At 37.3% G+C, this 71,929-nt stretch overlaps 5 protein-coding genes across 10 annotated transcripts in view; 3 read left to right on the forward strand and 2 right to left on the reverse strand.

Annotated features, from left to right (window-relative positions):
- Positions 1 to 4,859: 4,859 nt before the first annotated feature.
- Positions 4,860 to 7,262, forward strand: LOC125277522. The gene is made up of 2 exons (XM_048205934.1): positions 4,860 to 5,219; positions 5,547 to 7,262. The coding sequence occupies exons 1-2, from the start codon at positions 4,929 to 4,931 to the stop codon at positions 7,053 to 7,055; spliced, it is 1,800 nt and encodes a 599-aa protein (XP_048061891.1). The 5' UTR covers positions 4,860 to 4,928; the 3' UTR covers positions 7,056 to 7,262.
- Positions 7,263 to 8,883: 1,621 nt separating this feature from the next.
- LOC125277524 (otoraplin-like) lies at positions 8,884 to 11,715 on the reverse strand. Its single transcript, XM_048205937.1, has 4 exons — positions 11,148 to 11,715; positions 10,446 to 10,585; positions 10,255 to 10,365; positions 8,884 to 10,162 (listed from the first exon to the last, which is right to left on the reverse strand). The coding sequence occupies exons 1-4, from the start codon at positions 11,464 to 11,466 to the stop codon at positions 10,139 to 10,141; spliced, it is 594 nt and encodes a 197-aa protein (XP_048061894.1). The 5' UTR covers positions 11,467 to 11,715; the 3' UTR covers positions 8,884 to 10,138.
- A 2,883-nt stretch (positions 11,716 to 14,598) lies between these two features.
- On the forward strand, positions 14,599 to 39,019 carry gtpbp2a (GTP binding protein 2a). Its single transcript, XM_048205935.1, has 12 exons — positions 14,599 to 14,949; positions 17,321 to 17,347; positions 17,658 to 17,842; positions 21,217 to 21,325; positions 21,422 to 21,619; positions 24,962 to 25,136; positions 33,128 to 33,347; positions 33,452 to 33,587; positions 33,870 to 33,928; positions 34,008 to 34,179; positions 34,967 to 35,131; positions 37,368 to 39,019. The coding sequence occupies exons 1-12, from the start codon at positions 14,791 to 14,793 to the stop codon at positions 37,530 to 37,532; spliced, it is 1,770 nt and encodes a 589-aa protein (XP_048061892.1). The 5' UTR covers positions 14,599 to 14,790; the 3' UTR covers positions 37,533 to 39,019.
- Positions 39,020 to 41,432: 2,413 nt separating this feature from the next.
- polh (polymerase (DNA directed), eta) lies at positions 41,433 to 57,823 on the reverse strand. 2 transcript variants are annotated; one of them, XM_048205939.1, is made up of 10 exons: positions 57,549 to 57,823; positions 54,417 to 54,551; positions 53,892 to 54,118; positions 53,288 to 53,457; positions 51,674 to 51,777; positions 51,465 to 51,584; positions 47,312 to 47,435; positions 47,173 to 47,238; positions 45,039 to 45,211; positions 41,433 to 42,946 (listed from the first exon to the last, which is right to left on the reverse strand). In XM_048205939.1, the coding sequence occupies exons 1-10, from the start codon at positions 57,683 to 57,685 to the stop codon at positions 42,259 to 42,261; spliced, it is 1,944 nt and encodes a 647-aa protein (XP_048061896.1). In that variant the 5' UTR covers positions 57,686 to 57,823; the 3' UTR covers positions 41,433 to 42,258. The 2 variants fall into 2 exon arrangements, with proteins under 2 accessions (XP_048061896.1, XP_048061895.1); XM_048205938.1 differs by having other exon boundaries at positions 53,288 to 53,460.
- A 4,092-nt stretch (positions 57,824 to 61,915) lies between these two features.
- LOC125277527 (glutathione S-transferase A2-like) overlaps positions 61,916 to 71,929 on the forward strand; it is an 88,199-nt gene continuing 78,185 nt past the window's right edge. The window contains exons 1-6 of one of the 5 annotated variants that reach the window (XM_048205945.1): positions 61,921 to 62,169; positions 62,330 to 62,381; positions 66,469 to 66,601; positions 68,300 to 68,441; positions 68,539 to 68,664; positions 69,340 to 69,628. In XM_048205945.1, coding sequence (XP_048061902.1) covers positions 62,083 to 62,169; positions 62,330 to 62,381; positions 66,469 to 66,601; positions 68,300 to 68,441; positions 68,539 to 68,664; positions 69,340 to 69,471 — 672 coding nt within the window. In that variant the 5' untranslated portion in view covers positions 61,921 to 62,082 and the 3' untranslated portion in view covers positions 69,472 to 69,628. Of the gene's footprint in view, positions 62,170 to 62,329; positions 62,382 to 62,478; positions 62,649 to 62,754; positions 63,567 to 66,468; positions 66,602 to 68,299; positions 68,442 to 68,538; positions 68,665 to 69,339; positions 69,629 to 71,929 lie in introns of those variants that run through there. The other 4 variants (XM_048205948.1, XM_048205949.1, XM_048205941.1 and 1 more) reach the window with 4 other exon arrangements.

Genomic DNA, 71,929 nt, shown 5'->3' on the forward strand with positions numbered 1-71,929 from the left:
TCAGTTGCAATCAGTCTTATACTTTACTAAAAGTTGCTTTTAGCTTCTTTATAAAAGTCTCCTACTCTTAGAAAAGTCTTACTTTTTACTAATAATTTTTTGACACAAGTCAAAACTAGACTATTCTGAAGAGCATTTCTGAGAAGTTTTATACATATGGGCCCAGATTTTTTTTTTCTTTTCAAGTAACTAGTAAAGTAACACATTACTTTTAAATTTACAACAAAATATCTGATTTACTTTTTCAAATAAGTAACGTGAGTTACTTTTTTCCCCCATTTATTGACTGACAGCTCTCCTGTCCTCACGTTCAGAGAAATAAAGTGCAGAGGTGTTGTGTGCGCCGTGTGAACATGATGGGTATTGTAGTTCTAGACTAAATGTGAACATTCATTTACTCATTGGCTGAATCCCAAATGGCACCCTAAACACTCGCGGTCAAGTCAAGTCATCTTCATTTATATAGCGCTTTTTAAATTGTTTCAAAGCAGCTTCACCGTGACAATAGGAAAATTCTTATCGAGCTAAAGTTGGTTTTTGATTGAACCACTTTTGTTGTAAAAATCGTTGCACACGCGGCAGCCATTGTAAGTCCACAAGACCGAAAGTGCATAGGAGTGTGCCATTTGGGATTCAGCCATTTACTTCTTCTCCTGCGTCCTGTTCTTCTGTATTCCAAAATGGCAGCACAGCTGAAAGGTTTGTTTGAACTGCGCCCTCTACTGTACAAGCATGAATTTGCATTTCCTTCAGCCTGAGGCTTATTCATTTCATTTTTGGTGTGAAACGCCTAAACATTTGCCAAAAATAAAACTTTTTTGTTGTTATAAAAACGAACAAACAGCCCAGCCAAGATGAGAAAAAGTAACAAAACACATTAACGCAACGCAAGTAACGCAAGTAATGTCATTGTGTACTACATTACGGAAGTTAACACTTTTTGGTCAGTCAAATGCGTATGGCTGTCGCATCAGAAGCACGTTATTTTAGTTTCTAAAGGTTTAAATAAGGATATTTGTCTTATACAAATGCATCATTTCGCTTCAGAAGGCCTTTAATTAACCCCAGAGCCGTATGGAGCACGTTTTATGATAGATGGATGCAGTTTTTTGGGCTTCAAAATCTCATCCTCCATTCACTCCCATTATAAAGCTTGAATGATCCAGGATATTTTTGATATAACTCTGATTGTGTTTGTCTGAAAGAAGAAAGTTGTGTACACCGAGGATGGCTTGAGGGAGAATAAATTATGGGGAAATTTTCATTTTTGGGTGAACTAACCCTTTAATGCCCTGATATACTAAAAGTGAAATTGAAGAACAAACTAGTGTGACGACGTTTTGGAAAAAAAATCAGTTCGTTTGGACTTCGTTTTGAGAGTTTGAAACATCTTGCCTGAGAACGTTTGCTCCAAACACCTTCAAACTCCCATTGGTTGGTGGTGGTGATGATGTAATAGGTGGGTGTGGCTCCAGTCGGTTGAGATCAGACGCGAGTAAAAGCACTGAGAGCTGCTTTATTTCAGGTTTGTCATGTCAGGAACATGAGGGTGAGCAGATGATGGTAGAATTTCCATTTTTGCTTGAACAACTATACATTTAAAGTTTAAATACAGTAAATAAAAAACAGTTCATTTTTGGACCTTCACAGCATCTTTATCTCTGTTCCTTCTGCTGCGGACAAATTATGCTCCACATACAAAACATGAAGTAAGGTTACGGTTGCCTACACAGCAGTAAGTAATTGAAAGGCTTGACACTGGAAAACAAAAGCGCCATTCAAGACTGCAAATTGAATTTGGTAATATCCATTAATGTCACTACAGAAAGAGGGAGAGAGGGAGAGAATGCTCTTCAAGGTAATTACCTTCAATTTTCTGCTATTAAACTCCATCAGAATGGACAGAGCACACTGCAGAGATGAATCCACACACATACACACTGACCGCTGCCCTCTGCTGTTTCTAAATATAACACGGGTTGTTCCAGGAAAATTTTTATTTATTCATATTTATTTACATGTGGACTGCTGACATCTACGAACGAATGAACTAGTGAGCATCTAGGAGTACATAACGATAATGTTTAGAATAATAAGAATAGATGTGGTACAAAAATTTGAAACTACAGAGATATATTGGTATATTGCATAGCATCAGGTTAAAGTCACCATGAAATCAAAACTGACATCTTTTATTTTTCTATGGAATACTGCAGTGTTTATTATAAGTGATTTATCAGTGCACATCATTATTGTGTTAAATTCATGTTCCTCATAATCTTGAATCAGAATATCTTCTCCTCCCTTGCAGCATCTCTTCTCTTCTCTGATGACGAGGGCGGGGCAACCTGTCACTCACATGAGATCCACCAATAGCAAAACACAACCATCCAATCAATTCCCCACAGACAAAATCATTTGTCCAGAAGCCGTTTCACTCGGATATATGTCAAAAGACTAGTGCAACTTCCTTTTCATTCTGATTTTAAGTTTATAAAATTAGTTACATACATTAATTTGAACAATTTTGTAACTTAATGGACTTTTCATAAGTGATCTGTTAAAGAGGTCATTCAGATTCACGGGGCTCTCAGGAGTTTTCATGCATCTTTGGCAAGAAGTTGTGTACATATAGTCAAAAGGTATATTAAAAACTTTATACTGTAGGTGCAACTTTTGAGTTTTACTTGCTCAAAAGTTGCCTATTCCAGACAATGTCATTTAGTCACATCATTCATTTTAATTTAATCAAATACTTTCTGATTATTTAAAACCAGGCACAACTCATTCAAATCTTGCTCAGTAGCCTACTGAATTTCAAGGACAGAAAATGAAAGGTCCACTATGAAAGGCTACAAGCTAGTTTCAGATGTAAAGTAAAATATTTTGATAAAATGCAAACAACAATAGCAACAACAACAACAACAAAACTTATATAAAGCTTTAAGGCCCGCACAATCGGCCCAATGGCGGTTTCCCACAGGACGGGGAAGGTTTCTTGCGCGTTCCGTCTTTTCAGCGTGGCAAAGTAGTTTAATTCCAAATAATCTTTTATCTGACTCCATGTTATTATCACCTCGAATTTAGTTTAGAATGTCAATTGATTATTGGTCATTTATTTGGCTTTACATTTGAATATTCTATTTAACTCTTTACTCTTATTGTACTTGTTCATTCGGTTCTCAGAGTCGCACAGGGTCCTCGCACTGGCCATTCATTAATTATGCGGGCCCACGATCACAAACTCGCCAGTCTTGGTCACTAGACAGAGGTAATTGACTATACTAATAGAGTGCCGCTCTCATGCTTGCTTTCTCTAAAAGTATTTGGTTTAGTCCCCCATAGAACTGTATACACTTGAATTAAAGTAGCACTAACTCTAGTCAGAGGTCACAACCACTACTACAGATAAGCCGACCAATATTACTTCTCTTATAGCAGCTTTGGTTTGGTTATGCCATGGTTTCCCATGTACACTTAGCTAGAGTAACGTTACAATAAACAGAGGTAAGGCTCACCCTATTTAGGCTGGTCGATCAACATTTTGTTGTCCTAAACGGAAATTCCCTTTCAGCCTTTACAGTCTAAGTGCACTTGAACTAATGCCAAGCGTTAGTCGGAGCTCTAAAATCACAGTTGGTGTGCCCTATGCTCCACTCAACTGGACTTTAGTCCGTTACTAACCTGACGCAGATTTGCGGTAACAATGGATACATCGGAATCTACTGAAGTCAGTAATTTCAGAGTAAATCAGAATGAAGTCAAATGTGACAATTTATTAGTCAGGTAAATGTATCATGCCAATTACATAATCAATTCAAAGGTGATCAATACAAAACATCAAATGCTCAGAAATAGAGTAAGATGCATACCTGACATGAGAAAAATACACATCGCTGAGTGTCCTGGACAGCAATCCTTGGTTTACTTCCATGTAGACGAGACCATTGTACCAGTTGCACTGAGACATTTCAAACGATACCAAACATGACTGTTAATTCATTTGCATTGACAGAACATTATAATTTGTATATGATCTTTTTAAGTGAACTGAGTGATGGGAAGAATGTGTAAAGGGAAGGAAGTGGGGGAGAAGGAGCAAATGTGAAGGAAGGACCGGATGGAAAGAAGCTTTCCCGCAACTTCACTCTGTGGGGTGTGGAGACAAATGGCTGTATGTGTTTGTGCTGTCCATATCTCAGGAGATCAAAGTATCTGAGGATCTGTTGATCTTACAAAGCAAAGAAGAACAGTATTGTTCAGTAGTTCTCAACCAGAGTTGTGAAACTCTGTGAGCTCGTGTAGTTCTTCCTCTTTTGGATCAAATTTGGAACAGATGCAGAAGTGAAACAACACAAAAACTGGTGTTCCTCAATACCTTGAAACACACCACAGTTTCTTAGAGGTCCACAAAAACACTAGGTGGTACACAAAAGTTCATATACTTCAGCATCTTCCTCTCTGTTAGTTGTAGCGTGTATTTGAGCTTGGTCAGATAATATTCAGAGCCTTGGGTGATTTTCTCTGATTCGCTTTCATAACCTCCTGATCTTTAGGACAAGCACATTTTATTGGTGTTTTGTGCTGAGATTAAATTATTATAGATGTGCTCTGAGCAAGAGAAAACAAAGAAGCTTTCAAAAAACCTGCTCCTCGCTCCAGATGCAGAAGTGAAACAACATGTATTAGAAAACTGAAGTGGAAATTGCAGACACTGCATTTATACTACTTGTTCCATTTTAAATCAAATTTTCTATACATGTGACAGCTCTAAAATTAGTCCCATATGCATGATGAAGCTAAGGTCCCATCATATTCCTCATTTCTTCTCATTTGTTAATTTCAGTCACACCCACAACAACATCAGACTGGGTATTTAAAGCAGCTTTGTTTCTGGTGTCTCATTAACACAAGTCCAGCTTCAAGCCATGTTTGTTCTGGGTCTGCTCACCTGTATTGTGCTGAGAGCATTCAGTGCTCAGGCAAAAGTGGTCAGGACCTTTGATGAGTGCAAACAGTTTTTCTACAAAGAGACAGCACCAAGAGGGATGGATCAGAATACCAAGATAATCTGTCAGATGTACGAACAAGGAGGCTCTTATTACGCTACACTATACTACTCAGACCATCACAGGATTCCTCTCTACAGTGCCTACACATTTGACAGTTCATGCTCAAGTGCCACTGGGAGGACAGACGACTGGCACATCGAGCCTCAGGTGAATGGCTCTGAGCTTAAGACAAAAGACTTTCATTAAAGCTCTGCATTCCCTAAGAAGCAGTTCAGTTAATTAACTTATTGGTCTTCATTCTGTTTTGTCATTGCATATAGTATGAAAAATACATAAAAAAATACAATTAAAAAATTACATTGGATGGTACTTTATTGAATGTTCTTATACACTAATTGTACAATAAACATTGAAATGTCTACTAAAAATACAATGTAGACAGTAAGAACAGAACCTTTTTACCCTGTGAAATGTAAAAGAAAAAAAAAACAATAATATTAATAATATTATTAATCAGTAATATTTCTTCTGTAGATTTCCCAACCTCGATCCCAAATTGACCATATGGTCCTTGAGAAGGATTCTAATAAAGACATTATTAAAAGAAATCAAGCCATCAGCAAAGACTACACCGACACCGGATATGATCGTGGACACCTGAACCCCAACAGCTTCCAATGCAATGAAGGCCGTTTGGCAACATTCACACTGACCAATGCAGCACCTATGGATGCGTGTTTCAACCGTGTCCACTGGAAGAACTGGGAGACCACTTTGAGGAGTTTTTTAAAACCTATGCTTGTTAATCATGATGCTACAGCCTACATTGTCACTGGTACGGTACCTGATGCGAATCTACGAATACCACAAAGGGGAATCTCTGAAGAACCTGAAAGGGTGACGGTGCCCTCTCACATCTGGACGGCTGTCTGTTATAAGCACCCTGATGACAGAAAGTCTTTCTCCTTCGGCTATATGGGGAAAAACCAGCCGGAAGGTGACATAAGTCTGATGACCATCTCAAACCTGAATAATCGACTTGGTGAACTCTATAGTGAGCAGTCAAAAACGTATCGGTTAATTAAGATTTTTGATGGTGATTGTTTTGGTGACAGTAATAAATTAATCATGGTCCAGAACGCATTTCAGAAATTAATTAATCTAGCCGTGTACCGAGGGGTCCAAATGAGCTCAGGCATACAAACTATGTATCGCGCAGTGAAAAGGACCGTCAGCAGTGACAGCATACCTGAAAAGAAAGTCAAGGTGAGTGAGATGACAGTAAAATTAGCTTTTGACAGCATGAGCACTTACTACACTGTAGTAGAGGATCTGAAGGCTTTTGCTGGAAGTGCTTGCCTTATAACTCATGCAAAGCCACTGTTAAGGAAAATTGTGCATGATGAGCTCAGAAAAAGGGAGGTATCTGAGGGGAGAGATGCTGTCGAATGCCTGCTGGTCCCAGAGAAGCAGAAGACTGCAGCTGATGGATCGCCCTGCACGAGTGTCACTGAGTTTATTTACAGCTGCCAATGCAAATCAGGAAGTCAAACTAAGCCCTGTTGCTCATCTCCCTGCCTGTACCAGGACAATCTCAATTCCTACAGGTGTTACTCAGGCCAGACGCAGATAGAGTGCTCACCCCGGTACTCAGTTGTCACGGCTTATGGAGAAAGATGCTTGGATGATCACCCCTGCGGCACATACGGCAAAGACTACTACTGGTGCTGGACCAATTATGATCTACTTTATGGCTTCAAGTGGGATTACTGCAGCCCTCCTCTGTGGAGAAGTAAGGCTAAAAATGGGAAGTACTGCCGCAGCAACCATGCCTGTGCCTACTATGGTTCAGATTATAGGTGGTGCTACACGGATGATAAAAACAATTACGATCAATGCTGTATTTCTGATGACTGCTTCTCCACTGTGACTGATAAAACATGCAGGTCTGATCACTCATGTGGCTACCATGGCGAAACATACCTGTGGTGCTATACAGATTATAAAAACAACTATGATTATTGTTGCAAAAATTGTAACTAGTTTACAAAGTTTATTACAATTTTTTCTAACACAGAACTTTCTAAAGTTGATTGTGATTGTAATTGGAGCCCTTACTAACCTAGAAACTCTTTCTAACATTAAAAAAAGACTCCTATGTGCTTTTGAAATTAACAGCAGCCTTAAATGTATTTTCATGCTAATTTGTATGCAAAAAAAAAAATCTCAATAAAAAAACATATGAATCTATAATACTTTTGCAAGTTTTTACACAGTGCAGTGGTATACTATGTTTTCAGTAAAAATAAATCTCTGACATTTATGAGTGTAGACTCGCATAAACACACATTTACACAGAGAAATCTCAGAAATCATACTTTATAATGTCTCTAAAGTCCAGTTTCATTGGAGCTTGACTGATAGTCATTCCACAATGCTTTTGTACGATGTAGTCCAAAGTTCTCCAAGTTACACAACTGCGGCACCAGATGGCAGTATAGAGCTGAATATAACTGATGAGGTGTGGAATACATCCATCTCACTGTAGTAGTGTCATACTGGCCCAGATTGTAAGCGTTTGGGACAGAGTGAAGACTGTTCTTTGTGGTCATTATAATTTGTGCAGTATTGTGTGCATTATTGACAAGTAACTTGTAACTGTTGTAACACACTGCTAAATCACTAAGCAGTCATTACACTATAAATGGGAAACTGTCCCGTTTCAAACACTGAAACAACACTGCAAGGAAATAATAGAATACAAACCAACGTTCAAAAAATAACCCAAGTGTATTTACACTCGAATAATGTGTGCACCATACAACAATAATCATGAATATCTCCAACACGGTGTGTGTGTGTGTGTGTGTGTGTGTGTGTGTGTGTGTGTGTGTGTGTGTGTGTGTGTGTGAAATGTCTCTCAGTTCATTGTGTGCTATCTGTAAAGTTCAAATCAGTCCCACCGGACAATTATACTTTGGGATGAGTCCGACTGCCTTTAATGTCCTCTGGAGAGAGCAATAAAAAAAAGGGAAAAAAGAAAAGTGTGAAAAAGATATACTCCAAAGGAATGGTAAAGCTCTCCAAAAACAGCCAAAAGAAAGAAGTAGTAGCAAAGAGTATAGAAGCCAAGAGGTGAAACTCTGATGCTTTTTTGGTAACAATCACTAGGTGGCACTTCTGTAGCGTGGCAGCCATTTTGGGGTGAAAATGCCAACTGGACATCAACACAGATTCACAGAAACAGACAGAATGGCAACAAAAGAGAAGTCAAAGTGGAATAAAAGATTAAGTCATCAGTAAATTTTATGACACCTAGTAAATGTTGCATTGTCTTATATATGTTTTATGTTATCAGTTGTGGAATCCAACCATTAAGTACACATTTGAAGTAGTTTTTGCATTTCATTTTATGCAACTTTACACATTTACTATTACTATTCCTCCTCTAGGTCTGAAATACATATTGTATGGTTTTAATCCCCTGGATCACACTATAAACATGATGATCTTATTGAACGTGATACATTGCTGTGTCTGTTATCCCATAACTCCCACTTTTGGACACAGTGGCTGTGTTTTTTGTTTTGCTTGTTTTATTTAGATAGTCTTGCTTTAACAGACATTAATAAAAAACAATGCTATTATTTTCCTGTTATATATTTGTCCAACATTCCCAACTTGTATGATGCATGTAGGCTACTTAATTTAATTTCATATGTTGGTATTAATTCACTGTTTATAATGCTAGTACTTGAACTTCAAAACATTTCAACCCAAACTGACATTGTTTCTAGAGAGCAAAAGTTTTGTGAAAAAAAGTGGAAGACTTAAACACAAAGTGTGTAAAATAAACTGTTAAAAGAATTTGATGATCACTAGTCTAGTGACTGTACTTTATTAATGACTGTGTTGTCATCATTCAAGTTGGATTTCAGATTTAATGTACTTTTTTTTTTTTTTTTTTTAACACAGCAGCTGATGTTGCCATAGAAGCTAGTGGACTGCCAAGTCGCTTTCAACCAAAATGGTGTACGGCTGCTGCTGGGCTTCCATTGTAGAAAAGTGAAGCCGCCAATATCCCAATATGGCGCTGACATCTTGTGCTGATTTGGGACCTGAGTCTGCACAGTAGTGAGCATGAAGTGGAGTCGTGCGCTACCAAGGCCCCGCCCACACTCCCGCATAATCAGTTTAGTAGAGTTTACTGCAGAACAACTCATAATGTTGGTGTGAAATAAACATTTCTGGAAATGTAGAAATTAAAGTTAAAGCTACAATCTTCTCCCGAAAATCCCCCCCATAAAAGTCAGTTGGTGCTTGACTACTTCGCTCAGAGAAGCTGTTAATCACAGCTGTCAATCATGATGACACACCCCTGTTTTTATAGCATCAAATAAATAACTAAAACCAACTTATTTAAAAAACAAAAAAACAAAACAAACACTTGAACTAACACCAGCATGATAAAAACTACCTAAAATGACAGAAACCATCTTTGGAAAAAATATTTGAATCATAATATAATTGTTTAGTTTGTCTCATGTCCCATTAAACTACATGGAGAGGGCGGGGTTTATGACCTATACTAGGACCAATGCTTCGTTTCAAATGGCCAAAGTCACATGATTTCAGTAAACAAGGCTTCATTACATCATAACTTTTTCGAAATTTCAGTGGTTCATCCCTGGGGGCCATCTCTGTGAACCCATGAATTATGCAGATTGACTGAGATCGAAGTAAAAGAAATAAAAGAGTAAGAAGTGACAATGAAGAAAGATCTGAAAGCGAGGATGAGGAGCCAGAGCAAATTCCGCTTGAAAGCCATGAAAAATCTTTAGTAATAGTTAGATTTAATGAGAAAGCTCAAAATTATATTAAGAAGATAAACCCATTTGTGTTAACTAGAGCTCTGGCAAATAAAATTGGTGTCATGTAAAGTCATGTAAATCCATTGGTTAAAAAGAGTAAGTTCCCTAAAGAACACTGTTTCTGGAATTCATTCATAATTAGTGAATTATTTTACTTTACATAAAAAAGGAGTGGCCATAGATTAAAATAAGTTTTGAATACACTAGAGCTAGGGCCTTGAAATATTGTTGTGGAGAAATGTTGTTGCGCTGTCTTTAAGCACAGAAGAAGTCCATGTCCTAGAGAGAGAAATATAATGCATTATCAGAATAAATAGTATAATGTGATTTTTTTTTTCCCCCCCAAGATCAATGGATTAAATCATACTTACTGTTGTTGGGATCTCAACAGTTTTCTTCTCAAAAACATGCGTCTCATTGACATAGTTACTGGGGAAATATCCCATGACACCCATCTGGTCTACATAACGGTCACCGTAAACCTGCAAAAGCAAAGCTGTCATGATTTATGTGCTCTCACAGATCAGCTGAGACAAGTGGAGAATAAATGTCAGACACGCACACTTCCAGACCAGAAGACTCCAGCTCCCTCTACAGGCTTGAGTTTAGAGTACACATAGATCATCTGACCTCTTCTCAGGTTTATGTACCTGCAGTCTGAAGCCACATAGTCTTCCAGAGCTTTAGCCATTGAAATAACATCTGTGAGGCAGAAACATATAAAGATGTGTTTAAAATAACTGAACAGTTACAATGTAAGGGGGTAGCTATAACACCTTTTATCCTGGCTATAAAAAAACTATTTAATATTTTCACCATTATTCACTTTTAAATAATAAAGGTTCATTATTTGCATCAATGTTTCCATGAAGAACCTTTCCATTCCACAGAAAGCTCTTTATAGTGGAAAAAGACTCTTTAGTTATATTCTTCACACTAAGAAAAAACATGGTTCTTTTAAGAACGGTTTACTGAAAGGTTCTTTAAGGAAACACAAATTGTTCTTCTATGGCATAAACTCCCTTTATGAACCTTTATTTTTAAGAGTTTTGCACAGGAGAGTTTGTTGAAAACATGTTGACCAACACTGGGGCATGTTGTCACTATGAAACCTGCCAAAACAAAATGTGAGCTTCAAATCAAAAACACTAAAATGGTTTTACACAACAGTGATTGTAATTAACAATAGCTGATAATTGATTTCAGACTCAAAATACTGAATTATAAACACACTGCTTCTCCATATTAGTGTCATAAAACTCACAGGAACAGTCCTTGTCTGCACAGATCTTGATGTTTGCCAGTTTCTCCATGCGAGCAGCATGTGTCATGTGACACCCGAGTCCGACACAGATGAAAAGGAACATCAGGCCGCGTGTTTTGTCCATCTTCAAATGATTGTACAGGAGGAATCTCTTCTTACTGCCACATTCCCCAGTGAACAGCAGCACTGAGAGACTTACAGAAGCAGTGAAGCTCAACCAATCAGAAGAGAGTCCAGCCGCACATTCCAGCTTCAGGGAAAAACAACCTGTTTCCGGAGTCACACTCACCAGCTGAAACTCTTGATGCCACTGACTCATTTCTGTTTCACATGAACTGCAGTGTTGTAGAGCACTTTGTAATAACTTCTCATTATTATCTATATTATTATTTTTACTTCATCCAGTAATCAGAAATGATTGGAAAAGTCATGGGAATTCTCAGTCACAGACCAAACATGAAATAAGGTTATGGTTGCCTAGAGCAGTAATTTTGTTCGTCCCCCTTTTTCTGCCAAAACAGCCCTGACCCGTCGAGGCATGGACTCCTCTAGACCCCTGAAGGTGTGCTGTGATATCTGACACCAAGATGTTAGCAGCAGATCCTTTAAGTCCTGTAAGTTGTGAGGTGGAGCCTCCATGGATCGGACTTGTTTGTTCAGCACATCCCACAGATGCTCGATTGGATTGAGATCTGGGGAATTTGGAGGCCAAGTCAACACCTCAAACTCGTTGTTGTGCTCCTCAAACCATTCCTGAACCATTTCTGCTTTGTGGCAGGAGCATTATCCTGCTGAAAGAGGCTACAGCCACCAGGGAATACCCTTTCCATGAAAGGGTGTACATGGTCTCAACAATGCTTAGGTAGGTGGTACATGTCAAAGTAACATCCACATGGATGGCAGGACCCAAGGTTTCCCAGCAGAACATTGCCCAAAGCATCACACTGCCTCCACCGGCTTGCCTTCTTCCCATAGTGCATCCTGGTGCCATGTGTTCCCCAGGTAAGAGACGTGATGCCATTTCCATTGCTTCTTCCATCGCTCCGTGGTCCAGTTCTGATGGTCACGTGTCCACTGTTGGCTCTTTCGGCGGTGGACAGGGGTCAGCATGGGCACCCTGACTGGTCTGCAGCTATGCAGCTCCATACGCAACAAACTGTGATGAACTGTGTATCCCTTCTATCAAAACCAGCATTAACTTCTGGAGCAATTTGAGCTACAGTAGCTCGTCTGTTGGATCGGACCACACGGCCGTCCATGACCCTGTCGCCGGTTCATCACTGTTCCTTCCTTGGAGCACTTTTGATAGATACTGACCACTGCAGACTGGGAACACCCCACAAGAGCTGCAGTTTTGGAGATGCTCTAAACCCAGTCGTCTAGCCATCACAATCTGGTTCTTGTCAAACTCACTCAAATCCTTACGCTTGCCCATTTTTCCTGCTTCTGACACATCAACTTTGAGGACAAAATGTTCACTTGCTGCCTAATATATCCACCCACTAACAGGTGCCGTGATGAAGAGATCATCAGTGTTATTCACTTCACCTGTCAGTGCTCATAATGTCATGCCTGATCGGTGTATGCCAGTATTGAATAAGTATGAAAATAAATGAAAGTTTCATAACGCTATTTGTGTACATTCACAACAGCCTGTCCTTTTATATCTGTAACTGTGATTTAATGCACAAATAAAGTGCCCTCCAAAAATCTGCATAAACCATTTCTTGGCGTAAATGCATTAAATTATCTTGCAATTATTACTAAAGCCCTGCAATAATGATTAATACATAACTACATGTCAAAGGCTGCGTCCGAAAACCTAGGTAGCTGTCTTGCTGCCTCGCTGTCTTATAAGAGAATGACTTGTACGGCAGCGTTTGTGCATGAAGGCACCTCACGAAACTGATTTCGGACAGACTTCTGAGGCAGCGTAACAGTTTAATGATCTACAGCAATATAGTGCGAGCTTTGGTGAGAACTAAACAAATATTTAATTATTACAGTAGTAATTTCTTGATATAAATGATATCAAAATTGAAATATGTTGGTCAAAATCGTACATTTATACACTGAGCAGCAAACGCAACTTTCGGACGCCATCTTTATTTTTCTAGCTCAACTGTCACAGAATGGAAAGCACAGGATTGTGGGATATCAAAGGCAGCTAAGGATACATCCATGCTTCCTTCAAAAATCGATCTGAGGAAGGTATCTCATGAGACAGGAAGTGAAGCTAACATTGGATTCGGACGTGCCTTGATGCCTTCCTATCTTGAGATGTGTCCTCAGAAGGCAGCATTTTCCAGTTTTCGGACGTAGCCATAGTCTGTGACGCTTGATTAGTGAAAAAAAAAAAAAAGCCAATCAGCCAATCAAATTCGAGGACTGACACTGTATAACTCATCCTTATATATCATATTGTAGAAAATGTGGAATAGATATGTTATAATAATATTTAATAAAAGAAAAAACAACCCCCCAAAAATTATGGTATAAATGTAGCTCATTGCCTGGGAAGAAAACGTATTATTTCTGAAGTAATATCCATATTTTCCAACTCTGAGAATGTTTCCTATTCCTCTTATTGCAGAGAGGTGGCGCTGTTTCGCCATTTAATTGGCGATCACTTAAAGGCACAGTTCACCCAAAAATGTAAATTCTGTCATCATTTACTCACCCTCAAGTTCTTCCAAATCTGTATGAGTTTCTTTCTTCTGCTGAACATAAAGGAAGATATTTTGAAGAATGTGACTTCCATAGTACTTTTTCCCTACTTTTTTTTTTTTTTTTTTTTGCCCCAAAGCATCCTGGTTACAAACTTTCTTCAAAATATCTTCCTTTGTGTACATACAGGTTTGGAACAACCTGAGGGTGAGTAAATGATGGCAGAATTTACATTTATCCCTTTAATCAAAGACCATAAACTTAATTTAATTCACTCAGTTTTTCAACTCTGTCCACAGTTTTTAACTAATTTAAATGTTACAAAACTAATTATCCCACAAAATACTTTCAGAAAGGCAAATTAAAAAAAAAGGTAATGTATCAAAATATCTATCTTCAAAGTAAATTTAAAGCCAAAAATCCTTGGAGAAAAGGTTTTGATTATTTTCGACTCTCTGTATATTATTGATCATTGAGTTTTAAATAACAAAACTGATGCAACAGCAGTGCAAAGTTTCGTTTCACTCTCTGTTATGTGTGACACAATAAAAAATGGCAGATATAAAGTTACATAGTGATTGCAACATGCCTAAATCATGAATATTCAGTGACTCGAATAACAACAACACTTCCTTCTTCCGCTCAGAATCACTCGCAGGATCTATTCGACTCTATGTCAGAGTTTCAAATAGCTATAATGTTATTTAATACAGAAACAAATAAGAAAATATACATTATTCCCCTTCGCATGACGTAACGAACAGAAAGTTTCATGACGCACTTCCGCAAACTTAAACCGGAAGTCGGGTTGTTTTTGTTGAGTGTGGGGGGTTGAGCCCTGCCGGCTGCGGCTTAAATGCGATGTTTCTGTCGCTCTCTCCGTGTTTCTGTCTGTCTGAAGCGGGTGAACGCAGCGGGGCGGATGGCGTAGGACACACGCGGTAGTTTATCAGGTTGTTTCGGGGTTTGATCAGGGATGGACTCGCGGGTGTCGGAGCTCTTCGGGTCCGCCGGCGCTCAGGCCACTAATGGGGCTGCCAGCAGGAAAACCGCCAAGAACGGCAGCAAAAAGGGCAAAAACCGGTCAGCCCGGTATCCAAAAGCAAGCAATAATCCGCCTTATCTACCTCCAGAGGTGAGCGATATAAAGTTAAACACATCTGTCTGTTTTAAAGCACTAACTTACTTCAGCTCTGCTTTTACTATATTTTCTCTCAGTATTTCCTTCAAACAAGGCTTTATATTTTGTTTATGTGGTTTTGTGACTTCAATGGTTATTTATTCATTGCTTTGTTTATAAAAATACACTGTTGTAAGCATTACGTGATGAAATAATCATGACATAAATAGAAGTGTACAGCCATTACTATGTCAATAATACACCAGCCTATTCGAGATATTAAAGGTTTATTACAGTAAAATGTATTAATAATAATAATAACACAGGTGATACAATGTTATAAAATTAAACTCTCCAGCAAAAATAGCTGAGCATGTAGATATATATAAATAAATAGTAAATAAGTATCGGTAATCGGACATAAACACACAAATTATCGGTATCGATTCTAAAAAAAAAAATCAATATCGGTCGATCACACATATATATATATATATATATATATATATATTTAGAACCGATACCGATAATTTGTGTGTTTATGTCCGATTACCGATATTTATTTATATATATATCTACATGCTCAGCTATTTTTGCTGGAGAGTTTAATTTTATAACATTGTACCACCTGTGTTATTATTATTATTAATACATTTTATACATTTATCGGTTCTAAAAAAAAAACACACAAATTAACACTATATATATATATATGATCGACCGATATTGATTTTTTTTTTTTTAGAACCGATACCGATAATTTGTGTGTTTATGTCCGATTACCGATATTTATTTACTGTTATACTTCTGTTTTTGACACGATTACAACATTAAACCATTTTATTTATAACAATCTCTCCCTCCTTGCATAGAAAACAAAATTAATCATATTTATACACCAATTTTTAGAGGGTCTGAAAGTGCAAAAAATAGAAAAGTGTTATAAATAGGGCTGTCAAACGATTAATCGCATCCAAAATAAAAGTTTGTGTTTACATAATATATGTGTGTATACTATGTTTAATCATTATGTGCATGTAAATACACACACATACACGTATATATTTAAGAAATATTTGCTTGTATATACTGTATATTTATATAATATATTATAAATACAAATATTACATGTATAAATATAACAAATTTTCTGTAAATATATACATGCATGTGTGTGTATTTATATATATACATAATAATTATACATAGTATTCACACATATATTATGTAAACACTTTACTTTTATTTTGGATGCGATTAATCGTTTGACAGCTCAGTCTTTCATGTTCATTTTAATCTTGATATTACAAAATTAATTTTATCAGCAGCAACACTAATGTTAACAATAACCAAAATAAATAAAGAATGTATGATGTTTTCAAATGGAGAAAAATAAATTAAAGATGGGAGTCATATCAACTTTGCAGAAATGTAATACTTAATTTTAAACTACAGTTTTAGTAGATATTACAAAACCGATATCCTATTATGGCAAAATGCTTAAATATCGGTATATCGGTCGATATCTAACACTATAAACATTATAATCTGAATTTTTTTTTAAGTAAAATATATTGCTTTACACATAAATATTAATATTATTTAACTTATTTATAAAAAGTAAACTTTTTAAAATATACTATAATTTTAAACTGGCATGTTTTATAGTCTTTTTATAAATAGCCATGTGTTGTGGCAAATTAATTTTTAAAGTACATTTATTTTAGTTGGTCAGCTCATGAAAGTGCATTTATGTATAATAATTACATATGAATTTGTCACACTGCAGAACAAATGAATACTTTCAGTGTTTGGCTGGAAATGAAGGCGAGTTTCTGTAGAAATGAATAAACACGACTCATTAAAGAAGGAAGAAAAGATGTTGTTATGACATCTGAATCACTACAACAGCTGTGTTTGTAAATATGAGAAATAAAGGCGGGAAAAGATGATGTACGACTGATTCATTGTTGTATTCATCTGATGAATAATGTAGTCATTAGCTGGGCTTGTTTAACAGGATTGTTGTAATTTTAGTGGAATGAAAAGAGCTATGCTTGTGATATGCACTAAACACTACTTTTTTGTTGTTTTTTGTGTATTGTGAGTTTTGTTTTTAAGTTTGCAATAGCAAAGCTCACTTTATCATATCTGACATGCCATGAAAATGCAATAAGAAAGTGTTTTTTCCATCATAATCACAGTAAAACAGCAGCAAGACACGTATAGGAAGAGACTGTTCTGAATGAGCCGACACATTCGTTGACCTTGTTCGCACGGCTCTTTTCTCTACAGATGCAGGCTGAAGTCTTTGTGCTTTTGAATACTGAACTGTGTGACTTTTGAGCTTCATTCAGCATTAACTCTGCGCTGTCTTTTGTTTCAGGCTGAAGAGGGAAACATTGAGTACAAGGTAAGCTCTCTGCAAGCTCACATCTCTGTGTCGTACATCACCGAACACAACAGAGCGCTTCAGATGTTTAATAATCTTTTTCATTGCATGCATAGGTTACCCACAATCGGCAGTAGATTAGCAGAGCTTTTTATACACTACAGCTGTTGTTCGTTTAAATGTCTGCAAACAAAGCAGCGTCACATTTAGTCACACCCATCATTACCTTTGTGTTCCTGAACTCGACGAAACACTCCCGTTTCTAAATTCAGCCACACAGTGTTGTTGCTGCTGCTGTTATTTTTAGCTTTGGCTGTGTTGTGTGATCTAGCTGAAGCTGGTGAACCCCACGCAGTACCGCTTCGAGCACCTGGCCACGCAGATGAAGTGGAGGCTGCAGGAGGGCCGCGGCGAGGCCGTGTATCAGATCGGTGTGGAGGACAACGGTCTGCTGGTGGGCCTGTCAGAGGAAGACATGAAAGCCTCTCTCAAAACTCTCCGCAGGATGGCTGAGAAGTGCGAGCATAAACACATGACACACACACGTTTAGTTCATTATGCATGATAATAAAATTGATTTTTTTTGTCTTGTAAATATATCAAATCCTAGCTCTGTATTTGGGTGAATCTCAGAAACATGCATGGGTCATATTTTACTTCAAAACAAATGCTGTGTTCGAAATCGCCCCTCGTACACTGTTCTCTGCATTAGTCCACTGATATAGTTCACTTGAAGGAGTGAATGAAAACAAGCGAGAGAATTTACATGCTTGCTGTTTAATAAATATTAGAAACTTAGCAAACTGGCAGCTCCAGTAGTAGTGAAAAGATATATCTTGAACTCGGTCATGAAAACTAGCATGTATAAACCTTAATTAAACAATTTAATAATCAAGTAAAAAGTAATTTATACCTGTATGATATTACGCTGGGAAGTGGACGGATGGATGATCCAGCTGCGGATGCCGTCTTCTGGTCAGACGCGGGAATTAATTCGGCGCACGACGTGACTCTCACATTGCATTATGGGTATTCTCTAGCCGTTGAGTGTACATTAGCTGTACGCTCATTTTTGCGGTGCATTGTGTGATTGAATGAGTGCACTCAGTATCATCCATTATGGTTTCAGACACCACTATAAATGGTTGTCCCCTCAAATAGAGCCCTATTAAGGGTATGGGGGTGATTTCGGACACAGCCAAAGTGTTTGTTTTTTTTCTTTATCTACTCTCTCTCTTTGTCTATATATAAATTTAAAATATAATGAAAATTACAACAACAAAAAAACACTGTTGCTGATTTAGAGTGAAATATGACCTTCTTTGTGAAGAAGTGTGCACTTGTAGTGTACTTAGGGTTGCAAAATTCCGGGAATTTTCAAAGCTGGAAACTTTCCATGGGAATTAATGGGAATAAACAGGGAATTTGCAAAATTGCAGGTTAGCCTATAACAGGGTACTTAAATGTAGTTGAAAAAAACATCTTGCAACATAATTTTGGTTAAAACAACCATATTTAATGCAATTTTAGTTTAATTTTTTCCCTGCAAATTCCTCACACAGCACACGACTTACTGCAGGGCTATTGAGGACACACCCCCTGCATGCACTGTGCATTCTCCCAGTCCATAACATGCACATTTGATCAAAAATACAGAAAAAACTAATATTGTGAAACATAACTACAATTATATTATATATTATATATATCAAATAATTGATATACATACAAATATAATTTATTTCTGTGATCAAAGCTAAATTTTCAGCATCATTTCTCCAGTCTTCAGTGTCACATGATCCTTCAGATATCATTCTAACATGCTAACACAACTGTTTCCAACAATGATAATAACAAATAAGTATCAAATCAGGAAAATTAGACTGATTTCTGAAGGATCATGTGACACTGAAATAAATAACACATAACAATTGCTGCAATAAAAATATATTTATTTTACATATTTACTAAATTAGAATTAATTGAATGCGAAAAATAAATAACTTATTTTATGTTATGATCAAACAAAATGTTTATATTTGTTTTATATGATACATTTATATGATACATTTTATATAAATATTATAAATTAATGTATAAATTTCCCAAAATTTCCAATGAATTCCCATAAATTCCTGTAAATTCCCATAAATTCCTGTAAATGCCCATAAATTCCTGTTAAGTTTCCAAATTGGAATATTTACAAAATTCCCCAGGTTAAGTTCCCGTGAAAATTTACCAGAAACTTTACGCCCCTTTGCAACCCTAAGTGTATTTAAAAGTAAGTTTTTAAAAAACTGTTCTTGCAGATAATATAATGAAATAAAATGCCATTTAAAGGGATAGTTCACATTAAAATGATAATTAAGTCATCATTTACTGACCCTGGTGTTGTTCTAATGCCGTATGCCCTTCTTTCTTTTATGGACCACAAAAAGAGATTTTTTATTTATTTAATTATTTATTTGTTTATTTATTTAAATGTCCTGCTCTCGCTCAATGGCAGTAAATAGCAACCAGCATCAAGCTTTTTTAAAAAAGATGCAAAAGTATCTTTCTCAAAATTAACCCATGAGACGTGTCATTACTCATGTGTTCTGCGGGTTTATGATCAGGTTTGGTGAAAAACAAACTATTAAATTTAATGTATTATTTAAGGAAAATTTTGACCTTGTCAGACACTGTTAGCGCTGCAGTTCACTCCAACTCGCACAGAAAACACACAAGCTGTGAGAAATCAAGATGAATATAAAAACACGATATGAAACAATACATGAATAGAGTAAATCACATTTTGAAAATAACACGACGCTTCAAAAAAACACTTACATTGTTACACCTGTAGGTGGCGACAAGTCAATGTTAAAAATGTAGTTGTCATTGAATCAGTCATTCACAAGAGATTCACAGATTCACCAAGTAATGAAATGAGTCTTTATGAGTGAGTCATTGAATCATTCATTCAACCGATTTTTAAAAATAATAATTCATTCTAATTAATTAAACATTTTTAAATAGACTGCAGCAGTTAACATTTTGTCAGAACCTCTAGTAAATTACTTTATTTTGTTTAGTCGTCTGCTCAGAATCATAGGAGAATCGTGATCTCTGTTTCAAACAAACAAACTCTCAATTTATCCAGAATCGTGCAGCTCTAATGTGTTGACAAACATACTAAAGCACATGGAAAGTATTTGATTATAATTTTAACTGTAGCGTAAAATATTTGTATATTTTAAATGTATTAAATTGCAACTTCATTTAAATACATGACATACAAGTTTTATTAGAAAAGCCATTAAAATATATTTTAGCTCACCATAAATGCTTGTCAGGACATTCAGCAGTAACCATATTTCAAAGATAATAGATGTACTTATAAAATGACATATAAACATCTTTATATAATACATAATTATAATACATTTTCATTCAATTGCAAATTACCTGCAATGAAGTGTCCGAAAACATTACATTCAATTGGCACTTAAAGGGATAGTTCACCCAAAAAAATGAAAATTCTGTTATCAAGTTGTTCCAAACCTGTATGAATTTCTTCTGTTGAACACAAAAAGATAATATTTTGAAGAATCAAACAGTTGATGGACCCCATTTACTTCCATAGTATTTTTCCCATACTATGGAAGTAAATGGGGTCCATCAACTGTTTGGTTACCAACATTCTTCAAAATATATTTTGTGTTCAACAAAAGAAATTCATACAGGTTTGGAACAACTTGAGGGTGAGTTGATGATGACAGAATTTATTTTTTTGGGTGAACTATCCCTTTAAGTATATTATTACTGTAATAAATACTCTTTTAAAAGTATGTTTAAGTGTGCCTTGGCAGGTTTTGTGAGGTAATGTTGTGTGTTTGTGGTCTGTTCAGGGTGGGTGCAGACATCACAGTTCTCAGAGAGAGGGAGGTCGATTACGACACTGACGAGCCACACAGAATAGCCGAGGTCCTGGTCAGAAAAGTGCCAGACGATCAGCAGGTAAACGTTGGAGACGCGCGTTATCCGTGTCATGTACATCTGATGTGTTTGACTGTCTAAAGTGTGTGTTAATGGCATTATTTGACGCGTCTCCAGTTCTTGGACCTGCGGGTCGCTGTGCTGGGTAATGTGGACTCGGGGAAGTCCACTCTGCTCGGTGTCCTTACACAGGGAGAGCTGGACAACGGGAGAGGGAGAGCGCGACTCAACCTCTTCAGACACCTGCATGAGATCCAGACAGGACGAACCTCTAGCATCAGCATTGAGATCTTGGGCTTTGACAGCAAAGGAGTGGTGAGTTTAGCAAACTTAAAGGTGCCATTGAATGTTTTTTTTTTTTACAAGATGTAATATAAGTCTAAGGTGTCCCCTGAATGTGTCTGTGAAGTTTCAGCTCAAAATACCCCATAGATTTTTTTTTAATTCATTTTTTTAACTGCCTATTTTGGGGCATCATTATAAATGCGCCGATTCAGGCTGCGGCCCCTTTAATTCTCATGCTCCCCCGGAGCTCGTGCTTGCTTTAACCAGCATAAACACAGTTCACACAGCTAATATAACCCTCAAAATGGATCTTTACAAAGTGTTCGTCATGCATACTGCATGCATGCGTCAGATTATGTGAGTACAGTATTTATTTGGATGTTTACATTTGATTCTGAATGAGTTTGATAGTGCTCCGTGGCTAAAGCTAACATTACACACTGTTGGAGAGATTTATAAAGAATGAAGTTGTGTTTATGCATTATACAGACTGCAAGTGTTTAAGAATGAAAATAGCGATGGCTCAAATATCACTAAAAATATCATGATATCATGGATCATGTCAGTTATTATCGCTCCATCTGCCATTTTTCACTATTGTTCTTGCTTACTTACCTAGTCTGATGATTCAGCTGTGCACAGATCCAGACGTTAATACTGGCTGCCCTTGTCTAATGCCTTGAACATGAGCTGGCATATGCAAATATTGGGGTCGTACATATTAATGATCCCGACTGTTACGTAACAGTCGGTGTTATGTTGAGATTCACCTGTTCTTCGGAGGTCTTTTAAACAAATGAGATTTATATAAGAAGGAGGAAACAATGGAGTTTGAGACTCACTGTATGTCATTTCCATGTCTGAACTCTTGTTATTTAACTATGCCAAGATAAATTCAAATTTTAATTCTAGGGAACCTTTAAAGCAGTTTTAACTCAAGTTGGCTTAGGGAAAATGGTCAGCTTGCTTGGCTGAAGAGTGTAAACACTGGAGGCTTCCTGTGACCAAACATCAATTGAAATCTGTTAGTATGTCAACTTGTGATGTTGCTTGACAACTGCCTAACAACACTTCTCAATGACAAGTTCTTTCTTGCCTGGACTTGTTTGGGACGTGTCCCGATTTGCAGTAGTTCTTGCCTCTCTTATAAATGGTTTACATATTAAATTTATACCGCCCAGCCATAACTTCACCCGTAAGGCATATTATGGATTATCATCAGCAGCACATAACATGCATTTAAAGGATTAGATTGTAACAATCAGCTTATCCTTTAAGTTAAAAAGGGGGTCAGATTAAACTGTGTGAGGTTGGGAGTGTTTAAAAAGATGAGGCGAACAACAGTAATAAAGTGAATAAATGAAGTGTATTCACATGAAACAACACAATAAAACTAGAAAAACATCCATTTGCTCCATACCATGATAAAACACTCCCAGAGTGTTGTCAATCCCAATGTCCCAGTGTCCACCGGCGTATAAACAATCCACAGAGGTGATAGTCCAATAAAGTGTGATATGGCTTTCTGGAAAGGTAATTTCAAGTGGGTGATAATCACTAGTTATGTTTGTGACCCTCACTTGACTGCCATGCTGCCTCCTTTTATTCTGGTCTACTTCCTGCTTCCTGTCATGTGATCACTTGCAGACCCAGTATAATTTAAAGACATATACACACATTAAAACAGATAAGAGGAATAAAATGGCTAGACAACATGTACTCCAATTTTCATAAAACTATTATAAAATATTGAGCAGGGTTAAACATGTCATGTGTGGCCGTGCAGCCAAAACTAAACTAGTTACTCACCCTCATGTCTTTCTCTCATGCTGTTTATATCCAGAGCTTCCAGGCTCTACTTCAGAACGCTGGCTCGTTATTGGCCGATGCTGTTCACATGAGCAGCACGAAGCATGCGTGTGACGCTGACGCAGGATCCGGCCAATAATGAGTCGGCGTTCTGACGCAGAACCGCTGGATGTAAACAACATATGAGAATGACACAGAGAAGAAGAGATTGTTGAATAAAGTCGTTATTTTTGTTTTGTTTTTGCGCACAGAAAGTATTCTCGTCTCTTCATAACATTAAGGTTGAACCACTGCAGTCACATGACTGTTTTAACGATTTACCTTTCTGGACCTTGAAAGTGTTGATTGTCTATGGACGAGTCATAAACCTATCAGATTTCATCAAAAATATCTTAATTTGTGTTCTGAAGATGAACGAAGGTCTTAAGGGTGTAGAACGACATGAGGGTGAGTAATTAATGACAGAAATTTCAGTTTTGGGTGAACTAACCCTTTAAAAAGTTTACAAATGCATCGTAAAAAATTAGTTTGCAACATGTAGTTGCAAAGTTACTTGTAGTTAGTAGAATGTCTAAAGTGGACTATCAAAATAAAGAGTGTAACCAAAGCCTAAAAATTAAATCTGTTCATCATATAAAGCAAACTGGAATTAATCTGCTCGATTCATATGGATTTGTTTTATGGCACCTTTATAACCTTTTTAGATCTTTTAAAGTGACCCTGTTATGCCTTTCTGATATTTCCTTTCATATAGTGTGTATTAGAGCTGTTTGTGAGTGTAAAAGGTCTGGAAAGTTTCAAAGATCAGATAAATGGAGTTTTTCATCTCCTGAAAGAAAGAAGCGATTCTGAAACGAGTCTTCAGTAACTCCAGTCTCACTTCCTGCTGAACCTACATAACAATGTAACTAATTTGCATAATGCAAGCCTATGGTTTTCATTGGCTGAACAGCGTCTCTTTGCCCCGCCCTCAATCACTGTAGTTGTGTCTGAGACTGGAAGAGTTTGGTTCGTGTTGTTCATGTCGAGATGACGCTGTTTTCTGCTGCCAAAGCAAATCCACTTTGATGAGATTGATCAACGCCATTGTTACTGTTCGTATCAAGAGCTGAGATTCAGATATGATAATGAGCATTTGATTTCTGACCAATCACAACGGACTGGGCCATCTGACCAATCAGAGCAGAGCAGCTCTCAGAAAGGCGGTGTTTATAGAGACTGAATCCTTGATCGAACCGAGAGAAAAGAGCTGATGCTGCAGTGGATATTATGAGTTACTTAAAGTGTTTTTGACCTTGGATGCATGTGAACCTGTTGTAAGAGACTCCAAAACTTAAATTATGAACCCTTAAAATATCATAATAGGGGCTTTTTAAGTTTTGGTTACATGAACTGTCAATGGAGGGACAGAAACCTCTCAGGTTTATTTATAAATATCTTAAGTTGTCATTTGAAGATTATGGGTTTAGAATGACATGAGGGTCAGAAATGAATTTTCATTGAAAGGTTTTTGGTGGCACTTTGCATTAAGCGTGTTACTAGCCTTTGGTGTCTTTTATCTAGGTGGTGAACTACAGTGAGTCCCGAACAGCAGAGGAAATCTGTGAGAGTGCCTCAAAAATGATCACCTTCATAGATCTGGCCGGCCACCACAAATATCTGAAGACCACCATCTTTGGCTTAACCAGCTACTGTCCAGACTTTGCCATGCTTGTCGTCAGTGCCAACACGGGCATCGGTAAGCATTTACAGCACGTTTGAGATTGCATAACGGTTTATGCAGTCGGACTGCCGCTTGCTTTAACCTGTTTATCTTAGATTAGTGCCAGCGAAGCAGACTCTGATAAATGTCAAATCACGCAGGGCAAGTGACACAAATAAACCTCGTAATGTTTGGACACGTCAGTCTATTTTTGGCATGGAGTGGTAAATCAGCTGTTCTCCTGGCCACTCAATAATCCTACCATATGATCTTATGTAACGCAGAGCAACACTCTTAAGTGTCGCCCCCATTCCTTCTGTCTTCCACACCCCAAAATACCCCAGTGCTGCTCCGGTCCAGGACCAAAGGGGGTCTTGAATGAAAGGATAGAGAAATCTGAGACGCGTCAGTCTAGTTGTGACTGCAGGCCACATTGATCAGGATCAGGTGACATTCACTCTCACCCCCTATGAGATCTAAGCCATATGTGTAATTCAAAATTTGAAGTTGAGATCCTAAAAAATGTAGGTTCCTATTATGAGATGTTGTTTAAGGCCGGGTGACAAACACACTCCACTGAAATTGTTCCTGACGTGTTCTCCTGTCACAAATTAATACATTTCTGTCACAAAATTACTAAAGAATGGAACCTTGAGTCTCAGATCTTTCCAACAATGTGTTTTTGTCAAGTTTCGAATAATTAAATTATAAAATTTTGTAAAATTTGAAACATGACACCACCTACTAGGGGAGGAGCCCACTAAAAGGATATTAACTACAGTTTCCATGGTGACGCAGCATCCGATTTCAAAACGATTTTCAGAGGATGAATTTTGAGTGTTTAGGCTTTCGAATGATACCTGATTTATGATGATTACTATAGGGAAGAAGGCAATAAAATAAACGCGCCAGGTGTCCTGAGTGACAGATAACAGGTTAAAATAATTTCTCCTGTCCAGGTAATATGCAGAGACCGCTGTAATTAAGACATTTGTAGGTTAATTACCCTTAAAAGACCAATATTTTTTTTATCTTAGAGAGCAAGTGGGCCAATGTATATGATATTACACTATTTAATTTAAAGATAGTAAAAACACAGTTGCTAAAAATTACTTAATATTTACTCAATTAGAAATAATTTAAATATGAATTGCATGAAAAAAATAATAATTTGATAAACTAAACAGATTTATACTTTAGATGTTCTCTTCTTGATTCTGTAATCCTACTATAGGTTTTTTTTTTTCAGAATTAAAGAAATTGTTAAAAAAATTATTTAAAAGGAAGTAAACACTGTGACCAATCATATTTTCTCAATTAAAAACCAGTTTTTTTGTTGTTTTTTTTTCATACAGTACACAGTGAATTTGACATAAATATAATGTAGCGGACGACAATAATGGCGCAGAATAGATTGAAATCAATTATTTAAAGTGACCGCTGAACTGTTACCGTTACACACAGAGTTTATGCATTTTCCAAATGCACACTTCAGAAGATCCCACAGTAGGGCTGTTATCGACAACGTCGACAATAAAAAATTGTCGACAAATATTTTTGCTGTCGAATAGTTTTTTGATCTCATATGACCTATTTGAAGGGCCTGCAATAACGCGGTTTGACCAGACAATACTGTACTGCAGCCCTCCCGGATCCAATTCTGTAGAAGAAGACACGGTGCTTCGAAGTGCATAGTGCTAACGAAGTCGAACCCTTAAATTGTGGGAGTTTAATATAGCATAAAACATAACAAACATAATGTTTAGCATAACTACAAAAAAAATGCTGTCATGCAGGGCCGCGATCTCTCATTAAAACTCACTGTTCTCACGCCACATCCATTTTCTTACGCAGTGAAAGATACACAGCAAAGCAAAGAGGACACCGACAACTTTTGATATAAAACAGTCTCAGCTTTTAAATTCGGTCAATTTTACTACCGGATTCAAACTATGTGGTTTTGGCAATGTGACAGATCGCTGTAACACCTCAGGTCATGCGGCTCGTGAACCTATTATCTCTTCCTCTTTTCTGCTATTACAGCACGAAATAAACTTCATGAACTTCAAAAAGTATGTTGAAAGATACAGTACAACTTACTGAAATTAATCAATCTCTAATGCAATCACTTGATCAGAGTTTTAACCGCAGAAAGACGTCAGTAAACAGCTTGCAAACAAATGTCACAAAATGTTACATTTACCTCAGGAAAGCCATTCAGTGACCATAAACTGGATAGTTAGTAAAAAAGAAGAAAAAAAGAAATCTAGAGAGGGGTATTTTTCAAAAAATATGCACAATATGACATATTCATATTTTTACTCTTATTAAAAAGTTATTATTACAACTTCCAGACTTAATAGAAACACAGTAGCAGTCATTGTAACAGGTGGACTATTGATGACTTCTGAGGAGAAAAGAAAACCTGAAGTAGATTGGTCTATTCAGTTGGCTCAAAATTAATTAAAAATACACTTTCTAAAGCTGAAGTGATTTTTATTTATTAGTTAAAGTATAACTCAATATTTTAAGTAAATGCTAAAGTGGAATAATCGAACAAAGCATACTGATTAACCAGTGTAATAATCAACAATTAGTCGATTAATCGTTCCAATAATTGGTAGAATAATCGTTTGTTGCAGCCCTATCTCACAGCAAAATAAACAATGTTTGTGAAATTAAAACAAATGTGTTACTTTGGCAATGCTAATGCACAGAAATTGAATCTTTAAAGATAGATATATTCAAACATCAGTGTTAAACTCAGGATGCAGTCAGAAAAACAACATCAACCACAGAATACCAAATATACTTCACAGAAACATCATGCTCTAACTTGGCACGACGGAGGAACATGGTGTTGCAGAACTTATGTCCTAACCACGCTAGGATGTTTTGTCCATCTTTTGGTTTCCATTTCTGCAGTGTAGATCCATTCACCCTGAAATCATATTGGCCCAAAACCCTGCCGTACATAACTGTGTGTTAAACATCAAATATTTTCTGATAGGCTGTGATTGTGTCACATGGAGCATTTTCATGTGCAAATGCAAACCATATTTTTAAAATAGACCGGTTTAGTTTTTAGGAGCGATAATTAGCTAATTTTTTGCAAATTTGTGAGGTGTCTGCAGGAGGTGTGCCTATGTTGTGGTCCTGGAGCATATGATATATCACTATGTTGTTTTGTTTGGGGAAGGTAGTGTGTCAGAAATAGGAGGAGATATTTGGGCGAGTGGGTTATGCGCGTCTTTCAAGGAGAACACGATGCCCTGTCTGCAACTCGACACCAACCACCTAAATTATGCAACAGCACACAGACGATGCTGCGCCTCCCTGAGTTTGACTTTTCCATAAGCAAATCCATGCAAACCGAGACACAGCCAGTTCTCCAATCATTAACCTCAGATGACGGGTGAACTTTGGACAGGTTTGACAGCCCTGCTGCCACACAGGCAGATCTCTCGTTGTGTGACAGCTGGACGTGACCTGCTCTGCGTATTTTCATGCTCTTGAGAGTGTGTGAATCAGCTGATCTGGGCACGTCAAAACAAGTGATGCTCAACGCCTTTGGCTGTCAGATGACCTGCAAAAGCTTATCACACACCTAAATAAGTAACCCTGGGTCACATTCTGATGAGTGTTGCATTGGCCTGAACCATCTAATGAAAGGTGGAGAGTGCACCATCAAACAGTAGACCAAAAATAACCACTTATTACTTGGAAAACCAAGAGTCCCACCCCAAACTTACGCCATTGGTTGAGCCGATGATATGTCATGTCGACACAAAAAAAAAAAACATATTTAAATTCTGCTCAGAATTGCACACTTCACCTTTATTTATAGATCTAATCTTTATGAAGCTACTATCTCAGATATACATGTGCTTCTCTTTCACTTTAGTGTAGCTGGGATTGTTGGCTGCATGAAATATGATTACGTTTTTTGTATTTGAATAAAGACAATGTGTGTAAATAGTGACCCTAAACAATATTAAAATATCGCAAGTTTTTGCACGCAGATTTTTGATTTTTAGTATGTGTTAAGTAAATTCACTTATGAAATTAAGTAAAATCAAGTTAAAGGTAGGGTATGTTTTTTTTTTTTTAAAAGCACTGTTTGGAAGTTAGTCGGTCCGACACCAACAACAAACGTGTAACCAATCAGTGTTAGGGGGCGTAGCTATAATGGTCGAGGAGACAGAATGAGCAAGAGGGAGATTTAAAAAAAAAAAAAACGCAGGAAGAGAGTTGATGAGAAACAATACAAAAGAGTTCAGAAGAATATCACTGGAATGAAGGTTTATGACTGGGCAAGCGCTTTAGGACCCGCGTTTATATTAGAAAAGCTTTCCAGCGCTGGAGAGAGATAAGAGGGAAGGCCTGAAAACAGATGTGGAGGCTGCTTTGATCCAGTGTTGTTGAAAATCTACTTATCCCACCTTTAAGTAAAATTATCAAAAAAAAGTAAATTTAACTTGACCAGTAAAAGTTTAAGTAACTTCTTCTTCTGAAGTTTACTTACAGTACTTTATTTCAAATAAATTTCACTCAAACAGTATAACACTGAACTAAGGCATATTTAGAAACATCTAAGTAAATAAATACAATAGATATTGCATAGACAACACATCTACACAGAATGTGGCACTCACCCGAACCAATACTTGGTACACAATGCACAATGACGGTAACATTCAGTGGATGGTTTTTGAGTATAAATGTGTCATTTTGAGTAGAAAATGAACTCCAGATGTCACAAAATGGCAAGTTACTAAACCTAACAACAAAAGCAATAATAAAACAGTGTAAATACAGCTGGAAAACAGAGAAAAAAGCAACCTTAGTAATTATTTGTGCCCCAGTGCATGATGGGAGCACCAGTATCGGAAAAGTTTCAAAGTTTTACTTAATTCTGTAACATTAATTTCTACAAGCTTGAATTGAGTACTAATATAGAAATTACATTTTCATGTAGAAATAAGATTTGTTTACGTCACCACAGAATCATTTTTATCAGTGTGTATGTCGTGCACTGACAGTGAACTTACTCAGAGTACTAATTCAAGGTAACTGAACGGGTAGATTCAGGGTTTTTACCTTGTTATTACCCAGTTATTGTAATTACTATAATAAGTACATAGTATGCTCATGCGGAACAGGACTCTTAAATAAAGTGTTACCAAAATATTAATAATAATATTTTTCATACAAGTTCCATATACTTCCCACAAGATGATGATGGTGTGTCACTTCCACCTTGACCTAGTCAAAGTACAGTATGTCTCATTCAGGAACATCTATTTATGTATCATAATGTACACCAGCCTTGACCTCCATCTTTGTTTACATGTTGCTGCCGTTTTTGCATGCATAACATGCTGCGCTGGCGCTCCATCACACTCAGAGCCCTCCTTCTGTCAATGCCTACACACTCGCTCAATGATATCTTAACACAAGACGAGAGGCACACAAGCTCCCCTGATAATGCCCCGTTGACATTCACAGCAGCTGTTTCTGTTGCACGTTGATTCTTGGTTTGTGAGAATTAGTTAGTGGCTGACAGAGTATCTTTCTTAAGACGAGTCACCTTTATGTGTTTTACAACATATGGATTGTTTTAAAGCAGCTACAGGAAAATAACAGAATTAATTAATGATGCAAACTTCATCAAATATGAGACTAATTCAAAATCTGCTCTAAAGCAGCTCTAGAAGGACAATAGTGTCATTATTCAGATCAGTTCAGTTCAAGTCCTCATCCTTTGGAAGCACATCAAAGTGGATTTGTTTTGGCAGCAGAAAACATGAATGACACAAACTCTTCCAGTCTCAGATACAACTACAGTGCTTGAGAGAGGGGCAAAGTAGAAGACTGGAATTACTGGACATTAACACCCGCCAAATGCGGGTGGATTTCAGCAGTGGATTTCAGTCAAATTTTATATATAATATATGCATTTTTCAATAGGTTGTTTGCACATGACGTCACAGCAGCAGCCCGAATGTGTCTGGAGGGCAGGGAGTGATTTTCCTATATAGGAATCCTATCAACAACTCAAAATTTGTATGTTTTGCGTCGTTTATGGTTGCTCAGATCGATAAAATCGAGAACCCAGAAGGTGTTTATATTGTTTACATAACTTATACCGTTTTTTATAACTTATATCGTTTTTTAACTTTAAAAGTTGTCGCCTTTGATAGCGTTTTGCGTCTGCTGATACTGAAATTAATATGGATACCTGCTTACCTTTTTTGTTTTTGACTTGGTTAAATATCCACATTCTTCATGCTATGGTTTGCAGGGAAGAGAAGCTATTTTATCCCACTGAATGATAATTTGGTGTTTTCACTTGTTTTGTAGTATTCCGTTCACAATGTTGATCTGGTTACCATGAGAACAGTCATGTGCTGATGCTTCAGCTGTCGTATGGTAGAAAATGTCCAAATAAATAAATGTTTAACAAGCTGACAGAAGTCGATTCAACAACAAAGACAACACTTTAAAAAACACTCGCTATGTGATTTTATTGAGTGATAGGGAGTGGGTTAAATCAGTGACATTATTAGATTTGATACAGCGTCTTTCCGTCACCTCCTCAGCCTGCTTCCCTTAGTTTGTTTTTACACGTATAAAAGGCAACAATTGTATTACACCGTCCAGTTTTTTCTTTGAACGATGATGTGAGCTCCTGTTGCAATTCTCGATTCAGCATAAATGACCTACAATGGCGACATTTTTCACAATCGCAACAGAAAATCAAAAATACTTCCCTAACTTCACTAGCAGAAAGGCAGCGCGATATAAACAAACCTGAACCGGGCGTGACGGCAGCTTCACATTCTCTATATCTACCTCCTCGATGGCAGGAAAGTCTTTCAATTCAGTGGAAAAGTCGCTCATCTTCATAACATAAAGATCACGTCCAACATATGTTGTGATTTTCTGTTTATACCTTTCTAAATCAGCACAGAAAGGACTTTTCTCCATCTCTTCCATTCTAATTTTCACTGCTTGCCCTCCACCGGTATTTCGCGCGTCACCAAAACCACATGATTGCAAACAACCTATTGTAGTCCTTTAAAAGGCATCTGAAAGAATAAACTATAAGTTCAATGTAGTGTTGTCAAAAATATTGATTTTTCGATACATATCAATACTGAAACATCTGAAACGCTTCCAATACTCATTTTCTGCAGAATAGATACACAATACCAGCTGCTCTTTCTCTCTCTCATCTCTCCGACAGCAAGTCGACACACAAACCACCTCGTTTCATTTGTTGGTGTTACAGGGCTTGAATTTCAGCGTGGGTTTGAGCGTATTTTGCGTAATTTTACTAATTTCCGCAGATTTTGTTCTCGCATCCAAAGTGCGCACACGTTAAGTCGCCTCTCAGTACTAAATTGAGTTTTTCGCTGCTTATTGCGCTTAAACAGTCAAATACACACTAAATAATGTCAAAATTCACATAAACACAGTCAGTTATGTTTTAAGTGAATGTAAACGGTTGAGAAAGAAAACGTAACAGTATAATGGATCTGTGCGTCAGCTCTTAAAGTGACAGCAGCCTCATAAACCTGCTGCCAAATTATAAGATAATATTAAAAATATTTATATGGCAGTTTTTCCCCATGGTGTCGATGTCAAAATTGTGGCCAGTGAAAATGTTGAGTAGTTAGTAACTTTGGAAAAGCCACAATTACAGAAAAGTTAATGTCAAGCCTTTGTGACGACTCGTTTCAGAATCGCTTCTTTCTTTTGGGAAACAAAAACTCCATTTATCTGAACTTTGATCTTTGAAACTTTGCAGGGCTTTTACATTCACAAACAGCTGCTATATTACACACTACATGAAAGTTAATATTCAGAAAGCCATAATAGTACATTAAAGTACCTAAACCTAAGAGTCTGAAAATATGCAACTTGGTTCCTTGTTTTCCGAACCTTTTGTGTTATCCACAGAAACTCTTTAATCGCCCCATGTAAGAAGTCTGAGGTTTCGCATACTCTCTTTTCTTTCCCAGCGGGTACGACACGTGAGCACTTGGGTCTGGCCATGGCGTTGAAGGTGCCCATCTTCATTGTCGTGAGTAAGGTGGACCTGTGCACCAAGAGCACCGTGGAGCGTACGGTCCGACAGCTGGAGCGAATCCTCAAACAGCCTGGCTGTAACAAAGTGCCCATGCTGGTGTCCTCGACAGACGACGCCGTCACTGCCGCCCAGAAGTTTGCACAGTCACCTAGGTACATCTAAACCCCTGAAACCACAGCAAAGATGAAAGAAGAACGTGGCTTTAAACCTCTTGATCACAATCTGCTGTCTTCCCTGTTCATGCCTTCTCTTGCAGCATCACGCCCATCTTCACCCTGTCCAGCGTGTCTGGAGAGAGTCTTGATTTGCTGAAGGTCTTCTTCAATATTCTACCTCCCCTCAGCAACAGCAAGGAGCAAGAGGAGCTCATGCAGCAGCTCACTGAGTTTCAGGTACAGTTTACACTTCCTTTTATTCTTAAAATTATCATCATTGCACACCTGTATTATTGAATTTCTTCTGTTGAACACAAAGGGGGAAGTTAGACATATTGTCAAACCCCTAAAATTCATTTTTGGTGCAATATTTTATATTGCATCGCTACTTATTTCCATTCCGTGATCACTGACTGTCTGCTTTTCTTTTGATTTTTGTATTCTCTGACTATATAGAGATAATCCACCCAAAAGACAGACAGATGGACAGTTGTCTAACTCTGTTTTGTGATCCTGTAGGTTGATGAGATCTATACAGTGCCAGATGTGGGGACAGTCGTTGGTGGGACTCTTTACAGGTACATCTTCCTCTTTCCTCTATTGACTGTAGTGTCCAAATTGACACCGTTAGTGTCTAATGACTGTGTCCATGTGCAGTGGCATCTGCCGCGAGGGCGAGCAGCTGGTGGTCGGACCCACGGATGACGGGAAGTTTCGGGAGCTGACGGTCTGCAGTATCCAGAGGAATCGCTCTGGATGTAGGGTGCTCAGAGCTGGACAGGCAGCTACTTTGGCGCTGGGCGATTTCGACCGTTCTTTGTTACGAAAGGTGAGGATATCTATTAGTGGACAGGAGGATGCAGAAGGATTATGAAAATTAAATTTACTCTCTGTGAACTTCTTCAAACTGAGTCTGAGCTAGGGGTGCATCAATAAGTATTAAAGAGGACCTGTTATGCCAAAGTCTTGATGTTGTTTTTGGGCTCTACTAGAACAGGTTTTCCTGCTTGAATGTTGATTATTTTCCTCATATTCTCCATTGTTGCAGCTCCTCTCTTCCCAGTCTGTCAGTAACGCTCTGTTTAGTTCCTGTCTCTATGAAGCCCCTCCTTCTGAAAAGCACAATGTGCTCTGATTGGTCGGCTGGAGCAGTGTGTTGTGATTGGTGTTTGGGGAATGTCCCGTCCCTTACCATAACCGCCAGTTTCAACACACTACTAACTAACTCGACCAGGCCCCGCCCCTTTATTCTGCGTATAAATTATTTAAATGAGGAATATTGTAACGTCTTCCATTTCTTTTTCGATTGACTACAAGCAGCTCTTGAAAGAACAAATGTAGGGCGGGGCTTGATTTTGTCCGTGGGGAATTGATTGGATGGTTGTGGTTTGCTGTTGGTGGATCTCATGTGAGTGACAGGTTGCCCCGCCCTCGTCATCAGAGAAGAGAAATTTAAATAAGTTTGGTGCATCAAAATTAATAGATAAACCTTGATTTAATCTAGGTTTAAACTTAATCCTTATTGGTGCATCCCACCCTAGGATGAGTGTTTAATTGTTAATTCAGTACTGCACCCGGTGTAAATAGTTTTGGTGTTGTTGGTTGTTCTCTGGCAGGGTATGGTGATGGTCAGTCCAGAGATGAACCCCACTATCTGCTGGCGCTTTGAGGCTGAGATCGTTTTGCTGTTCCATGCCAAAACTTTCCATAAGGGCTTCCAGGTGACCGTTCATGTGGGCAACGTTAGACAGACGGCCACAGTTGAGGCTCTGCAAGGAAAGGTGAGTGTTAGATCAAAATCTCAATCTTGGGTAGAATATTTGTAGTCTCAGTCATCAGTTTAGAAACGGGCGGCTCAACTCCTGTGATGTGTGGCAGCAGTGGCGCGAGATCTCGGGAGAATGACTGAGCAGACACAGATCAAGTGCGGTGCAAAGCATTCTCAGATTTATTCAGGAAGAAGGGGCATATTTATAGACAACAATCTCCAGGATGGCTTGAGCATCCAATCATACGACTTAAGAATCAAAGTCTGTTGGTCTATCTCGCTAAACAGAAAGATTGCAAGCAGTCTGCATTTCCTTTTATTTTATCTGTCCATCTTTACAGACACTGTAAAGAACGCTCAGACTCGCTGGTGGCTTATATTAATAGAGCTGGTGGATATATCCACAATACACCAGTAGAAATTTGGCAGTATCACCTCAATCGCGGTTACGTTCACGAGACGTGTAGCTGCTTACATCCTCTGACTTGTAATTATGCATTTCTATGGCAACACTATCAACGCCAACATGAATCTGCAGCGGTCAGGTGGTACAAGTTGGATGTCTCTGAAAAATCGAGTTTACAAGTTGTAATTACAAGGATGTGAATGCTTTTACAAGTCAGAATCTCGTAACCACGGTAATTCAACATGGTGTGAATTAATCTATAGAGTGCAACAGTCAGTTTCGGGAAGTAAAAATGGAAGTCCAAAGGGAAATTGATTTTTAACAATACCTTATAAATACCTTTAAAGACGGACCTACTGTGAGCTAGAGGTTGTTAATCGATGGAAAGATCAATTAAAGTCTTCAGCCTGCATTATTTCAGCTTATTTTTAAAATAATCATGTTTAACAGCGTTTATGGTGAAAAACTACATTTCCCATGATGCTGTACAGGAAATTCCACCAATGCAACATGCAAAACAGCACAAAAGATCTTGTTAGCTCCGCCCACTCCCACGAAGCACTGTGAATGACGTAATCGAGTCGATCTCTCTACGTTTTCAAAATACTTAAATATTTATCCATTGTTTTTAGTTCGATTATGCTGTTCGCAATGCTTCATGGGATTGTAGTTCACACAGTCGATTTTCAGATACTTTTTTGCTTCAAATCAAAGTTTGTAATGCTGTGATTCTCCTCATATCTAGTTGGTTTGGTTCATGGCTTAAAACACTTTAACGAAGCCTTTTTTATATATATATATATATATAAAAAAAAAAAATCCCTTTGGGAAAAATGAATGGGAAAAATATTTACGGAACCAATGCAGCTGAAAAAGTAACGCACTTTATCCGCTTGTTAAGTCGTGACGTAAGGAACGCCGTTTCCGGGTCCAAGCCTCGACTCGTTTCACTGGACAATGCCATCGATGGCCGTTTATGAGCGATATTTATTCATATTGAACATCAATCATTTAAAAAAGTTAAACATTTTAAATACTTACAGTCTACACAACAGTCTCCGCGCTCACAGCGTCACAGACATTAATATTTTAACGATTTATAAAAGATGAATCATTGTCTGGCCATCTGGAATTTTGGTATGGAGATAAAGGTTATGATTATAATTTTTTCGTAGTATTACACCACATCGTGTGTGTATATTAGCACCATTTGTTGTTTTCTTGTGGTATGAAATAGAGCGTTAGGACCCGGAAGCGCTGCCGCGTGACGTCAGACTTAACAACCGATGCTCTTAAAGTGACAGCAGCCTAATAAATCTGCTGCTATGTGTCATTAATGTTAATCAAAGAACAAAAGACAAAGAAAATCACTCACTGCTCTAGACTGAATAACTTCTGTAGCTTCAATAAGGATTAAACCTATATTTAATTTATCCAGTGATACTTTACATTAGATTACTTTATTCAGTTTCTGTAGTAGTCTATGTCTTGTTAGTTTGTTAGTATATAAAGCACTCTTTATTTCAGCTGTATCTTTGTTCATTTGTATTTTATATGTCCTGTTACTAGTCATTAGTTTGTCTTTAATAAGACTGAGATCTTTTTACTTGCATTAGTTAGGCTAGTATTAGTTAGGCCGTGATATTAAAATAATCACAAATTGTAAAATTTGAATGTTGTCTAAAATGTTCCAGCAAAAGTAACAATATTGTGATCGTGAAATTGAATCGCTATAAGGTTTTGGTCACATTGCTCGCTAGATGAAAGCAAAGATCAGTGTCTGTATCAGTCAGAGGTTCACTATCGTTTCATGTGATCTTGTGCTTCATCCGTTCTCCCTCAGGACGAGCTCCGCACCGGTGAGAAGGCTGTGGTTCGCTTCAGGTTCATCAAACACCCGGAGTATCTGAAGGTGGGCGCCAAGCTGCTCTTCAGAGAGGGAGTTACCAAAGGCATCGGGCAGGTGACCAAACTACAGCCGGCGTCACAGTACCAGCACCAGCCGTGACGCGCATCCTCCGCTTTCTTCTGTTCCCGTTCCGTTCACTCGAGCCTTAGACGCCAACCTCACGCCTGCTCTCGTCCGAGACGATTTGCCTTTTCACGTCATAGTTTTATCCACTTGTAGTGCGAAAGCACAGGTGTCTTTATATGCTAAATGAGTTTATCACTCAGTGTTTCTGTCTTGTTTTCCAGTACATTATTTAGTCAAAATACTGGAGAAGCACAATGATGTTAACTCTTGTTTTCTGAAGCAAATGAAGTGCTTAAAACAATAATGAACCTTTGAATTAAGATTATTTTTCTTAGTTTAAAGTCAATTTTGATTATTTTGCTTCTCCAGTAAATGCATCTTGATTTAAGAACGACACAAACACTGAGGAAGAACATCATTTCTGCAGTGTCTCTGCACAGCAGTCAGCTCATATCTTTCTTTCTAGCATTCAGACGGCACTGAATAACATTCACTGAAGCAGTCGTTACTCCCTAACCAAAGGACACAGATTGTGCATTAAATGTGGCTGCCAAAGATCTTCATTTTGTTTTAAGTGGACATTTTTATAACCGATGTCAATGAAGAATGGTTTCTTCTCGTGGCAGCTAGAGTCTGAAATCATCACCTGACCAGGAAACTCTGCTGTATCAAATGCCGGAAACTATCTCTGATGTCTTTTTATTTATTTTAGCGTTTTGTAACGAGGTTTTTTTACAGAAGCGGCATCATCCGTCTTGAACAGCACAGCCTTTAGATCTCTGCTAGATATAAACACGCTGCTTTACCACCAAGTGTCCCTCCATTCTCTCGCCATCGCCGCCTCTGAAGCGGTTCTGCCTTCAAGTGTCCGCCTGCACTCCAGTGCTTTAGTAGCTCAGGAAAGCTGTAGTTCTTCAGAAAGAACTGGAGAATTATATACACATCATTATTTTGAAGAATTATGCAAAATAATCCTTTGTCTCTAATGTCTCCCTTAGGTCCTAGAGTTTATTACACCCGTGTTTCCCACATGAACACTTGGTTTGGTGCTAACGCTTTTGATTGACATGTCTTTCGATGTTGGGAGGGGCTGGATGAGGTTTGTTAGAAAAACGTTCTCGCCTGTAAGCATCGCATGCGTGTACAGGACACATGTTGCGTGTAACGTTCACTCTTTCAGGTTTCTACTCTTTCACTGTTCTGTGTTGCCTGTGCAATTTTAGGAGAAAAAATGTTTTTGAACCAAAAAAATTTAGTTTTTGGAAATTTATAAAGAATGTCGCAGGAGAAATTCTGGATGTTTTAGTTACTTAGATTTGTAATAATTTCCATTCTAATATGCATTATTTTGAGTGACGTCTAATTTTTACACCAAATGTCACTTTTCTGGCTTCGGATTCTAGAAGTTTTTTTGAGGTATTTTAAAATATTTTAGCCTTACTTTTTGGTGAATTGGAGTATTTATGCACAGATTTGTTTGTATATTGTGATGTACATAAATAAAAGTTTATTATAGTTTATGATTGACAATGATTTCATTGTTTCAGCTTGTAGCTGTTTTCTATCAACTCTCACTGTCCCAGCGTAGACGGTCATGCTGAAATATAAATGGATAACACTGCAAAAGATGCATTTCTTGTTTTGTATTTTTGTCTTGTTTCCAGTCTAAATATCTAAAAAAAAAAATAATAATAATCATCTAGTAAAAGATAAGATATTTTTTCTTGTTTTCTGGGGAAAAAAAAATCAAAATGAAGTGAGTAAAGAAAAATAATCCTGTTTCTGTTTGGAACCGTAACAAGAATTTAAACAGAAACAAGATTTTTATTTATTTATTTATTTTTTATTTGCCCCGATGGCAGATAATTTTGCTTGTTTTAAGCAAAAACTCACTTCATTTTGATTTTTCTTTCCAGAAAACAAGAAAAATGTCTTATTTTACTTATGTAGTAAAAGCATATGGATTTAACTTTTTTTTATATTTAGACTGGAAACAAGACAAAAATACTAAATAAGAAAAACATTTTTTGCTGTGAAACTCGAATGGGACTGTTCATGATTTACAAAAAAGAAAATTAGATATTAAAATGTCTATCATAACACTTTCAAAAAGAGAAATTCACTTGCAGCAGCGGCGCGAGATCTCGGGAGAATGACTGAGCAGACACAGATCAAGTGCGGTACAAAGCATTCTCCCATTTATTCAGGAAGAAGGGTCATAGGTCAAACAACAACTTGAGCATCCAATCATACGACTTAAGAATCAAACCTCACCATGTATGGCATTTCAAGAAATATAATAACAAGTAAGAAATGTATGTGTGTCTTCAACTTCTGGTTGCGTGTGAGAGTGTCAGTGTGTCCGAGGACTGCTACTTCTTGTTTTGTCTAGGTAAGGTACATGATGTGCACAATGGAAAAAGCCCAAGACACAAAGAAAGTCAAAAAGTGAAGGCCAAGAAATAAGAAATAATTTAACAGTGGCCACTTTCAAAGTACAGGCCTTATCTGTCAAAAAGCAGAAACATCTGTCAAGACTGTCACTATCTCACTGGGCCGCTGCAGTGAGGTCTAGGACACAAATACAGCAGGAAAGGATCACAACACGTGTATACAGTACATAGATCACAGCATTAGTCAAAAATATGTCTTGGATATATGGGTGATTATATAATTGCATATAGCTGGAAATCATTCAGCTATAAGACACTTTACAGAAAATATTATACTGTTATGGCCTGTAACATCTTGAGATCCATGACAATGAGTAATAATTATAAATATAAATATTTGAAAAAAGAAAAAATAATGACTTTTCAAAGGCAATTATATAATCGCCCATACACATTCCAGAGGAAATTGATTACCTTCAATGTCTTTGATTAATCACATGCATGTACACAATAAGTGAATTGTGTCAAATTATTAATTGTAATGTTAGTACAAAGTAGTTAAAGGGTTAGTTCACCCAAAAATGAAAATAATGTCATTAATTACTCACCCTCATGTCGTTCCACACCCATAAGACCTTCGTTCATCTTCAGAACACAAATTAAGATATTTTTGATGAAATCCGATGGCTCAGTGAGGCCTGCATAGCCAGCAATGACATTTCCTCTCTCAAGATCCATTAATGTACTAAAAACATATTTAAATCAGTTCATGTGAGTACAGTGGTTCAATATTAATATTATAAAGAGATGAGAATATTTTTGGTGTGCCAAAAAAAAAAAAAAAAAAATGACTTGTATAGTGATGGCCGATTTCAAAACACTGCTTCAGGAAGCTTCGGAGCGTAATGAATCAGTGTATCGAATCATGATTCGGATCGCGTGTCAAACTGCTGAAATCACGTGACTTTGGTCCTCCGAACAACTGATTCGACACAAAAGATTCATAACGCTCCGAAGCTTCCTGAAGCAGTGTTTTGAAATCATCCATCACTAAATAAGTCGTTATTTTGTTTTTTTGGCACACCAAAAATATTCTCGTGGCTTTATAATATTAATATTGAACCACTGTACTCACATGAACTGATTTAAATATGTTTTTAGTACATTAATGGATCTTGAGAGAGGAAATGTCATTGCTGGCTATGGACTGAGCCATCGGATTTCATCAAAAATATCTTAATTTGTGTTCTGAAGATGAATGAAGGTCATACGGGTGTGGAACGACATGAGGGTGAGGAATAAATGACATTATTTTTTTTTTTGGGTGAACTAACCCTTTAAAGACACTTAATATAAAGTGGCACAAACATTCAGTGGTAATGCGTCGCCCTCTAGTGGTGTGAAGTGAATAATGTCTAAACCATCCAGGCAGTTCTCGCAGCACCCAAAACACCTCAGAAACTGCAGAAGCACATTTTATTTCAGAATGTCAGTGTGTTTTAAAAGGGATGCACAATAAATAAGATCTCATACTGAAAGGTTCATGGCATGGCTTTTTAATTATTTTGAAATGTGGAGATTCAATTATAATGTTGCCAAAGTTTTTTTTTTTCCCCCCACAAAAAAGTCATAATAGTAAAACATGATGTTCAACAAATGCTCTTTTTGAAGTGAGGACTTAAATATATTTTTATAATTCAATGAACATATGTATGGAAGCCCATTTTTACCACATAAGAAAAAAAATGCTTATTACACAAGTCAAAATTATGGCATGAAAATAGTCATAGTATGTCCATTTCGACTCTTTATTGCTTTGGTGGCTTTATAAAGCGTTCACAGCTGCCTGGATGGTTTATTCACTTCACACCACTAGAGGGTGAAACATTACCACTGAATGTTTGGTGCCACTTTATATAAAGCGTCTTTAACTACTATCTCTAACAACATTACAATTAATCAAAATTACCCAAAATAATAAATTATCTGTATGGTGGTACAAATGGCTGTGGAATCAAAAATGGTATCGAATATCCATATTTTTCAAGGTATCATATCGAAGTTGGAAATTCCAGTATTGTTACAACACTTTTAATTATAAATTAAATTAAAAACATTATTAATTACAAAATTGCAATTTACAAAGCATTATTATTTATTTTTTTATGTCGCAAAAATGGGCATGTCAACAAAAAATGAGTTGTTTATATTACAACCTAGTGCATTCCAATGTTTAGTGGGAGGAAATGGCTTTTGAACAATATTCTGGACAACAACGTATTTATTATTTACATTAAGGCACAGGAAACATATTTGAAATGCACAAATATCATTTAAAAAGCTTGATCAGACTGCTGTTCAACACATCATGTCCTTTTAAAGAAGGAGTCCAATGTGCCGGCGGTTCCCTGCACTCTGGCTCTCTTGGCCTGCGGGCCGCTCGGAGTCTTCGCTCGGCTCTTCCCGCGGGACGACTGAGGAGCTCCGGCCGGAACCGGCCCGTCACTGGAGACTGAGGAACTGAACGATTTCTGCAAGTCCAGAGCGAAGTGATAATCCGTATGCTCAGGCATTTCCCAGACCAGCACCTTCTGCCCGCAGCGCTCACAGACATGAAGATCCTCAGAGGAGCTCGGCTCGCTCGCCTCCGCCGGAGCACGACCGCTCTCGTCCTCAGTCATCGACCCGTTTCCTTCAGAGAGCGAGTTTGTGACCTGAAGGGTTTTCTCCAGGGTCTTTCTTTGGAAGAAGGAAGAGATTCCAGTGGCTTTCAGAGAACTGCACTGGCTGGAAGCGTTTTCCGCAGGAGTGTCTTCATCTTTACGGGCTTCCTCCAGTCGCCGTTTGTTCTTTTCAGCTGCTTTCTCGAACAGAGACCGGATGGCCCCTGGGCTCTTGGGGGTCGGCTGCGTTTTGGGGGTTTGCGTAGAGGACGGAAGAGACTGCGTTGAGCTTGCGTCGCTGCACAGGAAGCTTGCTATTCCTCCTGATGAGGATGAAGGTGTGTCACTGAACTTACTGGCTGACAAATAAAGGCAAGTCAAGGCCGGAGACCTAGAAGAAAACAATGAAGCTTTAGTGGAGTAACTCAACTGCTGTAACAACATCAAGATCATGGGTATGATGCCCGTGCACATGGACTGGTAACATGTAGAGCCAAAACATATGGGCCAAATCCGGCCCGCCAATAATCTTCACCCGGCCCGAGGGCACCCCAACCTCCCTCCTCCTCTGGCGGTGCGGCTAAATTTGGTTAGATACGTAGATATTTGTCAATGCTTTTGTGTACCACCGAGAAATTTGGCATTCGCTTGCAAAGAACACAAAAGTTTTGCGAGCTAACACAAACATTTGTGAAAGAACGCAAAAACATTGCAAAATAATTTTCCTCCCATATCACTTTTTTTCCACCACCATGTCCCTTTAGGGGCTCCATAATTAAGAGATTTAAAATGTTGGTTTCGGTCCATCAAGAGATTTAAACACTGGTCAGTTTTAGGTCAAAGAGGTTCGGCGGAGGATCTTAACAAGCATCTGAATAAACTCTATTTGAATTAAAATTCATTTCCAAAGCCCGAAGTATACTTCGGCCGTCTTTGAGACATGATTTTCATCATCAGGAGGGTCCGCAGACGCATCAGCGCGTACAACAGCACATGCGCAAGATTAATGTTGAGACAAAAGAGTCCACAAGGTGGCAACACGCAGTTGTGATGTATTGTGCAGTAGTTGAAGAAGAGCGATACAAAACAACACGCTGTTCCAAGAACAGTAAACAAAGCAGCATATCCTTCTCCAGTTCTTGTCTTAAACTTTGCATTTAGTGGCTACTTTTCTTCTTCTATCCTTCCGAGTGAATGTCCTGTAAATGACACGACTCTGACGTCTGGTAGAGTATAGAAAAGCAGTTGTACTGCATGTGTCGAACATGTCTATCTGCGGTTGAGCATACTTTAAAAGCTGTGCGGACGCGACTGTGCGCGAGACAGAGCAGAACGAAGTACGCTTTTTATTTGTTTATTTTTACCTTGTGTCATTAACGACTTGAATATGAGAACACAAAAACACAAAGATTTTAATAGCATTAAAATGACCTGATTATTTTTATCTACATATTTAGTTTTTTTTTTTAATCTAATGGTCTACATGCACGGTTACTTCCTGGTTGTGGTTAAGCCAGCTCGGGCATTTCCGGTGAACTGTCAGCTGTTCATTCTGTAGTCGATGTACATCGATACAAAACCATCAATGGTTGAATTTTAATGTTGTATTCATATTTTAAGGCAGTTATCACATTTTCCTAATTTGCCAATAAACCAGTTTTATTTATTGCAATAAAGATGAAGCTATTGGGACCGTTTAAAAACGCTGTCTGCAATTAGACACACACGCATTTTTTCCCCATGCGATGACCACAAACATTACTTGTTCATCCTTCTGAGATTGTCCCCATTGTACAACCGAACGTTTAAAAATGTAGAAAATTCAACATTTGATAGAAAACAGTTATTTAAAAATAAGTCAATAATTACCACTTTAACCAGCAGGTGGCGGCAAAGTAGCATTTATTTGCGCATATATCAGCCATTCCCTCTAACCGTTTTTCACTTCGTTTTTGACTAAATATTAAACATTATAAAATAACTATGTTTAAAAATACATTTAGTCAATGTGTATGAAATACTCAAATCTCATGAAAAACAACTTTTCTTGTGAATGAATGACACAGAAAGCGATCACAGCAGCTGTCAGTCAGTGCAGCTCAAGATCAATGATTTCAGCACACATTTTATTCAATTAATCTAACTAAAGTGCACAATAAATATTTAATTTTTGAAGCTTTTTTTCATATAAAAGTGTGAAAACTGATGGGTTGAATTGAATTTAGCCGAGGAGGAACACTGAGGTACGTCTTTATTTATTTATTTTTTATGCTGTCTTATGTTTGAATAAGTAAATTAATGCTATGCCTGACTATTTAAGTGACTATATTCTGATTATAAACTAAGTATTACACTACTGATGCTCAACACACCAGCACATGACTCTCACCGGAAGTTTTTGAGCTGACTTATATTAATGCAGAAGTTCCATTGGCTGCACTGGTTGTTTGTTTGAACCGATGGTTCCTCGTATTGCTACTCACCACGCCTCCTGGTGACTTCCTGCAGTATTGAGGCTCTTGATGATAGCCAAGCTGTCTGATGTCATCTTCGTAGCATCATATCGCGCAAGAGCACAGCAGCGAGAGAAACTGCTGGCTTTCTTATCTCCAGCCTGCCGGACGCCCACGGTCAGCTGTTTGGCCACTCTCCCGTTCTGCAGAGAAAAACAACACATAGCAGGGCTGGGGCAATAAAGATTTTCTGAATGCATCGCGATTCTCATTGGAATCGATTCTGAGCTTAGTTTTAACAGCAGATGGCGCTCTAGGCTAGTTTTTAACCGCACACTCAAATGCTCATGAAGAAGAGCGCTCGTGCGTTCGGCTGAGTTTGAGTAAGTATTTGCATCTCAGAATGCTTTTATGACATGAGATTAATGTAAACAGGTCACTGAAAACACTCTTGTAATTCACTTCAACCTTTTCAAACTTTATGAATGATTATTTTATAGAAGGTTGAAGTGGTGTAAAGAACTGGAAGAGAGCAGAGTATGTCTGTTTCTAAAGTACGATCCAGAATCATTTCTTGATTTGCGATGCATCGATTTACTCTCTCAGCCCTAATACACCTTGTGTCCCTCATGTTGTGTTCTGGTCATTTTGACTCAGAAAGCTTAAATGCTATTTAATGTTATCACATAACAACTTATAATTTGGGGGGGGGTTTCAACCTTGTTACACTTGTGTTGTTCCGGGTCTTTTAAACTTTTAATCAACATGCACATTAACAATAATTAGGATATAGAAATTGTGTCATGTAATTCATTTTTTAGGAGCTCATTGCTTCTACGTTCAGTTAAACTGCTAACAGTGATTGTAAATTAATTGCCTAAATTATTACATTATTTGCTAACTACATTCTTTAAATTGTAATGTTGACATGCATTCTCTGTAAAGCTGCTTTGAAATGATATGTATCGTGAAAAGCGCTATACAAATAAATGTGAATTGAATTAAACTTTTAAATCATTTGTTATATTATCATCACCATCAGTTAAAAAAAGAAATGCAAAAAATGCACTAATTGTAAGAAAACAAGTTGAATCCAATATTTGGTGAAAATATAGCATAACACAAGATTTACAAGACATTAAAAAGGTTGGTCATTTTTGACCCAGAACACCAAATTAGGATTTTCAACACAGCATGATACTGTATCACAGTATGGGACAGGCACAGGAATTATTAGCAAATGTGAATTTTACTTGGCACTTTAAAAGGTGCAATATGTAAGATTTCTGTCTGCTAGAAGCCTATTCAAAACAAAGGCATAGGTTGATGATGGCAAGTTTGAGCGTGGTATCTTGGGACATGTGGTCTCCATCTCAACAGATGGTGCAAAAGAATCGGGATTGGACTCGGGAAGAAATCATGTTCATGGATGCGATTATTAACATTACTGTAGTATGAAGCAGAGCAGGAGCGAGTGTTGTGGAGCTGAACGAGGAGCTGGAGCGACTGATCAACACACGCCTCACGAGCAGCGGGACTTTTATTATGACACAGTCGCCGGCGCCGCTTCCGCTTTTCCGGTCATGAGTATGAGGTAACGCAGCTCTGTTTATCATATTAGATACATTTGAGAGTGTTGAAAATGATGTTATAACGTTACTCTGTGCGTTCGCTCGACGGCTGCTGTGAGACACTGTTACACACTGCAGTAAGATAGATCGATTTTACAATATCATATTAAATGCTGGATGGCTTGTGTTGATAAATGGCATGCAATTAATTTTAAAACGTATTGTATGATGGAGAAAATTCTGTATTACTGTTACTAAAAATAAAGCTGCGTCTGATTATGCTATGTTAGCTACTTCACAAAATAGTGTTTTTCTCTGAGGCGTGGTGAAGCATGGTACTCGCAAAACATCAAGAAAATTAGATTTAAACAATAAGACTAAACGTGTTGAGCTGTATAACAATAATTAGTTTTCTGTCTATAAATATATCAAAACAGTTGTTCCCTTGTCTATTAAAACATGTAAACATTAAAGCGTCTTTGGTGTCAGTCACTTGTGTGCATTTAACAGCATTTTACATTTTCATCTTCGAACGTGGCTCATCCAATCAGAACGGAGTTGGAATTACTGATTTGCTTTGTAAAATGACTCACCATGTCTCTGTCTTTGTTCAGTCTCTCCTCTAATTCAAGGGCGAGCTGATGAAGCCAGTGCTGCACCTACAGTCACACAAGAGCGTGAGCAACACGAGCAGGAACCCACAGACACCAATCTCAGATTCGCCAGATTCACCTGCTGTTTTGTAGCCAAACAGGTTTTCCCTGGAAAGTTCTTGCTGCAGCCGATGGATTTGGGAAGCTGTCGGGGATTCACCGGCTCAAACTCGATCCCTCTGCACATGTCGTACAGCCACGGCCTAATGGACAAATGAAGTTCCCACACTTTTCGATTAATGAATTTCCACGACTTTTCCAACTATCCTTTGCGATTACTGGAAAAGTTTATTTAGAATCATTATATAGAGATAAAATAAGCATTCGCAAAGAGAAGTTTCTACTAGAAATGGTCTGAAATTGTAGTAACCAAAAAACAAATAAATTGGATTTTTGGAGTTTCATTGACTGAAACTGATTTTGTCAGTGTCTATTTCGTGACAATGTGGATAAACTACAACAGGTAAACATGACAGCTGTGTGGACGGTTGACGATATTGTTTTTTGACTGTATTTCATCCTCTTTTCAATGAACTGAGATCTTTAGGTCTGTGGTGTTTTAATATAAAAGTCTCAGCTTTCAAATTCTGTCAACTTAATCACACATTTCAAACAAATGTCATTCTGATGTTCTTTAACAGTGTTGGAGAAATTTACTTTTACAAGTAATGCATTAAAATATTGCGTAATTGTGTTAGTTACTTTTTATGGAAAGTAATGTGCACCCAACAGCGCTCAAAGTATCATATTTTTTAAATTTCTGTACCGATTGATACTGTAGTCGTTACTTTTGATAACCCTAACTTAGGGTTAACTATTTAAAGTGTGAAAAGCCCTAATATGTCACAGAGAAAAATTAATTAAATTCAACACCTGTCACTCAAAACTACAGGCTAACCCAAAAATATGAATAAACAAAAATCTTTTTTAACATCCAGACAAGAACAGAATAGCTGTTTCCATGCAAAGTTGCGAATTTAACTTAATTTAACGCATAAAACATTTGTGAATAAAGCTCTGTTCCCATCCAGTGAGTTGAGGAGAACAAAATCGTCACTTCCTGATAAATTGGTGCATTCGGAAAATGGAAGTTGCTGCAGTAGAAGCCACTGTATATAATCATTTTAGTATATAATAAATTGCTTTTATCACTTCATTTATAAAAAACACTTTAACTTTGCTCAGGCATTAGAGAATGACTAAAACAGCATTTCAGATGCTGTGTAATGAGATCGGTCCGCTGGTTGCTCCAGTTATCATTTTGCAAAGTCACGTCTTTTTTTGATGCGCATCAAGGAATTTATTAGGTAAAAGTGTTTCCATCATAGTTTATGCGCATGTTTTCATATTTGCATTAAAAAAAATGTATCCGGCGTTTTTTTTTATGCACATTTTTTTTTTTACAATTCATCCACATCTTGGCGTTTCCATCCAGCATTTTTTTATAAGATATCCCAAAATGTGCATAAAAATAGGTGGATGGAAACACGGCTAATGTCGGTGACTGACGATGGTTTCAGTACCGAACAGCTCTCCTCCAAAATCCGACCACAAAGGCTGAATGTTCTCTCTGAAGGTGCACTCATGGCCGGGATGCAAAGAACATACAGTTATGTTCAAAATAATAGCAGTGTGTTTAAAAAAGTGAGTAAAAAAAACTATATAATAACCTTTATTTTAATACACGCAAATGCATTGGGAACAGTGCATATTATATTCTAAATCAAAACATGAAGAAAAAATTATCAAATGTTATTACTTTTCAGAAAGTGAAGGAAAAGGAATATTAGGCTGTTCAAAACAAATAGCAGTGTCTGCATTTGTCTTTACAAAGTCACACATTTACTGTATAAACTGAAAAATGCTTAAAGATTTAGTTGTATAACCACAGTTTCTGAGAACTGCTTCACATCTGTGTTGCATGGAGTCGACCAACTTCTGGCACCTGTGAACAGGTATTCCAGCCCAGGACGATCGCACCACAATTCCTCTGCATTTCTTGGTTTTGCCTCAGAAACAGCATTTTTGATGTCACCCCACAAGTTTTCTATTGGATTAAGGTCCGGGGATTGGGCTGGCCACTCCATAACGTTAATCTTGTTGGTCTGGAACCAAGATGCTGCTCGTTTACTGGTGTGTTTGGGGTCGTTGTCTTGTTGAAACACCCATTTTAAGGGCATTTCCTCTTCGGCATAAGGCAACATGACCTCTTCATGTATTTTGATGTACTCAAACTGATCCATGATCCCTGGAATCCGATAAATAGGCCCATAGTGCGAGAAACATCCCCATATCATGATGCTTGCGCCACCATGCTTCACTGTCTTCACAGTGTACTGTGGCTTGAATTCAGTGTTTGGGGGTTGCCTGACAATAGCACTTTTAAATAGCCATTTTAAAGCACTGGATATCATTTTAGCTGAGCAGCCTATCATTTTCTGCACTTCTTTATGTTTTCCCCTCTCTAATGAACTTTTTAATCAAAGTATGTGTCTGGAACGACCCATTTTACTCCGATTTTCAGAGAGAAATGCACAGTAAAACATTTGCTGCCTTCGTCCTTAAATAAGGGCCATTTGTTTGACATCAGTTTTTTCACAGAATTAATTGAAATTGATTAATCTCTAATTGAACTCCACACTGCTATTATTTTGAACACGCCCATTTCAATGAATGATTCAGTTACACATAATCAGCAGCATGCATGTCATGACTGTTGTGTCTGTTGGTTTTCTATTACTCTACTACATCTATTAGTAAAATATTCGCCATGCAGAAATATAATTTTGATCAAAAACAATGATTGATCTGGTTAGTGATGTTGGACTGCTATTATTTTGAACACAACTGTATCTTGCCAGGATGATCAGGGCAGGGAACGGGGAACTGTGAGGACGCCACCACTGCAGAAAGTTTTGTTCACTTCAAGATTGTTAAAGGATCTCGGGAGCAGCCGGGCTATTGTTTCTGGCTAAATGGAAACATGTTTTTGTTTAACCCTTGTGTGGTCTTCGTTTGGGAAGTACACTCAGGGTCTTCGGGGTCTCCACAGACCCCAGGCAACAAAATGCAATTTTGTAACAAAATACTTGTTTTTTTGTTGTTTTTTTAAAACAAATGTAATTTTATTCTGTTTATTAATGTTTTTACTCTATATTTGTGCAGTTTTTGTTGGATTTAAATAAATTTAAAAATATTTTTTTTAAATAGGTTTTTATACAAAAACAGCTTTTTATGTAAAATTCACTTTATGAAAGACCCACATTTCTAAATTTCATTCATGGGGATAACATGGATAATTTGACATGGTTTAGTGTAAGATTTTTGCCCATCTTTTGGAAAATCCAGTTATAAAAGTAAAAAAAATATCATTTTTTCCAGTGGATGGCTGCAGAGCTCCACTATTTGCTGTTTGACTGACTGAAAGACATCTTTACACAAGTATTCTTCAGTTGGATTCATATCTAAATATTACGAAATCACAATTATAATAATAAAAGTTACTTTTTGTCAAAGTTTAGCATTTTTTGTAATGAAAAAAATCAGTTTTTCAATATTGTTACATTATGATGAGACTCCACTGTGAAAATGGACAAAATTCATCCTCGAAATCAACATTTTTGAAAAACTTTTTTCAGTACAAAAAAAATGCTAAACGACAACAAGTAATTTTTATTGTCTTTTATTGTCATAATTGTGATTTCATAATATTTAGATATAAATCCAACTGAAGAATACTTGTGTAAAGATGTCTTTCAGTCAGTCAAATAGCACATAGCAAATAGTGGAGCTCTGCAGCCATCTACTGGTAAAAGTGATATTTTTTTTTACTTTTAAAACTGCATTTTCCAAAAGATAGGAAAAAATCTTACACTAAACCATGTCAAATTATCCATGTTATCCCCATGAATGAAAGTTAGAAATGTGGGTCTTTTATAAAGTGAATTTTACATAATAAGCTGTTTTTGTATAAAAAAAAAATTGGACAAATAGAACATTTTTTTTTTATTTGAGCAAACGTTGTTTGGGGTCTGTGCAGACCCCAAAGACCCTATAAGGGTTAAAAAAAAAATCATTTTGATGCATCACTAATTTCAACCTAAGTGTAATTAGAAAAATATTTATTTACTACAGAACGTTCCATTAAGATTTTTAGGCCTGAATCTTTTTCGGACAACTTTTCCGATCGCAGGTTTTTCTGAATGTGTGAAGCCTGTCGTGTTGGTTCTCACCCCGTCTTCTCTCCAAAGTGCTGCTCCAGCTGGACCTTGGTGAATTGAGTGAGATCGCCCATGTTTTCCACCCCCAGAGTCTCCATAATGGATTTTCCCAGCTTCCCTCCCAGATTACGACTGTAGATCAAGCACACATCATGCATGTTATCATTGTTATGGGGCACAAAGGGAATCAGATAATATCATGGTACAGGTGATCTACTTACATTTTTCTGATGGAAAGTGTGCTAAAGAGTTGTGGAACGGATCCCAGCGGCAAAACTGTTTGGCGATTGGGCTTGTTTAAACCACATGCCAGTTTGGCTAACACCTATGAAATAAAAAAAAATGGGGGTAAAAAAAAATCAATTTTGATTGACTGTACCAGTGTTGAATGTATCAGTGAGAGTTCAAGCAAGGACACATACATTCCTCACTGTTGCATTCTGGGATGCATCTGGACACATTAATGTGTACATGCAATTACATGCATTTCTTCTGCCATCCAATATTCATGATACGTTTTGTGCTTTGATTCTTTTGATATAAAACAGTCTCATATTTTAAAATATTATTACAAAATTCAAACAATAAATGCCATTTGGACTGTAGCCACATGTGAAGCGATCATCTCTTCCTCTTTACTACTAGTTACAGCAGCAAATAAACATGAATGAACATCAGAAGATTCAGAACAACTTACTGAAATGAATCATGTCTCATGTGATTCCATCAATCACAGAAATAAAACAGCTTGAGAACAACATGATCCGGTAACGTCACATTTACCTCAGAAAAGACATTTAGTGACTATAAACTATAGTCAGCTAGAAAAATAACTCAAGAGGTGATTTTGATACATATATACACTTTATTATACATTCATTATATTTAACCTGTTAATGATGTCTCATTTAATGTATGTTTGAATAAATCTGTCATGATAAGTTTTTATTAAAGCCACCATTTAAATGTTTATATTTCAACAACGAATTGGAGTGGAATCATAATTATAGAATTAAATATAAATGCAGCATTATGAGCAACTTAAATATTTGTATACAGCTTAGTTTTAGATTGATGATTATTATATATGTAAAAATAAAAAGCAATTGTATTTAATAGTTTGGACTTTATTGTTAATTTTATCCTTTATAGTGATATATAGACTGTAATATTTTGAATAAGCTTTTATTTTTATGTTGTTGTTTTTTTTTTTGTTTTTTTTTTTTATTTTAGCTTAGTAATTTAATTGTGTGCTTTTGTAATTTTATTAGTTTTAATTATGCACCACATAATTTAATTATTGTTATTTAGTTTTAATTTATTTTAGTTTCAGTTCATTTTAGTTATTTATTTGTTTACAGTTAATAATTTTAGTGCTTTATTGCCAAAGCGACAATTCTATTTTTCATTTAGTTTAAGTTTTTCAAATAATATTTATAATTTACTTTAGCTTTACTTCAATTAACAGAAATGTTCTTAATAGTTTTAGTTAACGATAATAACCCTGTATAGTTTACAGCTTTAGTTGAGAGATTTGTTTTCCTAAAAAAAATTGACATACCGTACCTGATATACATCCAAATGAATCGCATCGAGATCGGAATCGAATCAAGAGCTTATGAATCATAACTGAACTGTGTCAAAACCCAGACCTAGTTTCTGCTATTCAGTGCTGACCAGGGGTGCATTTCCCAAAAGCAACTATAGTACCATCGCTACCAATAGAATTCAACGGAACTTGCGATCATAGCTGCTTTTAGCAAACGCATCCCTGATCAGTAAACAATTCCTGAATGTAAATGTAAAAGGTAGTTAGTGGTTTTCATCAAGCAGACCTTGTTGTGCGAGATCCCGGCGGAGCAGCGGAATCCAGTGTGTTGCTCCACCGCTGCCCTCATCTCCTCCACTATAAGAGCCCCGACCGCCAGACGCAGCTCCGCGCAGACAGACGGAGCGCTGGAGGACAGAAGCTCCAGCCACTGCAGCAGACCTCCGACCCGCTGACCTTCTGCACAAACACAAATTAACAAAATGCAACTTGCTGTGTACCACCTGGGGTATTCTGGAATGTATATCACATTATATCGATAACTCAGCAGAAGAAAAAAAAACTTCCGTTCTAATTTATTAGCAAAGATATTTGTATTAAAGTGCATACTGTGTAACTGAACACTTTTAACTGAAGATGTAGATGCCAAAAAATTCATATAAATATAAATTGCATCAAGTATACAAAGTTTCAGAACCACCAAACCAACATCTGGTTCACTGGTTATCCAGTTATCCAATCACAGCCTCTGCTAAAGTTTAAGTCACCCGAGATGAATTTATGTGCATCTTGGCGTTTCCATCCAGCGTTTTTTTATGTGATATCCCCAAATTTGCATAAAAATTGGTAGATGGAAACCATATGGATTAGGTGGATGGATTTGCTGTCACCTTTATCTAGCAACGTATTCTCAGTCTGGTCATCAGTGCCGGTCTGCGGAAAGCCTTGAACGTAGGTGGTTTTCAGCTGCTCTGGTGTGATGTCCTGGACACTCATGTGCTTCAGTCTGTCCTCCACGCTGGCCGTGAGGTCCATGTACGCCTCGTCGATGCTGGCTCTCTCTATGACAGCGAAGCGTGACATCACCTCGATCACCTCCACACTCGCCTCCCTGTAACTGATACAGAGAAACTAGTGTTCATCTCATTAATGCAATCTATGACAAAACATGACCTTTTTTTCCATGATTAAACAATAACTGTGACTATATCAACATAGAATATCATTGATGAAAAAAGACAAGATTAAAATCTAGGCAAAAAATGTTTATGTTAAATAAAAAGAGGAGGCAAAATACTACAGACTGTTTTTAACAAGCATCTACAAGCTTTCATATTTGTGTTTGCCAGATGACAAGAGTTTAAATCCATGTTTGAAAGGCATATGGTGCATAAAACGAAGAGATGTGCACTTACTGGGTGAGATCAGCCTTCCCATGTGACTCTCGGACTCGTGCCACCTCTAGATCAGGGCACAGCTTCTTGGCATCATCTGCCCACATATTCCTGGTGACCCCGTGTGCCCTGGCTTCATAACTCACTGCTATAATGCTAATAACAAACACATCATTGGGCTTTAAATTACCATGAAATCAAAGTTCATCAGTTATTATTTTACTGCAGTATTTACTATAAATGATTTATCTGTGGCCCACACATCATTATTGTGTTAAATTCATGTTCCTGGTAAACTTGAATCAGAATATCTTGCCCTCCCTCTTGCCGCGACATCTCTTCTCTGATGACAAAGGCGGGGCTACCTGTCAATCACATGAGATCCACCAATGGACTTTCTTTAGAACTTCCGCGTTAATATAAGCCAGCTGGAAAACTTCCAGTAAGAGTCATGTGTGGGTGTGTTGAGCATCAGTAGTGTAATACTTAGTTTATAATCAGAATATAGTCACTTAAATAGTCAGGCATAGCATTAATTTAGTTATTCAAACGTAAGACAGCTTAAAAAATAAATAAATAAAGACGAAACTCAGTGTTCCTCCTCGGCTAAATTCAATTTGACCATCAGCTTTCACACTTTTATGTGAAAAAAAGCTTCAAAAATTAAATATTTATTGTGCACTTTAGTTATATTAATTGAATAAAATGTGTGTTTTCACAAGTGTGCTGAAATCATTGATCTTGAGCTGCACTGACTGACAGCTGCTGTGATCGCTTTCTGTGTCATTCATTCACAAGAAAAGTTATTGTTTTTCATGACATTTTATGAGTATTTCATACTTCACATTGACAAAATGTATTTTTAAACCTAGTTATTTTATAATGTTTAATATTTAGTCAAAAACAAAGTGAAAAACGGTTAGAGGAAATGGCTGATATATGCGCAAATAAATGCTACTTTGCCGCCACCTGCTGGTTAAAGTGGTAATTATTGTCTTTTTATTTTTAAAAGTGTTTTCTATCAAATGTCGAATTTCCTACATTTTTAAATGTTCGGTTTTACAATGGGGACAATCTCAGAAGGATGAACAAGTAATGTTTGCGGTCATCACATTAAATATAACATTTGAAGAAAATGCGTGTGTGTGTCTAATTAGCCTTTCGCCGAGCCCCGCCCCCCTTAGTTACTGTTGCTTTGTCCGACAAGCTGTGGCGCTGTCACTCCACATGCAGTGAAAAATACATCGCGGAACAAAGAGGATACTGACCACACATCGACAGACAAGACAGAGCAGGTTACTTATGATATTAAACAAAGTCCCAGCTTTCAAACTGTGTAGTTATTAAAGAAATTCAAACAATAAAAACCGTTTTGTTGCTCTTAATGTGTCGTGACAGATTGCTGTAGATCCTCAGCTCAACCGCTCGTAAAAACCGATCATCTCTTCCTATTAGTCCATGAACATGAGAATGAATGTTGTTTCAAACGCGGAAAGACGTCAATACACACCATTTTTCAAGTTTAACTCCACCGAGGTTAATCTTTTAACTACTGGCTGCTTTGTCGGACAAAATGGCGGATGCTGCGTTCTGATTGGTTAGATCGCTTGTCAATCAAACTCCCGGCGAAAGGTCAATTACAGACAGCGTTTTTAAACGGTCTGAATAGCTTCGTCTTTATTGCAATAAATAAAACTGGTTTATTGGCAAATTAGGTAAATGTGATAACTGCATTAAAATATGAATACAGCATTAAAAAGTCAACCATTGATGGTTTTGTATCGATGTACAGCGACTACAGAATGAACAGATAACAGTTCACCGGAAATGCCCGAGCTGGCTTAACGATAACCAGGAAGTAACCGTGCATTAAAGGTGCGTTCACGCGGCCTCGTAATTCCTGTAGTTACGAGATTATAGCTTGTAAAAAGCGTTCACGTCCTCGTAGAGCTCGTAATTACAGCTTGTAAGCTGGGAGTTTTCTGAAAGCTCCCAGATGTACCACGTGGCCGCGCTGTACCACCTGACCGCTGTAGATTCATTTAGGCGTCGATAGTGCTGCCATGGAAACGCATAATTCCCAGTTCAAGGACCAAAAGGACGTGAACAGCTCCGAATATAACGTCACGTGTTGTCATTTCAAGATTCCGGTAAATACGAGGTGACGTGAACGCAGCAATAGTCCATTGGCAACACTGCCATGGGGAATTGATTGGATGGTTGTGGTTTGCTATGGACTATATGCACGGTTACTATTTAAGTTACTATATTCTGATTATAAACTAAGTATTACTACTGATGCTCAACACACCAGCAAATGAATCTCACCGGAAGTTTTTGAGCTGGCTTATATTAATGCAGAAGTTCAAAAGAACACCATTGCTTTCAGCTGAAAGTAGCTAAAACCGGTCGCTAAATGACGTCATATGGCGTGTCGACTGATCTATATTAATATAATTATAGATCAGTGGACGAGTCACGGTATCTAAATAAGGTTTGTCTAAGAAGTTGCTAGATTTGTCACTAGGCTTTTGAAAAAAAAAAAGTCTCAAAAGGGGCGGGGAAGTCGCTAAAACTAGCGACAAAATCGCTAAATGGGCAGCACTGAGAAAATCAAGCCCCGCCTACATTTGTTCTTGTTCGAGAAGCCGTTTTCACTCGGACTAGGCAACTTCACATGTCTGGGTGAATTTCAGAGGAATTATCCAGCTTATTAGATGGTTTTAAGATCATTCACATTTTCTTCATTATGATTATTTTCTTGATAATTAAGCACAGGTTTTAAAGGAGAGTGATAGCGATCAAATCAAACATGAAAAAGTTACATTAAAGTCTCCGAGACCCAAAACTGATGATGACCTATGAAAAACTGCAATGAAATCTCTCCTTAAAGTTGTTTAAAATACACTTTAATGTATTTTGGTGTATTATAGAAATAATAATGGAATTTAAAAAAGAAAACAATAAAGAAAATAATATCTGTAGTTATATAAGCATTGCGGTCTCTGGGACCCCAAACATAAACATACAGTCAACATCAACAGAACATAACGGTTAGACTTAAAAATTATATTATTCTTGATAATAAATGTGTGACTATAGCACTGGCTCCCTACAGAATGAAAGCGAAATGTCATGATGTTCATGTCTCACCCTCCGCCTTTCCATGTCTTGTATTGCGCAACAACGCAGGGCTTGTTCTTGAGTTCGGGATTGATTCTTTGCTCCACTTGCACATAAAAACAATCCATGTCCACCAGCGCGACCACTCTTTCCTTCCCAAAATCCATCAGCACAATAACTGGAATTCACTTATGAAACACAAATCCTCGCGTCTCTCCATAGACAGGGTCTCATCCGCGCTCTTCCTCGCTCATGTTGAGTAACGCGCGCGCGCTGCGCTGTGTCCGCGCACTGCTCTCTAGAGGATGATAGCGCAATAACTTTGGTGTCTAATAGAAATAGACATTTATAACACAAATAAAGGTAAATATTCAACAGGGCAAATACAAATGAAGACATTAAAAATAAAATCCATTTGTATTACCAGATTTATTTTATTATTAATTATGCATGAATAGATTGAAACTGACCAAAGCAAATTATTTTTGAGTATAATTCAACTTGGGAAATAAACTACTTTGATATATTATATTATATTATATTATATTATATTATATTATATTATATTATATTATATTATATTATATTATATTATAGCATGGCATAGCATAGTATATATTATATAATACGACTTTGATTTAAACCTATCTGTGCTATAAAATAAATGCTTTTACAACTCTGATACAGAGTAGGGTATAACTTAATATATATTTCTTCACATTGTGAAATTAAAAGTTTATATGTAATAAATTATTTGTTGAATCAAAATATTTCTTTCTAAAACTACCTTTTGTCTACTCAATAATTTTCTTGTTTAAAGGAACACTCCACTTTTTTAAAGAAAAATAGGCTCATTTTCCAACTCCCCTAGAGTTAAACAGTTGAGTTTTACCGTTTTCGAATCCATTCAGCCGATCTCCGGGTCTGCCGGTACCACTTTTAGCATAGCTTAGCATAGTTCATTGAATCTGATTAGACCGTTAGCATCTCGATCAAAAATTGACCAAAGAGTTTATTTTTCCTATTTAAACTTGTCTCTTCTGTAGTTACATCGTGAGACCGACGGAAAATGAAAAGTTGCGATTTTCTAGGCCGCTATGGCTAGGAACTATACTCTCATTCCGGCACCGAGAGCGTGCCTTGCAACATTGATTATTACGTCGGAATGAGAGTATAGTTCCTAGCCATAGCGGCCTAGAAAATCGCAACTTTTCAACACTTGTAGCTACCTTATATTCAGAGTCAAAATTTATACTATTGATATACTATTGTCACATTTAGCTCATATTCCTATAGAATTTTATATATTTTCTCCAACAACTTCTAAGCATAAAGAAAGTTGCATAAAACATTTTCATAAGTAGAAAAGGGTTTAAATAATCAGATCCATAGTGAATTCCAAGTGATCAAGGCCTTAGTGTGTTTCACTTAAACCTTATGCACGAGTTCCACCAGTAGTTTTTTTTTTTTTTTTTTTTTTTTTTTTTGAGTTCCACCAGTAGTGGGAAATCATGCAAAGTAAGCAATGACGCACATCCAAATCCATGAGACGGAAGGAAGTTATCGAGTGAAAGGCATTAAAATTTGGAGTGGAACTCAGCCGTAGCAAGACACAGCTACACATGCTCAAAGTCTTCTCCATTTTTAGTGTATCTCTGTGGCAGAATTACAGCACCACATACTGGTCTGGCATGTATACTACATCGTTTTGAGTCATTTTCAGTGGTTTATTGCTGGGCTGGGCGATATATCGCATGCGATTGTCACCCGCAGCCGGTTCCCTGATTACCGCTAAATCGCCATCACCTGCTTTCAAATGGAGCGGCATTTAATAGACAGAGCCGTAGATCACTGACAAGCTACGCAATATCGCGTTCATTATCGAAGGCGATTCATCTGAAAATTTCAAATCAAATTTCATGCTCCCTTGTAAAAGTATTTTTTTAGTATTTTTAAAATACAAAAATACAGTAGTTTATTTTGATACATGGTGTGGCTGCTGTATTTTGTAGTTTATTTAGATACACTTAAAATTAAGGTATTTGATATTTTATTTTAAAATACATTTTGATGTATTTTTTGCCCAACCCTGTTCCTATTATTGACATATTGCATATGAGCAAACACTAAAAAATACATGTTAATAGCTAAATGAAGACATCAAATAGATGTCTCTGAGATGTTCCTGTGCTATCAGGGACTCCACTGCACTGTATTCTGCATGAGATCACATTACCCCGGAGAATTCAAATTTCACAAAAGGCTGATTCAGATCTGGGCTGCATTTCTCAAAAGCATATAGTGAGCTAAGTTGATTGTAGAGACAATTGGTGGGAAATGCATCTCTGACATCTGTTCAACTCAGCGCTGTTGTCTTTCAGAGATATGGTCACAGGTGTTGTTTGCATTCCCCTGCATGCATTTGGCTACATACCAACACATAAGGAAAATATGTATGTAAAAAGCATTTCACATGTGCACACGAGCACAAGAGCGTATTCTGCACCGTTATGAGTTTAACAACACTCGCAGCGCAGATCACAGTTCAAATTTCCAGACAAGCGCGTTTGATAAAGAAAAGCTTGATAGTTTAACATCTGTAGGCTAAATGAAGAAATTAAAATATTAGTATTGAAATTTTATAATATATATTTATATATAATATATATTTATATATATATTCTGATTTGTCATATCAACCTTTTGGTTAAGATTATGATTACAATAGGCTATTTTTTATTTCTTTAAATTTGTTCTGTAAATCACTTGAGGCAACAATATACTCTCATTGTATCATAGCGACATCATGTGGTCAACATGTGAATCGTGACGTATAATGACAGGAACTCACTGAGGTCAAAGAATATACACTAAAGAGAAGCGACACTCAATAGATCGTTCCATTGAAACACCGGCGCCCAGCAGCAGCCCTGCGTTTCCGCCATTTTGGAGTGAAAGCGAGTCGGCAGTCCACTAGTTTCTGAACTTGGCTAGATGTACTTGTCTGTACTTGTGTTCTTGTGAACTTGTGAAACGTCATCAGTCGCTGTCCAAGTACTGTTCCAATTCAAAGTTCACATCTAGCCAAGTTCAGATCAAATCCCCGGATGTGTTCTTGATCCGCCCCTTTTATCGAGGATGCATCGAGAAGTGACTTGTGCAGACTTGAGACAGCCAGGTATCCCAGAATGCATCTCGCACTAACGAGCAAACATCATAGTAAAGGAGAAACCCCGCATAATTTAAACATATTACTGTTATTATGTCATGATATGAAGTTTTAAGAGTTTTTCAGGCGAGAATGTGCTGTTTTAAAGCTCAAATTTGTGGTTTATTGATAAAGATAGCGCCTTTCTGAAAATTTAAACTGATGTTGTTGGAGTTGTGAGATCCAGGCGATCACCGGACGCTCAGCGCTCATATACCCAGCCGAGAGCAGCCTTACCTCGGCTAGTCCTTCTGACGTTTGCCGCTGGCTCCGTTTTGGCTGAGGGCAACTTGACGTTTCATAACTTAATATATGGCTATTTAACTTTTGTATCCTAGTAAAGCAATGATTTTATACGCTTGACTGAATTGTTTGCTTTATTTCTTATTGTATATTCTTATACGTTTTATAATGGCTATTATTGAACATTAAAACTGACATTTAACAAAAAGAGAGAGTTGTGTTTTATGTTATAGCCTATTTCATTTCATTATAGTGAAGATAATCAGAGTATGCAGAAATAGTATTGTTTAATATTTTTGAAATATATACGAAAAGAGGCAGGGTTGTTTAATATTTCGTTTGGTTATAAATATAAGCATACATTGCAGATAATCAATCACTCGTTGCCTGAGGCTAATATGTTTTTGTTTGTTTTTTAAATAAAACGAAAAGGGGCAGAGTGGTGTTTTATAACACATTTCGTTTTATTGTTGGCTAAAAGATATGCAGAGATAACCTGAGAAGCCAGAGCGAGCTGAGTGACGTATCAAGTACGCTGCTGTTCCATTTGCAGAATCACTGGACTTGTGTTCTCCCGTCCACGGGAGTTCGTTCTCCTGAGTCGAACTTGCCAAGTCCGAACCACCAAGGACACAAGTCCGAACTTTGCGAACTTGGTTTTGAGAAACGGCCCGAGTGAAGTTAGCGAGGGAAGGGCATTTAAAAACCGAACTGGAACGCAGCCGAGGAGAGTTAAAGTCAGGTCAACTTATGTAATGTGCTATGATGCGGTTCGGCGGCAACCAATCGGAATGTAGAGGTGCTCGCTTGAGAGGATTCCGATTGGTTGCTACAACTTGTCATTTACTTTGGCCCTCATATGAGAAGTGCATGGGCAGAAAACTACTTACCAGAGTTCTGTTTGATCTAATAAACCAGCATGATGTAGCATTTTTTATTCCAATTTATTGTCCCGATCATGCCCATTTAGCACCACTCACGGATTACGCCACATCCTGAATAGTGAAAGTAAAAACCCTGCACAGTTCACACACACACACACACACACACACACACACACACACAGTCTGATGCACAGCAAAGAGTTTAGAAGTGTCGCTTCATTTAGTGAAAATGTCTGGGAAAGTTGTGTTGCATTACTTCAATGGAAGAGGGAAAATGGAGTCGATCCGATGGCTTTTGGCCGCAGCTGGAGTCGAGGTTTGTTGCATAAAATAAATCTATGCAAAAAAAGAAAAAGGTGGAAAGCGATTTACACTTTACACACTAAAAATAATTTGTATATGACAAACAATAACAAAACTTTATGAAGTGAATGTTGTAATGAGATCAATTCGCTTTTTCGCCTTGTTGTGTTCAGTTTGAGGAGGTGTTTTTGACCAAAAGAGAGCATTACATTAAACTGCTGGATGGTAAGTTGACTATTCATTAAATTCCTCCTCAATCCCCAGATAGCAAACAGAAGTCGATTCAGCGTCTATTTTGGGTTGTAACGGTCAGCATCAGTCGTCGATCAAATTTCAATGTTGAATCACTATTTGGTCTGTAAGCTACAGCAGAACGGTATCAGGCTTCGACAATAAAGCATCGATTCAACGTGTAAATTGACTCATCAACTATACCGCTGATCGCTCTAATATTGAAACTATCGGAGAACTGCGTGATCGTTTGATCTCCCAGTAAGTGTAAGCTTAAATGTATTATTATTATTATTATTATTATTAGGCCTATTATTATTATTATCATTAGCTATTTCACGGCTCTCGCTTATTCGTGTATAAGATATTTGGTTTCATTTATCTGACATGTTCTAGACTGCACGTGCCCCACGATTTAGACCACATAAACCTGATGATTCACTGGAGTTGGTCAGGCAGCGCATGAGGTGGTTGATATCCATCATGTTCGCAATGTCAATAATAAGATGTAAGTGTCATTTCGTGACATGGTCTGTCTGTAGTCACGATTTAGCTCTGCTTTTAGCCCATCCGGTGAAATCGAGGCTATCAGTGGTTTAATTTTAACAGCTATAGATCATGTTCAACTAGACCATCCCCTGTCAACAGCCCTGTACTGACCAGCTATGAGTATAGCCAGTCTGTTTACATGTAGTTTTCGCCCATGCAGCTTGTGGGATGCATGACATCATCAAATGCAAGTAAACATTTACTGTACAACCTATTATAATTTGTTATGAAAGCCACAAAAATATTTTTCTCTTTAGATCAGTCCTGGAGGACCCCCAGCCCTGCACATTTTGTATGTCTCCCTCATCTAACGCAGGGGGTCCCAAACTTTTTGACCCCCAAAGTAATGATGCCAGTGACTCGCGACCCCCACTATCTTCGGAGGTGGTTAAAGTATTGTATGCCTGTTTCACACATAGGCCTACACTGTTTGCGGTGCCTATTTTTTCCCATGCCCATATTAACGGATTAGAGCGTTCAGCACACGGATGCGGTCCGGCAGTGCGTTCCACAAACGTACCGTGCAGCCTACGTGGTGCTATACCAGATCGAGCTACCAAGCAATAAACGTGCCGTTGAGGATTACGAAATATTGTGCAGTGCCTAGACTCGACAATAATGCAACAACATGTGAGTAACTGTGTTAATTCTAATGCCTGATCTGATATGTAATGATTCATGTACAGTCAGATGTTCTTTGTCTGTGTGTCAGTAAATCAAACCAGTGACTAAACGCTCAACTTCACCTTGTTTCTCTTAGTAGGATGAAAATAATCTGTTATTTAACGGTGATTAAATTATATAAAGAAAGCTCAAAGAAAGCTCCCTTTGCAATCGTTGGAGCAGCGCGCGCTGAAGCTGTCAATCAAACAGCGCGAGTTTATCACTGATGCGCAAAACTCCCGTTTTATTCAACGCATCTCTTAGTTATGTCGCGTTTACACTGTTAGTGAAGATGAAAGCATTTGTTAGTGTACAGAAATTGAGTTTCAATGACAAGATCACTGCTTTTATGAGCACAACAACATGTCTGTGATCGACTACAATGTTCATCACTGCAACCTTTCATGCCACGATCTAAATATAAAGCCATAGATCTAAATGTAATGTAGCACCTTTCAGGATTAGTTAACCTTTAGAGCTGTAATAGTAAAAATGCGCTTAAAGAGAGAGTATTTTCCTATGCAAAGATGTTAGCCAATCACAGCAGTGGGCGTTTACACTGAAGTCTCACAGCAGACACGCCCCTTAAAACAGAGCGTTCAAATCAGAGGCTAAATCAGAGTAGGAAATAACAAAACAATTCAAAGTGCTTTACATAAAACATCAAAGCAACATAAAATGGCAATATAAAATGAGCAATTATAAAAAGTGTCCAGTAGTATTAAAAGTGCATATAGCTCAGATGAGCAATGCAGAAACTCCTAAAACATTTTCTCAATGACTTAACTTAAATATCCTCTACACCATCCACAGTCACAGGTTGCTACAATAATACTAGATATAATACAGTTCATGCATAATTTGAGTCGATATTCTAATCTTTTTTTTTTTTTTTCCAAGCACATTTTACCAATGCCAAACCACATCAGTCTTATTAACTACTATTAATTTTGTATATAATCCACATACAGTACCGGTCAAAAGTTTGGAAACATAGCTATTTTTATTATTTTTGAAAGAAGTCTCTTCTGCTCATCAAGCCTGCAATTATTTGATAAAAAATACAGAAAAAGATAAAATAATGGTTTTCTATTTTAATATACTTTAAAATATAATTTATTTCTGTGATGCAAAGCTGAATTTTCAGCATCATTAGTGTCACATGATCCTTTAGAAATCATTCTAGTATGATGATTTACTATCAATGTTAGTGTCATGTAGTGTTGCAGGGAAGGCAGACGAGGAAGACGAGTACAATCAAACATGTAGTTTAATATATTAAAGATCCAACAGACAGGCGAGCAGGTGGCAACACATACACATATCATAGACCGGACAATGAACTGAACTCAGGCAGGAAATTAAATACACAAAGGTAAATGAAGAACAGCTGTGAGGAACGATAGTGTCCATGGTGAAAAGACTTATATTGTTAGAAAAGATTTCTATTTTGAATAAATGCTGTTCTTTTTATCTTTTTATTCATCAATGAATCCTGAAAAAAATCAGGATTCAGAATCATCAATGATGAATCACAGGTTCCAAAAAATATTAAGCAGCACAACTGTTTCCAACATTGATGATAAATCATCATATTAAAATGATTTCTGAAGGATCATGTGACACTGAAGACTGGAGTAATGATGCTGAAAATTCAGCTTTGATCACAGAAATAAATTATATTTTAAAGTATATAAAAATAGATAAACATTATTTTAATCTAGTGATATTTAACAAGTAACAAGGGCTGGACCCTGCTGACCCAATCAGCATTTCTCTTCCAATGGTCACAGTTTAATGTTCCAATTTCAATAGTGACTTTTCAGTGTGGATAAATCTCTTTTTTGGCCCATTTTATCTGTGAAAAAAAAAACCCTGCTTAATGCACACCTGAATAAAGGTGCCCTCGTATACATTTATGTCACTTATAAATTATTATATACAAAATGAACAGTAGTTATTTAGATTCATTTGGTTTGGAATTGATAAAATGTCATTTTAATTTAAAACCAATTTATATTATATTATATTATATTATATTCTTCTGTCCTCTATTTTCAAGGGTAAATTAAAAAAAAAAAATCATCTACTGACCCATAAGTCTTCATTTTGTGGAACACAAAAGGAGAGAGTCACATATCTCAGTCACAGTTAGAAAAGAAGCAGTGATAGTGAATTGTAACTCAGGCTGTCAGTCTTTTAATGTTCTGCCTTACATCTCCTTTTGTGCCCCAATGAAAATAACACAAAAGAACATGACCAGTTTTATTCTTGAGTAAATATTGCTTTTAATTTGTAACTTGAGACTATTTATAAAAGCCTGCCCTGTGTGTATTTGAGTGTAAATACCTTTTCTGTGTTAGTCTTGTAAGGTTTGTATGCTCTAACGATGTGGGCTTTATGTAACTGCATTTTGTAATTATTAAAGCAATGTGTGATTATTTTGTAAACAGACTAATTTATCGTTTAGTATTAAGTATTTGAGATTTTTAAAACAAGTAGAAAATGTGTTAATTGTATAGCGTTGTTTCACACAGATGAAATCGACATCAATGTTGGGTAAGCCAAACAATTAGATCGATTTCATGTTGATTCTAGATGTCATTTCACTCAACTGAAATCAACATCGCTTCAATGTTAGGTAAGCAAACCAGTTGTGTCAATTTTCCGTTAGTTTTGAATGGCGCGTCTGATGTTGATTCAACATTACCCCGATGATCAAAACGATGCCGGATCAGCGTCAGAGATGTTTCGATGTCACTCATAAGAAACATCATTTCTATGTTAATTCTATGTCAGTTTGCTGTCTGGGTCACCTCTTCTTGTTTTCTGAATCTATATATTAATGTGATTCCTATGTTTACTGTAGATGGAGCCCTGATGTTTCAGCAGGTGCCTTTGGTTGAAATAGATGGGATGCAGCTTGTGCAGTCAAGGGCTATCATGAATTACATCGCTGGAAAATACAACCTCTATGGAAAAGACCTTAAAGAACGGGCTTTGCAAGTATCAACTTTTAATGATTTTTTTTTTTCTGTAACTGTTGTGAAACTACACTCCAGTAATCAGTTACAAACCAGATTCCAAAAAAGTTGGGACACTGTACAAATTGTGAATAAAAACAGAATGCAATGATGTTGCAATGATGCAATATTTTATTCAGAATACAACATAGATGACATATCAAATGTTTAAACTGAGAAAATGTATCATTTTAAGGGAAAAATAAGTTGATTTTAAATTTCATGGCATCAACACATCTCAAAAAAGTTGGGACAAGGCCATGGTTACCACTGTGTGGCATCCCATCTTCTTTTTATAACAGTCTGCAAATGTCTGGGGACTGAGGAGACAAGTTGCTCAAGTTTAGGAATAGAAATGTTGTCCCATTCTTGTCTAATACAGGCTTCTAGTTGCTCAACTGTCTTAGGTCTTCTTTGTCGCATCTTCCTCTTTATGATGCTCCAAATGTTTTCTATGGGTGAAAGATCTGGACTGCAGGCTGGCCATTTTAGTACCCAGATCCTTCTTCTACGCAGCCATGATGATGTAATTGATGCAGTATGTGGTCTGGCATTGTCATGTTGGAAAATGCAAGGTCTTCCCTGAAAGAGACGACGTCTGGATGGGAGCATATGTTGTTCTAGAACTTGGATATACCTTTCAGCATTGATGGTGCCTTTCCAGATGTGTAAGCTGCCCATGCCACACGCACTCATGCAACCCCATACCATCAGAGATGCAGGCTTCTGAACTGAGCGCTGATAACAGCTTGGGTTGTCCTTGTCCTTTTTAGTCCGGATGACATGGCATCCCAGTTTTCCAAAAAGAACTTCAAATTTTGATTCGTCTGACCACAGAACAGTTTTCCACTTTGCCACAGTCCATTTTAAATGAGCCTTGGCCCAGAGAAAACGCCTGCGCTTCTGGATCATGTTTAGATATGGCTTCTTTTTTGACCTATAGAGTTTTAGCCGGCAACGGCGAATGGCACGGTGGATTGTGTTCACCAACAATGTTTTCTGGAAGTATTCCTGAGCCCATGTTGTGATTTCCATTACAGTAGCATTCCTGTATGTGATGCAGTGCCGTCTAAGGGCCCGAAGATCACGGGCATCCAGTATGGTTTTCCGGCCTTGACCCTTACGCACAGAGATTGTTCCAGATTCTCTGAATCTTTGGATGATATTATGCACTGTAGATGATGATAACTTCAAACTCTTTGCAATTTTTCTCTGAGAAACTCCTTTCTGATATTGCTCCACTATTTTTGGCCGCAGCATTGGGGGAATTGGTGATCCTCTGCCCATCTTGACTTCTGAGAGACACTGCCACTCTGAGAGGCTCTTTTTATACCCAATCATGTTGCCAATTGACCTAATAAGTTGCAAAATAACTTTTCCGGTCTCTTATTGCTACCTGCCCCAACTTTTTTGGAATGTGTAGCTCTCATGAAATCCAAAATGAGCCAATATTTGGCATGACATTTCAAAATGTCTCACTTTCAACATTTGATATGTTATCTATATTCTATTGTGAATAAAATATAAGTTTATGAGATTTGTAAATTATTGCATTCCTTTTTTATTCACAATTTATACAGTGTCCCAACTTTTTTGGAATCAGGTTTGTATCTTAAATACAATTCCAGTGAACAAGTAACCACACCTAAACAATTATCACTGTATTTTGTCCTGAAGGATTGACATGTATACAGAGGGTATGATCGATCTATTGGATGTTATCATGCTGTGGGCTATCGAGACACCCGAAAACAAGCAGAAACAGCTCAGTAATATTGAGCAAAAGGCAAAAGAGCGCTTCATGCCTGTGTTCGAAAAGGTACTGATAGCTCTGACTTTTCATTCCTCCCATTATGAAGCATGATTCTCCATATTGGATAAATGAAATCATGCAATTTCTGATATGACTCTTTTAGGGTCTTGCAAACTCTGATTTCCTGGTGGGAAACCAGTTGAGCCGCGCTGACGTTCACCTTCTGGAAACCACTCTGACGCTGCAGGAGATATTCCCTACAATACTGTCAACCTTTCCCAAAATCCAGGTGCTGTTCCACATTTTCCCACACAGACCATCAACCCCAAAATTTGACTTAACTTGCTTAATACTTTACAGTTTTTGGTCACACTTTATATCAATTGTCTTTAACTACAATGCTCTTACATCACAAAAGTAATTATGTACAATGTTCTTGATGAACACTTGTGCTGTTGTTGAGCTGATACGGGTAAGATTAGGACAGGTTTGCTGGTATGGGTAGGTTTAAGGGTGAGTTAAGAGTTCATCAGTGTCATTATTGATGTAATTACAGAAAATAATTAAAATAAGAAAATAGGTTTTTTAAATATAAGTACAATGTACAATATGTATGTTCACAATAAGTGCAAATCATTAATTTAAATGTTAGTACATAGCCTACTATAGTGTCTCTATGTATTATTACAATTTATTACAAAAAACTCTTTAAACATTGGTGTACAAACAAACAGTCAGAATAGAGTGATGTTAAGTTTCATTAAACATTCAAATTTATATTCAATAAAAATAAAAACACAGTACTGGAGTGAGAGAGTAATCTGGTTCAGTTTAGTGAAGCTGTGTGTTGCCTGACCAATTCAGTCCATGAATCAAACCAATAATTCCTCAGCCTAATAAAATTTTTTTTTCTTTTTTAGCAATATGATTATGAATTTAATATAACCTTTCATTTGTTTTTCAGGCGTTTCAGGAAAGAATGAAGGCCTTACCAAGAATCAGCAAGTTCCTGCAGCCCGGCAGTGCAAGAAAACCTCCACGTGATGAGGATTTGATACCAACCTTGAAGGAAGTGTTGAGCCACTACTATAAGTAGAAGGACTGCCAAAAACAAATTCTTTGAAACATTTAGATGATGTTAATCACTAATTCATTTACAAGCTTTCTTATTAAAACTGAGATGCTAAAATGGGCAGATTTATTTGGAATGTACAAGATACTATTTGAATAAAGTGATAATATTGTGAAATGAACATTGCAGCTGTTCAGTACATGTTGTCAGGAAGTGTGTGTGTGTCTGTCCATGAGCTCTTAGAAGATCAAAAGTTGCAAAACCATCAGGAGGTTCTGAAATAAAAACAGTCCATCTGTCCAAACTGACCATCTGCTCCTGTTAATCTGATTTAACATATACAGTCATGGTCAGAATCTGGACCTAAAACGAACTTTTGCCACAACTACAGAAAATGTACCAGCCATTTTCTACCAGCCATGAAACTGGTACAGAAATTTAATAATAATAATAATCAAACGTAGAATAACACTGCACTATATAAATTAAATATAGTTTATTCCTTATTAAAATTACACAAGTTTATCAGTCAATAGCAGTGAACGATTTTTCATTGTCTTTTGTTGTTTGATTAAAGGGTTAGTTCACCCAGAAATTAAATTTCTGTCATTTATTACTCACCTTCATGTTGTTCCACACCCATAAGACCTTCATTCATCTTCAGAACACAAATTAAGATATTTTTGATGAAATCTGAGGGTTTTTGAACCACACATAATCAGCAACGTCATTGCACCTTTTGAGGTTCAGAAAGGTATTAAAGACATTGTTAAAATAGTTCATGTGACTGCAGTGGTTCAACCTTAATGTTATGAAGTGAAGAGAATACTTTTTGTATGCAAAAATGAAATAAAAAAAAAATAAAAAAATAATGATTTTATTCTAGAATTTCTTCACTCCCCTGTCATTCTCATACGCTGTTTACGTTGCAGTGCTTGCGAATTCTACGTCCAAACGGCAACTCATTATTGGCCAACTGCTGCGTCGTGCTGCTCACATGAACAGCATCGACCAATACCGAGCCAGCGTTCGGACGTAAACACGGAAGTGTTGTATCGCGTTCACTACACCAACAGCGTATGACAACAGTTCAAATTATTGAAAAAAGTCATTATCTTTGTTTAGTTTTTGCACACAAAAAGTATTGTCACCACTTCATAACATTAACGTTGAATCACATCAACTGTTTTAATGATGTCTTTAATAACTTTCTGGACCTCCAAAGGTGCAATGACGTTGCTGCCTAGGTGTGGTTCAGATACCCTCGGATTTTTTTCAAAAATATCTTTAGTTGTGCTCAGAAGATGAAAGAAGGTCTTACGGTTTTGGGACGACATGAGGGTGAATACTTGACAGAAATGTCATTTTTTTGGTGAACTAACCCTTTAATATTAAGGACACAGATGGCAGCAGGTTTATTAGGCTTGTAAAAAAAAGCCCATGTTCAGTTTGTGTTATTTTATTATAAGGGCTGTACAGCTGTTATGTTGGTCACTGAATTGAATTGAGAGGGCGTGGCTTGTTTGGAGATCGTGCGAGAGCGGATCAGTTTCAATGCACGAACGACAGAGCGAAAGTGTAGGTCCTGCAGTCTTCCCTGTAAAGCAACAAAAATAATGCAAATTAAGATCTCTTTCTTTAGCGACTTTGTGAACTGCAAGGAGAATACTTGTGATCTCGATTGACCTCAATGGTGCTTAATTGTCTCAGACTTCTCGTTGAAGTTTCCTTCATGATGATTCTGTAATGTGCGTCATTGAAGACCGTGAGTTTGGTTTTGAGTGTTTATTATATTATTATTATGCCATTTATTCACTGTTTAACTTGATATACCGCTGCTAGATAATATTTTATGTAATATGAGAGTGTGTTTACCCGATTACGTGAGGTATAACGTTTTTATGATGGTGAGAATGATCGCCCATTATACAGCTACAATGACGCAGCAATTTTTGTTGTGCTGTTAGCGTTCATTGCACATTTATGCAGTTTTCTGTTACTGATTAGGTTTATTTGCTTATTATAGAACCAAATTTTAGAGTCATACACAGCAACAGGATAAATCAATAACACGCATCATAGACTTTGCAATCTTCACATTTAAACACAATGGAGATTGTTCCAAAGTACTGTACAAAGTACAAAACAGATCTACACAAGAAGGTTTCCAAACACTAAAGAATAAAAATACGATTAAAGAGAAGATTTAAAAATGTCCAATGAAGGAGCAGACCTCACATGATAGGGGAGACCATTCCAAAGCTTGGGCCCAGCCACAGAAAAGGCCCGATCACCCTTTGATTTATAGCCACACCGAGGCACAGTTAAGAGCAAGTGAGTAGAAGATCTAAGTGCCCTAGCGGGACAGTAATGGTACAAGAAGATCACTTATATATCTCGGTGCACGGCCAGAGAACGCCTTATAAACAAACTTAAGGATCTTAAAATCAACTCTAAATTTAATGGGAAGCCAGTGAAGGGA

Source organism: Megalobrama amblycephala, linkage group LG10 (assembly GCF_018812025.1).
Source record: "Megalobrama amblycephala isolate DHTTF-2021 linkage group LG10, ASM1881202v1, whole genome shotgun sequence".
Classification (NCBI taxonomy): domain Eukaryota; kingdom Metazoa; phylum Chordata; class Actinopteri; order Cypriniformes; family Xenocyprididae; genus Megalobrama; species Megalobrama amblycephala.

What these genes read in the sequence shown, in the direction of transcription:
- LOC125277522 (XM_048205934.1), top strand. Translation starts at nt 4,929, where the DNA reads ATGTTTGTTCTGGGTCTGCTCACCTGTATTGTGCTGAGAGCATTCAGT. An exon ending in ACTGGCACATCGAGCCTCAG is followed by an intron (nt 5,220 to 5,546) that starts GTGAATGGCTCT and finishes TTTCTTCTGTAG; the next exon opens with ATTTCCCAACCTCGATCCCA.
- LOC125277524 (XM_048205937.1), bottom strand. Translation starts at nt 11,466, where the DNA reads ATGAGTCAGTGGCATCAAGAGTTTCAGCTGGTGAGTGTGACTCCGGAA. An exon ending in TGCAGACAAGGACTGTTCCT is followed by an intron (nt 10,586 to 11,147) that starts GTGAGTTTTATG and finishes TCTGCCTCACAG; the next exon opens with ATGTTATTTCAATGGCTAAA. An exon ending in CTGTTGAGATCCCAACAACA is followed by an intron (nt 10,163 to 10,254) that starts GTAAGTATGATT and finishes TTCTCTCTCTAG; the next exon opens with GACATGGACTTCTTCTGTGC.
- gtpbp2a (XM_048205935.1), top strand. Translation starts at nt 14,791, where the DNA reads ATGGACTCGCGGGTGTCGGAGCTCTTCGGGTCCGCCGGCGCTCAGGCC. An exon ending in AGCAGCTCACTGAGTTTCAG is followed by an intron (nt 33,588 to 33,869) that starts GTACAGTTTACA and finishes GTGATCCTGTAG; the next exon opens with GTTGATGAGATCTATACAGT. An exon ending in GTTGGTGGGACTCTTTACAG is followed by an intron (nt 33,929 to 34,007) that starts GTACATCTTCCT and finishes GTCCATGTGCAG; the next exon opens with TGGCATCTGCCGCGAGGGCG.
- polh (XM_048205938.1), bottom strand. Translation starts at nt 57,685, where the DNA reads ATGGATTTTGGGAAGGAAAGAGTGGTCGCGCTGGTGGACATGGATTGT. An exon ending in AAGACATGGAAAGGCGGAGG is followed by an intron (nt 54,552 to 57,548) that starts GTGAGACATGAA and finishes GTTTGTTATTAG; the next exon opens with CATTATAGCAGTGAGTTATG. An exon ending in GAATACGTTGCTAGATAAAG is followed by an intron (nt 53,461 to 53,891) that starts GTGACAGCAAAT and finishes GTGTTTGTGCAG; the next exon opens with AAGGTCAGCGGGTCGGAGGT.